General features: G+C 36.5%; 2 protein-coding genes and 1 non-coding gene across 3 annotated transcripts; 2 read left to right on the top strand and 1 right to left on the bottom strand.

Moving 5' to 3' along the window:
• The first annotated feature begins 15,427 nt into the window (after window positions 1-15,427).
• Window positions 15,428-44,028, top strand: LOC140864579 (uncharacterized). The gene is made up of 11 exons (XM_073268852.1): window positions 15,428-15,764; window positions 38,984-39,481; window positions 39,593-39,700; window positions 40,148-40,200; window positions 40,456-40,917; window positions 41,458-41,580; window positions 41,749-42,014; window positions 42,134-42,256; window positions 42,407-42,581; window positions 43,172-43,306; window positions 43,996-44,028. Exons 1-11 carry the CDS (start codon window positions 15,428-15,430, stop codon window positions 44,026-44,028), a joined length of 2,313 nt encoding a protein of 770 aa, XP_073124953.1.
• Window positions 44,029-69,522: 25,494 nt separating this feature from the next.
• On the bottom strand, window positions 69,523-71,445 carry LOC140864571 (uncharacterized). The gene is made up of 5 exons (XM_073268839.1): window positions 71,155-71,445; window positions 70,954-71,040; window positions 70,414-70,833; window positions 70,080-70,326; window positions 69,523-69,689 (listed from the first exon to the last, which is right to left on the bottom strand). Exons 1-5 carry the CDS (start codon window positions 71,443-71,445, stop codon window positions 69,523-69,525), a joined length of 1,212 nt encoding a protein of 403 aa, XP_073124940.1.
• Window positions 71,291-71,396, top strand: LOC140876740 (small nucleolar RNA R71). The gene has a single exon (XR_012148976.1). It is a non-coding gene; the product is annotated as a small nucleolar RNA R71 (small nucleolar RNA).
• Window positions 71,446-72,089: the final 644 nt, after the last annotated feature.

The following is a 72,089-nucleotide window of genomic DNA, read 5'->3' as shown; positions in this document are numbered from 1 at the left end:
GGTCGCAGGATGGACGAAGCCGGTAGTTCGAGGCAGGACTAGGGAGCCGGAGCTTTTCAGGGGATTTTATACAATAGGATTTGTTTAGCAGTATAATGTTTACTTTTAAGTTCTTCAATATGGTTGTATCACTATAGATTTAAGCCTGAATTTGTTTTACTAAGCTGATATGTAAATTATGGATTATGTTTTCGCACGTTTTTACTCTGTTAAGAATTTTGCTGTATTAAGTTTAATGCATGCTATTAGTTGCCAGTTAGTAGGTGATTCCATGCAGGGTCACTACATTTTTGGTATCAGAGCATGCATAGAATTTGGGAATTAGTACTTGGGATTTACTCTAGTCTTAAGTAATTATTGCGCATTTGGGATTTTAATGTGCAATTCTTTTCAGGATATGGCTGACGAGAGTCACAGTAGTGTTGGACAGGGAGGTGGTCATCATCATCGTCACCATCACCATCACCATCAGGATGATCGACTTCGTCCTCATGAGGGTAGACGTCGCTACACTATCAATAAATTCATGCAAGTAGGACCGAAACCCTTGTTGGGAGGTGAGAATCCTGAACAGGCAAGAGGTTGGATGTCTAAACTCGAGAGTGCTTTTCGAGCTTTCGAGTGCACTAAGGAGCAGAAACTGGAAGTTCTAGAATTTTTTCCAGAAGATAGAGCATGCTTATGGTGGGATGCCAAGGCTACTCAGGCACGTACTGAGAAAGTACAGGTGACTTGGGGGAATTTCTGTCAGCAGTTTCAGAAACTATATTTTTCTCCAGCTGTTCGACAGGCACGATCGATGAAGTTGCTGACTCTGAGGCAAGGATCAATGACTATTGATCAATATCAGCAACGATTTCTTGATCTGCTACCTTTCAGTCCTCATATCAGTGACAGTGATGCATCAAAGTATGATATCTTTTTGCAAGGCTTGAATCAAGATATCTACTCACAAGTTGTCGTCTGTGATGATCCGACATCTTATGAGACTTTGGTGAACCGTTGCCGTAAAGTGGAGAACAGCAATAGGCGGGCACTGTTGATGATGCCAGGACATCCTAGTGTATCTCTTGGGCCTAGGGCTCAATCTGTTGTGCAATCTGGACCTATGTCTTCTAATATTACTACTTCGTCTGGTTCTCGTGGTTCACGAGGTACTTTCTGTTTTGGGAAGAAGAAGAAGAAGGAGGAATTTTGCAGCCACTGTGGTGGGAAGCATCCTGCAGCTTCGTGTAGGAAGGCTACTGGTGCTTGTTATATTTGTGGTGAGCAGGGACATCTGCGGAGAGATTGTCCTCAGCGCATGGGTTCTGCCAGTGGATCGGGATCCCAGGTTGGATCTCAGGCTTCTACTTTTCCACGTCAGCAGCCAGCACCACAGAGTTCTTCTGGTTACCGTCCACAGACTCAAGGGCAGGTATTTCCTCTGTCTCAGGAGCAGGCTACTGAGGGAAGCGATCGCATGTTGGCAGGTACTTTTTTGTTATGTGGTATTCCTGCACATGTTTTAATTGTTACTGGAGCATCGCATTCCTTTATTTCTAGTTGCTTTGTTAAGATACATAGATTATCTTATGTATCATTAGATATGAATTTAGTTGTATCTACTCCGCTGGAGCAGGAGGTAGTAACTAAGCGTCTAGTGATGGGTTTTCTTCTAGAGTTTGGGGGTAATGTGTTATCGGCTAATATGATGATATTAGCGATGACAGATTTTGATTGTATTTTGGGAATATATATGCTGACTTTGTATCATGCTACTGTGGATTGTTATCAGCATCTGGTACAGTTTCATCCGGATGAGGGTGATAGCTGGTACTTTTATGGTGAGGGTGCGCGACCTCCGATGCCACTTGTATCGGCTCTGAAGGCATGTCATGTCTTAGAGTCAGGTGGCGAGGGCTACCTCATCTATGCAGTTGATATGTCCACGAGTAGTCCGGGTATCAATCAGCTACCGGTTGTCAGCGAGTTTTCTGATGTATTTCCTGATGAGATTCCTGGTTTTCCTCCGGTTCGAGAGGTTGAATTTTGTATTGATCTAGTACCAGGAACTACGCCTATATCCCGAGCACCTTATCGTCTGGCACCGTCAGAGATGAGGGAATTGAAACAGCAATTGCAGGATCTTCTTGATAAGGAATATATTCGTCCGAGTGTTTCTCCGTGGGGAGCACCTGTGATATTTGTCAAGAAAAAGGTGTTGGAACACGTTTTTAGATCAGTCAGATCTGATACCCGGAGCAGCGGAAGTTTAAAAATTTTTCTTTTCTGATATGGAACGCTTCCATATCATGGGTATCAAATCCTTACGATTAAAATCTACAAGTAAAATAATAATAACAATTAATATTTTACATCTTCAAGCTATGACTTGATTAATGGACTCCAACAGATTAAATCTGCTCTTCTTGTAAATCCCAAGAACTGATGACTTGCTCGATCAACTCCTAAATTAGGTCCACGAATAGAAAACAAAAACCCTCTGATTGATTGCACTAGAAATCAATCAGATGTTTATCGAAGAGATTTACATATTTGATATGTCAATTCAAAATGTAATTTTCAGAAAAATCACAGACTGAATTCTCTCAATAGGAATACAGAATTCGAAAATCTCCTTAGAACTGTTCTAGGATTTTTCCGAAAACTGTAGATGTGTGTGTAGCAGTATTTTCGAAAATTCCAACTTGGAATGAATTGTCTCTTTCGAAATCCCCTACATCTACTATATATAATTTATGTACTGGATTAAATTATATGTCTAATAGGACACTAACTCTTTAGGGCCCATTAGTCATAACTTAAGCCCAACAAGCCAAGACTGTTATTATAGAAATTAATATAAAATTCATCTTGACTCCGATTGATAAATCGATTTCACCAATGTGCACAGAAACCATTTCTGCACCTTTTAAAGTCAAGATAATTTTTCAGAATCCGAATTCAGTGATTTCCAAAAATGCCCATCCCTATTTTATTTTAGGAAATTCCACTCCCTTTACTTAAGAAGTCCAACTTCTCTTTCGCTAAATTCAACTCTTTAAATTTAACTATCTCAACAAGGATTAGTAATCCATTACTTGTGTAACCCTCAATGGTTCAGGGATACAGCTAGCCGTGGGCTCACAACTCCTTGTGACTCGGAACAACAATTTCCGACTTACCCATCAAATCATGGTAAGAGTGCCTAGCAACATCGCCCCATGATTCCCTAGGTATCACTGATAGTGCCTGCAAGAACCACTAGGTTTTGGTTAGCGTACAGTACGGTCCCTTCAACCAAATATCCCGATCGAATCAACAACCATTGGTACATCGAGAGTCGTTCGAGATTCGATAACTATGCAATACATCTTGAAGATCAAATAGTGACATCGCATGTGCTACTAGGAAACCAAGTAACCTAAAGCACATCATGTACTCTGGCCAGAGATTTGTCACACTAATATCTCCTCAGATTGCATAGTATATCCACACTCGCAAGCGTGTGGTGAATCCTTGACAACAAAGCATCGACTCCTATAAATGTCGTAACTGTACCCAATCTCAATACCTGATGACCCTCATAGAGTCGGTAAACGAGTCAAAGTATAGTACTAGCATATAGAGTCTCCATGATGTTTCAAGTATTAAGGACCAATGGTGTACAACCAAAACCGCGGACTTATCCACTCAATTAATGATAATCAATTGGAAAGTCCGAATAGGGTAGTTCGATCATCCATCATATGAATTTCCATTTGCATGCTTCAAACATCTCTATGTTCTATACCAATGAAACGTAGTACTAGGCATCGCAAATTCTAGTCTCAATCTCGAGAGATCCTTATCCTTATTAGCAGACGGCTCAATTGACTAGGAACTATTTAGAATATACAGTGATTATAAGATGTGTTTCATGATAGTCATTCAATTCTACTATCACATCTTACATGCACTCTAGTATATTCAAGATCTTTATCTAAACATCGTATAGTACGTCACAAAATAATAATATGATAAAAGATAAAGTAAATGCCAATATAAAAGTGTAAATTATATTAAACAAAGATTGTTTACACATAGAGTCACAAAAGCCCTTAGCCACAAGTTGGCTAACCGGGCACCCACTCTTTCAGAAGGATGGATCGATGCGATTATGTATTGATTACAGGCAGCTGAATCGTGTCACCATCAAGAATAAGTATCCTTTGCCATGAATTGATGATCTGTTCGATCAATTACAAGGTACTTCTGTTTACTCGAAGATAGATCTGAGATTGAGATACCACCAGATGAGGGTACGAGACTCAGATATTTCTACGACTGCTTTCAGAACCAGATACGGACATTATGAATTTCTGGTGATGCCATTCGGTTTGACGAATGCACCGGCAGTCTTTATGAATCTGATGAATCAGGTATTTCGAGAATATCTGGATAGATTTGTCATCGTCTTCATTGATGATATTCTTGTCTATTCTCATGACAAGGATGAGCATGCATAGCATCTGAGAATTGTTTTGCAGACGTTACGAGAAAAGCTGCTGTATGCAAAATTGAGCAAGTGTGAATTCTGGCTTGATCGGGTAGTGTTTCTCGGTCATGTGATTTCTAATGAAGGAATATCTGTTGATCCAAGTAAGATAGAGGCAGTGCTGAACTGGTCTCGTCCGACGACGGTTGCTAAGATTCATAGTTTCTTGGGTCTAGCAGGTTATTACCGTCGGTTCATCAAGAATTTTGCACAGTTGGCCAGGACTTTGACACAGCTTACTTGGAAAGATGTTGCCTTCATTTGGTCCTCGGATTGTGAGGAGTCATTTCACGAGCTGCGTAGACGTCTTACTACTGCACCTGTGCTAGCTCTACCTTCTAGATCAGGAGGTTATGTTGTCTATACTGATGCCTCTGGTCAGGGGTTGGGATGTGTTCTGACACAGCATGGACATGTTATTGCCTATGCTTATCGACAGTTGAAGACGCATGAGAATAATTATCCAGTACATGATCTCGAGTTAGCCGTCATTGTATTTGCACTCAAGATTTGGAGGCACTATCTTTATGGCGAGAAATTTGAGATATTCACGGATCACAAGAGTTTGAAGTATTTATTCACTCAGGCGGAGTTGAATATGCGACAGAGACGCTGGATGGATCTTTTGAAGGATTATGATTGTGAATCAAATATCATCCAGGTTCTGCTAATATTACTGCTGATGCCTTGAGTCGGTAGGTGAGACTTTCTGCACTTCAGACTAGTGAATTATCTCATATGATTCAGGAGTGTTCATTGAGTTTTACACTCAAGCACAAGAAAGGGAGAAATGAGATTCGTTTGTATACTATTCTATCTGAGCCAGTATTGTTTTCTCGGATCAGAGATGCTCAGATATCTGATGTTAAGACTCAGCGTTTGGCACGTCTAGCCAATGGAGTTAATACATCTGGATTCCATTTTCAGGCAGATGGTTTATTGTGCTTATCGAATCGGGTGGTTGTACATGATGTTGCGGAGCTCAGGAATGATATTCTTTCTCAAGCTCACAGGAGTCGATTGTCAGTTCATCCTGGAAGCATGAAAATGTATAAGGACTTGCGAACCAGATTCTGGTGGAAAGGGATGAAGCAGATTGTATATCAGTTTGTTTCGAGATCTTTGGTTTGTCAACAGGTCAAAGCTGAACATCGACGACCAGGTGGATTACTGCAGAATCTTGAGATTCCCGAATGGAAGTGGGAGCACGTAACTATGAATTTTGTCACCCACTTGCCTATGACTTTGCGTCAGTGTGATGCTATTTGGGTCGTTGTTGACCGTTTGACGAAATCAGCACATTTCATTCCTTACAACCGGGAGTATTCTTATGATCGCATGACACGCTTATATGTCCAGGAGATAGTGCGATTGCATGGAATTCCAGTGAGCATAGTCAGTGATAGAGACCCGCGATTTACCTCACGTTTCTAGTGTAGTTTTCAGCAGGCGTTGGGTACCACTCTGAGTTTGAGCACTGCATATCATCTAGAGACTGACGGGCAGTCAGAGCGGACGATTCGTATGTTGGAGGATATGCTACGTTCTTCTGTCATGGATTTTGGCTTATCTTGGCAGGATCAGTTACCTTTGATCGAATTTTCCTACAATAACAGTTATCATCGTAGTATTGATATGGCACCTTTCGAGGCATTGTATGGTCGACGGTGTCATACTCCGTTATTCTGGGATGAAATAGGAGAATGACAAGTCGAGGGTCCTGAGTTGGTGCAGCAGATTGTAGACAAGGTATATCTGATCAAGCGGAGGATCAAAGCTGCTCAAGATAGACAAGCCAGTAATGCTAATATTCATCGCATGCCATTGCAGTTTAAGCCTGGTGAGTATGTGTTCTTGCGAGTATCACCTTTCAGGAAGGTGATGAGATTCGGTGTGAAAGGCAAGTTTTCACCTCGTTACATTGGGCCTTTCCAGATATTGGAGAAGATCGGAGATGTTGCTTATCATTTGGCGTTACCGCCATCTCTTTCCAGTATACATGATGTTTTTCATGTGTCGTTACTTCGACAGTACATAGCTGATGAATCACATATTATTCAGCCTACTGATGTTCAGCTAAAGCCAGATCTGTCTTATGTTGAACGAAAAATCCGTATCCTAGACAGGAAGGAGAAAGTTCTTCGGAACAAGACTATACCACTTGTGATGGTACAATGGAAACGTCGAGGCGTTGAAGAAGCAACTTGGGAAACCGAGAGCCGTATGCAAGCAGAATATCCTGAGTTGTTTGCTTTATACTTTTGATTACCATGTAAAGATGTAATTACAGTTGTTGTAATAAAACATGGTTTAATGTTTCATATTGTTATCTTGATTTGTCTTTAGATTTTATTTCGCGGACAAAATATCTAAAGGTGGGGAGAATGTAGTAACCCAGAGTTCATTTTAAGATAATACTATGTTAAACATGATTAAGGGTTACTAATTAAACAAATCAGAGGCTTAATCTGAATTAATAAAAAATATTTTATCATCAAGAGCACAAGTCAAGATCAAGAACACATGACATGAGAATGAGCTAGGGTTTGATGGATTTGACCATGGGCTCGGGTAGGTCATGAGTGGCTCGGGTCGGTCATGATTGAGTGGTTAGGGCTCGGTCATGTGTATGTATTTGGCTCGGGTATGGAGCTTGGATTGAGCTCGGGTCTTCCTTTGGGGGCTCAGGTCGGTCATGATTGAGTGGTTAGGGCTTGGTCATGTGTATGTATTTGGCTCGGGTATGGAGCTTGGATTGAGCTCGGGTCTTCCTTTGGGGGCTCAGGTCGGTCATGATGGGAACCAAAGGAGGGTTCGGCTATTAGGGGTTCATCCAAGAAAAGACATGGCTCGGGTCGGGACTTGGGTGCTCAAGAAAATGGTGGAGGGCTTGGACTTAAGATCTCGGCCAAGAGAATGTGTAGCTCGGGTCGGGTCTAGGAGTTCAAGAAAGTATTGTGCAAGGCCAAGGTAGTGTTCGGTCATGGGAAGAGCACATTGTGTTCAGGTCGGGAATGAACACTTGTCAACCAAAATCAAAGCATGTACAAGATTGAACCCTCAAGGACAGGCAGGCAGGTGTGTGGACGCTTGCATGTGTGACTGCAGGCGCCTAAGCATGAGCTTTCAAAAATGGTAGTGACTCAGCTCAAGCATTTGATACGTGGCATGCATATAGGAGCTCAAACGTCTCGACCTCAGCTTGAGAATCCCAAACACCCCAGATATTTGTCTATAAATAGGAGCTGGAAGTTCAATTATTTCACATCACTTCTATCTTACTTCATATTTCTTCTCGGGAAGGAGTAGCTCGGGAGCTCGGGAAGGAGTAGCTCGGGAGCTTGGGAAGGAAGAGCTCGGGGTCGGACCAAGAGACAAGGTCGGGTCGGGCTTGAGACCAGGTCGGGTCGGGCTTTGACCTAGGACAGCTAGGGGTTGTCTTCTTCTAGCTTAGTTCAAAATTCGGTGTTTGGTACATACACATTGAATGAGATTGCCAGCGAGTATACATGTTTATATGTTGCATTTATTTGGCATTATTATATGGCATGATGTATGTTTTACCGCTTTCTATATTCATATATCATGTGCACATACACATTGAGCCTATACCTTGTTATACCTGATTATAGAGCCGCTCAGCTCTATACTTGATAGTCTGTCATTGAGAGTACCGCGACGACGGGGACATGTATGTCTGACTACTCTAGTGTACTAGACGAGTGTGTTTGCACCCAGAGGTTGATCCGTGCGGTGGTAGCACTCATGTGGCGCCGGTACTGAGCATGACTTTTCAGATGACCCTTTACCAGTCATCATGTTGCATGCATCATATACATATGTTTACTCATGTTTATCTACTGGGCATTTGCGCTCACGTCTTAGTTGTTATCTTGGACACCCTATTCCATGGGGCAGGTTGCAGGATGGACGGAGCCGGTAGTTCGAGGCAGGACTAGGGAGCCGGAACTTTTCAGGGGATTTTATACAACAGGATTTGTTTAGCTGTATAATGTTTACTTTTAAGTTCTTCAATATGGTTGTATCACTACAGATTTAAGCCTGAATTTGTTTTACTAAGCTGATATGTAAATTATGGATTATGTTTCCGCACGTTTTTACTATGTTAAAAATTTTGCTGTATTAAGTTTAATGCAAGCTATTAGTTGCCAGTTAGTAGGTGATTCCTTGCAGGGTCACTACACTAACACTCACCGCAGACCATTACATTTTGAAGTAGGGGAACATGTGTTACTGCGAGTGTCACCTTTTTGGAAGGTGATGAGATTTGGACTCAAGGGCAAGTTGTCGCCGAGATTTATTGGTCCGTTTGAGATTCTTGAGAAAGTTGGTGACGTGGCTTATCGTTTAGCTTTTCCACCGTATATTTCCAGTATCCATGATGTGTTTCATGTATCCTTGATGAGGCAGTACATGGCAGATAAGTCGAACATCTTGCATCCGACTGAGGTGCAATTGGATCATGATTTGTCCTACGTAGAGAGACCCCTCAGGATTTTTGACAGGAAGTACAAGGTGCTTCGCAAAAAATGCATACCTTTGGTGATGGTTCAGTGGCAGCATAGGGGAACTGAAGAAGCAACTTGGGAGCTAGAGAGTCGGATGCGAGCTGAGCATCCAAAGTTGTTTTGATGTTTTGTACTTTTCTTTGTAAGGAAGATTTGTACTTTATAATGTTCATTTGTAATAAAGAACATTGTTTGACTTTTCGTGTTTTCCTCTAGACTTAAATTTTGAGGATGAAATTTCTTAAGTGGGGGAGAATGTAGTAACTCGTAACCCAATGAAGTTATTAAGGGATTAATTAACAAAAGTAAGAAAATTGGGCCATCGCAGATTGGACGCTCAGAAGTGGAGTTCGGAGGCTCCGATCGTGATCGGACGATCCGTCGGCAGCGTCGGATTGTCCGATCAGGGCTAGGTATTTCGTCATCATCTATGTCAGCAAGATGACGTCATGACTGATGCATTGATGGGACTTCAGATGCCACGAAGTTGGGATTGGATGCTCCGATCGTGTTCGGAGGCTCCAAACTGGGTTCGGACTGTCCTAACTTCGCCTATAAATAGAGGGTAGGAGAGCTCATTTCACTCGCACCTCTCCTCCTTTCTCTCTCAATTTCTTAGCCTTTTAAATTAGATCTAGGGAATTATAGGCGTCTTTTTGGGATTTCAGAAATGGCATAGCGATCCAGGCGTCATAGCGGAGCTGTGGCCTAGTTTTGAGGCAAGCGGCAGCAAAGGGCTGACGGCCGACGCAGGTATAGCTTTGGCTCCCTAAAAATATTTAGGAATATGAAATAGCTTAGTTAAGGATTTTAGAGCTTATTTAATGATGCATGGGTATTTTCATTGTAGACACCTTAGTTTGAACTTGTAGGCGTGGGACCTAGACCAATGCTGCTAGGATATGACCCGCAGTGTTAGAGGTACGTAAGTGTTGACCGAGATAGCCGGCATGATATATATGCTTATATGTTGCATAAGTATGTGCTATATATTTTACCATGTTTTACTGCTTTAGCACATGCATGTTTTTACACGGGACTGCATCTGGTATGATGCGAGTCATGACAGTTTCCATCGGTGATGAGTTACTCTTTATGGATTCGTGTCTGGGGAGGCTCATCCCCTGGTTTTGCTATCAATAGGAGCGACCACGACGATGGGGTATATGATATAGTGGATAGGGGAATATACGAGTACTCCGCGGAGTCGCTCTCTTAGCACGGTACTGTATATTCATGGCGCCCTGAGTAAACTGTTTTAACCAGTATTTTAAAGTCATTTGCTTGCTGCATATTAGTCTATATATCATTTCTTTCGTATTGAGCGTTGTCGCTCATGATCCTGTGTTTGGTATTTTGGGTACCTAGTGGCGGGGCAGGTTTGAGGCTGGATGGGCCATGTGATTTGCAGCAGGGTTGAGGTGGTTACCTGTTGCAGCGAGAGTTTAGTGGTAGGGCTTGTGACCCTAAGACTTTCGATTTGGTTGTATAATAGTATTTATACACTTTTGTTATCGTCGGTTGTATTTTGTCGATTGGATTTGCTGTATTTTAAATTATCTGCTCTTTACGCTTTAAGTATTTATTGCATGCGCTAATTAACTCTAATTAGATAGTGAATCCGGGTAGGGTCGCTACAGATCACGACATTGTACCTCTAACACACACTTAATTGTGAGAAATCTTGGCCTATTTGTAGACGGAGTTTGGAAGGTACGAACTCGCATTCTTGCCACGTCTCCAAACAACTCTGATCGAAAGATCCGATCTGCACTTCGAAAGTACCGATCATCTTCGGAAGCTCTGAACTCCCACTCCGGAAGCTCCGATCTGCATGTTGGTATACTCTTGAGGGGAAATTGATTTTTTGGTCATGTTTGTTTGTCACTTTGCGATTTCAGTCCTTTATATTTTTAGATTCAGTTTTAGTCCGCTATCTTTATTTTTTTTGGCAATTTTAGTTCTTTTTCCGATGTGGCTCTGATGTGGCACCAATTCAGTGCTGATGTGAAGCTTACGTGTACAGTTCCACGTAAGAATTTTCAAATAAAAAGGACCAAAATTGCCAAAAATAGGAACATGCAGGACTAAAACTTAAATATGAAAACATAGAGGACCAAAATTGCAAAGTGACAAATATACAGGACCAAATTTGCAGTTTTCCCTACTCTTGACACTGAAAAGAAAATACGTCTTGACATGCAAAACATAATTTCTCTTCAATTAATTTCTTTTAATTTAAAATTACATTTTGTGTTTTGCCTTTCTTTGACTCTTTTCTATCCTTAATTGTAAAGATTACTATATTTTATTAAGAAAGATGATTAGATTAAGTTGATTATTGATATATTTTTATTTAAAAGAGTTGTTTTCTAACAAAAGAATTGTTTTCCATCTTATGAGGAAGATATCAAGGAAACAAATCAATATATTTATGTGGAGCGTGAAAAAGAGATTAGACACAGAGGGAACAAGCGAGAAACAAGAGTGAATAGACGCTGAGAATCACAGAAGAATTCTGAAGACGAAGCTATCAAAGATCCAAAGTTTCGGTTGAAGAATTCTAGCCACTTTTTGGTGTTTCCTGTGATGTTGCACAACATCGGTACACAACACCGTGAACATTGCCTAGTGAAGTCCCTTCATGCGGCATTAGTTCTTCTACTACCTACACCATTATTTAGATTTTTTATACTTGTTTTATAGTTGTTAGGGTGTGGCTTTGACATCTCAATTTGTTGAGACAATTGACTTTTGTTTTACACTCTTTGGTTTTTCTTTTCAATCTAGGATTGAGTTTAGAGTGTTGTTCGGATTTCTCAACGTGTTGAGAGATCTGACTTTTTATAGGAATTACTAAGATTGATTTTGTAATCAAATATTACTTTGTTCTAGTAATTGTTTTTTCCATAAGACATCGCACAAGTTCTTGCACTTGTGCACATTAATTTGTGATAATTGTTTTTTAATTTACTGTATATGTACACTGCTTAATTATATGTGCTTAATTGTTTTAATTTAAACTTATTAAGTGTTGGTTGATGTTGTCTCTAATGTTGCCAACATTATAGGACAACATCAGCACGTTAAACTTTTTAAGTTTGTCTATTATGTATTGTCGATATCTTTCACCTGGTATCAGAGCCTTCTCCTGACAACACTAAGAGTCAATTTTGGTCTTTATTTCTGACTGGAACATTATGGATACATCTCCAGAAAATGCAGCCTTGAAAACTATTTATCTTGGATGGAACATATTATCCTCTATGGAAGGTGAAAATTTGAGTCTACATTAAATCCATCGAAGAAAGAGCCTGGAAAACTGTTCTCAATGGCTGGACTCCTCCGAGAATAGTAGATGGTGATGGTGATTCTTTAATCAAGCCAAAAACCACTTGGTCTACTGAAGAAGTTAAAAGATCAAACTTCAATGCTAAAGCCTTAAATGCCATATTCTCAATAGTGGATGTCAAGATGTTCAGTCTCATTACTAACTGTGTGTTTGCAAAATAAGCTTGGGAAGCTCTACAACAACACTGTGAAGGTTCTGAGAGTGTGAAACAGACTAAGATAAGGCTACTAACCACTAAGTTTGTGAATCTGAGGATGGAAGAATCTGAATACATCACATCATATGACCAGCGTGTTTGTGAACTTGCTAATGAATCCTTCTGTCTGGGGATCCAATATCAAATGAAAGACTTGTCAGCAAAGTCCTTCGATCAATACCTGAACTACTAAATGGGAAAATATGGGCCTTAGAGGAAGCTAGAGACACGACTGTACTTGGATTCACTAAACTAATGAGTTCCCTACAACTGTTTGAGATGAACATAAACTCACAGAAAAAAGGACAAAGGGAAAACAATCACATTCCAAGTGTCAAATGACTCTTATAAGGATTTGTTGCAAATCACACAAGAATTCTATGAATCAGATATATGCAAAGAGTACTCTATATCTCTGATCACGAAAAAATTTGGTAATTACTTGAAAAAAATCAGAGATACCAAAGAGGGTGAGCATAAATCCAAGCAGCTGTCACTACCTTCTCCCTTGAAGACTCAACGACCAACACCCTCTCATGGTAAGAATAATTCAACCAAGTTGAAATACAAGGTTGATCCCAAGAATATTGAATTAGCATAGTGCCGTGAGTGTTCGAGTTATGATCACTATGCAAATGAGTGTGGCAATAGATTGAGGAAAAGAATGTCTGCATATTTGAGTGATGTTGAGGCTGATGAAGATCATGAATCTACTGATGATGAGTATCATACATCACTTACGAGGAACTAGATGTTGATTGGTTTAAAAGAAACAAGGTGGATCTTGCACTTACTAATGAGAACACTGACTTGAAAAACTCTATGGCCAAACTTGAGACTATTATGACCAAGAGAGACATTGAGTTCTTCATGATGAAAGATGAATTGGCTCGAGCTAATTAGACTTTGACTAAGTACAACTCGAGTTCAAGCAAGCTCAATGATTTACTGTCTGTTGTCGAAGATGATAAAGCTGGTTTGGGATACAGAAACAGTGTTTATGAAGTAGATGAATCATCAAACAATGACCCAAAGCCTATCGTGTTTGTGAAATAAAGTGGGAGTCACTCATCCATCAAAGCCATACAAACTGCCAATATTCCACCAAAGGAAGTTTGCACCTAGAAACAAAAAGGCAATAAAACATATTTTGTTAGTTATTACTGTCACAAACCTGGACATTAGGCCCTACTGCTTCAAGTTGTGTAAGGACTACATGAAGTGAACTGTCAAGTCGATGTTGTCTCCGATGTTGCACAACATCCTCCACAACACCAACAAGAAAAAGTCCTTTGGAAAAAGGGTTTGAGTACCAAAGAATAAATCTAACTATTTTTTCATTTATACTTCACTAAAAACTGACACTGCGGGTATATGGTACTGTTGGAATATGCTTAGTTTCGTTGTTGACAAAACTATATAGGCAAAATATCGAGGTAAACTATTTTTGTCCAAGAGCTGAACTGAAGACGTAAATTGGAAAAGATTCAGAACCAAACAGGATTGTGAGCCAAACTGAATTACCAAGACTAAAAATTTTCAAGACTGAACTATCCGAGATTGCATAACCAAGATTGAATTCCCGATATCAATCTACCTCTTGCGGATAGATTTTCCCGTACAAAATCTGACGCCACAAAAGTTGCAGAGGGACAATGTATCTTTCCTAACTGTATAGTACTATTGCAGTACAGATGCAATTTGAATTTAAGAGTCGTTGCACTCTATTGCTATATAAAGGAGATGAAGATCAGTAACAAGGAGGGCAATATACGTGTGATACAAGTGAGAAACACATAAGATAAAATCACACAGCAAACTTATTTGATCAAGTGAAGGATCATCTTGTGCAAAGCTTATCGATTTGTAAATATTTTAATAGATCAGTTTAGAGAACTATAAAACACTATTGTTGTAACAAGAATCAATCGAGGGTTGAGTTCTTGAGATTGAGTCTAGGAGTTCTGAGATAGGTATTTGGGGAAGTCCTAGTCTTGGATTGGGCTGTTTCAAAGTGTTGTAATATTCAAAGTCTTCTAAAGTGAATTCTTTTGAGGACTAAGAAAGGTTGACGTAGGAGATTTAGCTCCGAACATTCATAAACAAGCACTTGTGTTCTTTCCTTCCAATTTTACGCTATTTCAGTCGAGCACACACACTCACTCACAAATTCAATCTGGTAATTTGATTATAGTTCTAATATTTTAGTTGGCATCATTCTGTACATAATATTTATTTGCCAATTAATATCGATACACGAGAATGAAAGAAGTTATTTGACCAACCTCAACTGAACTCAGTTTAGCATCTTAAAGGGTCAACTGCTACAATAATTCAGTTTGGGAAGCTACGTATTCACACCCCAACCGATTTCCATCAAGTGGTATTTGATCCTAACAAGTGGTATCAGAGTGAGGTTCCTTCTCGCCTTTGCAATTATTTCAATTGGCTACTTTGAGTGAGATCGCCAAGAGCTTCTGGTACACCACTCTGGACAAATACACTGCCAAGACTGTTGAGAAATGTTTTATGGCTAAGAATCTGTGGCAGCAGTTTATCAAGCCAAGCGATGAAGTAATAAAGACTGAAAAGATCAGGAGTTCACGGAATGAACCTGTTGAAGAACCCTGTTGCTCTGATAGAACTCCAAGATTCACTGATGAAGATAAAGTTAGTTGCTTCATCGATCATGATGATCAATCTTCCATCAATGAACAAACACCCAACCAGCCTTGTACTAGTGGACATGTATTTGACTTAAACTCAAATAACAAATTTACACAAGAATAATTAGTCAATGCACTACATGAAATGGCTGATGAGTACAGAGAATGTGCTTAGCATTTGAGGAAGTCAAAGCAAAGCAAAATGATCTGCCACACACCACAATTGAGCCAAGTAGGGAACAATCAGTTGAGAAAATAAGTCTAGAGGCGGAGATTGCTAAGATCAAGACTGAAAATGACAAGCTACAAGTTGAAGGTCAGCAATTGAAATCAAAAAATCTGAGGCTAATTGAACTGATCAAAACTTGGAATAAGTCCTTGGTTTTGCTAACTGAGATACAGGAGCCACAAAATCCTGTTGGAGATAAGACTGGCATCGACTTTGTTAACAATGACTGCATTGCTGAGTCAAGCACTAAGCCAAAACTGGATATGTGCAAAGGCAAGTATATTCATTTTGTTAATTCCAGTTGGTACATGAATAGAGTAATCTTGCCACACATAATGAAAACTTGTTGAAGCTTTGAAAAATTTCGGAAGTTTGGAATTAGTTATGTGCTATAAAGCTCTTATGCAAGGCAAGACTGAAAATTCAGTCAAGCCACACACATCTTAATGACTGAAAAACACAAACACAGACCCTACGAAAGGCTTGTTCAAAGAAAATATAGAAAAAATTATGATGTTGGGAGGATAAAACATGGTATAAATAAGACACAACACCCACAATCTAATGCATATTATCATCCACACAAACAGAGGAATCATTCACACACAAATTTTTACGCACAACTGAATTGGAAAAATGCTAGTGGTCGACCAGTTAGCTTGATCCAATTATGTATTCCTAAGTGACTAATTCATCGAGGACTAACGAAGACTTGGGTACCATAGTCTAGTTTTATTTTGTGCTTTCAGGTGACTGGAACTGATGAATTCAAGAAATCAGTTTGGCATATGTAAACTGATCAACTATGGAGCCAAACTGATACCCCGCCCTAAATTGAAGAAAAGATTATTATGATCCATCAGTTTACCAAATCAATCCTCACAAGTTTCTCAATGCATATGGACAACAGTTTGAGAGAAAACTGATAGGAAATCAATTTTAGAGGAAAATTGAAGTGAGGGAGAACATCAGTTTTGCAAATTAAAACAAAGGATTGATGATCATGCTTGTTAAAAGAAGATATAGGCAAACTTATAATGTGGGGATTATAAAACATGGTATATATAAAACACAACACCCACAACTAATGCATATTATCATCCAAACAAACAGAGGCAAAATTCACACAATTTTTTATGCACAACTGAATTGGAAAAAGTTAGTGGTCGACCAGTTAGCTTGATCCAATTATGGATTCCTAAGTAAATAATTCATCGAGGACTAACAAAGACTTGGGTACCATAGTCTAGTTTGATTTTGTTCTTTCAGGTGACATGAACTGATGAATTCAAGAAATCATTTTGGTATATGTAAACTGATCAACTATGGATCCAAACTAATATCCCACCTGAACTGAAGAAAAGATTATTATGATCCATCAATTTACCAAATCAATCCTCAAAAGTTTCTCAATGCATATATATGAACAACAGTTTGAGAGGAAACTGATAGGAAATCGGTTTTAGAGGAAAACTGAAGTGATGGAGAACATCAATTTTGCAAATTAATACAAAGGATTGCTGATCATGCTGAATGTTTCATCAAAGCTTGAAGACAACGACTGAATAACATATCTTGATTCATGACATAGATTTTTTATCCCTATATTGTATTTAAAGCATTAATTGATTTTATTATTTCAGTTTGCTTCACGACTGTTGATGCGTATATGCAGTTTTAGTCTCGATCATTTGTAAGTAATACTTCGCATGGACTGTAATAAAGGGAAAAACATATCAAAACTGAAATAGATTTTAATTATTATTGATATTTTACAATTTGGATCTTCCATTGTACTGCCATCATCCAGTAGCTCATCCAGGTGCTCAGTTCACCTACAAATGTATCCTGAAATTCTGGAGAAGAGGAGATTTTATCTAGAGTCCGAAGCTCTTTCATGAGCATCAAGAGGAAAACTCATTCGGATGTGAAGAGATATTCAAACTGAGTCGTACCAAGCCACATTTGTCTTTCTCCAGTCGTCTTTCTTCAACTTGAGGAAGAGGAGCAGTCATGAGTGACTGCAACTTCTCCACCTTATTATTGATAAACTCCGTCTTCATTGAGACGATGTTCTCGTATTTATTATTTTTGTGCTTCTAAACTGGCCTTCGAGTTTTGATTTTGAGCAGATCGTGCATTCTCGATTATTGATACTATGTTTGAATTCAGGGAATTTGTATCTTTTTAATAGACATTTTTGAGTTTTGGAGTTTTTACTTTTTACCATATATTTTTAATTTTTCACAACACGTTATCAGCACGATCGCTCGAAGGTTTTCTATAATTTTCGACGCTCCAAAACACAAGGAGAAGAAAAATATTCAACTAGTAAGAATATTTATTTTTACTGTTTATATATTTATTATGTATATACTAATTATATTAATATATAATTTTATGTTATTATACAAAAGGATGTCTATGACACCGACCTTATAATAACGTGATATGATATATATTTATTATGTATATACTAATTATATTAATATATAATTTCATGTTATTATATAAAAGGATGTCTATGACACCGACCTTATAATAACGTGATATGATATATATTTATTATATATATATATATATATATACTAACTATATATTAATATATAATTTCATGTTATTATATAAAAGGATGTCTATGACACCGACCTTATAATAACGTGATATGATATATATTATTGTGTATTTATATACTAACCATATTCGTATAATTTCATGTTATTATATAAAAAAATGTCTATAACACCGATCTTATAATAATGTGATATGATATACATAATTATTTAATTAAGATTATCATTATATGCATCACATGATTATCACAAATTTTTATTCAACACATACTCGATTTTTCTTACCCCCAACGGTCACAAACGGTAACAGCACGGCTAGTTTTTGGCCTATAAATATGATTACTCAAACACATTTTCAATCACACCAAATTCACTATTTCTCTCAAAATATTTTCTCCTTGGTTTTTTCGAAGAAGAATAAGATGACGTTTTTAAGGCTATTTTTTATAGTTATTATGGTTATCATGCTCACGAGTCTTTTATTTATCGGTGATTATCCACCACACACTTTTTCTCTATTTTTACACACACTTGTAATCTTCGTTCTTCAATTATTTTATATTTTCATATTAATAGAAATTAACTAATAAAATGCATTGTTATTTTTCTAGTACCACCATGTCAAATTTGGCAAAGATTGAATTCGTTGCGCTCGATATTACTGGAAAGAATTATATGCCATGGACTCTCGATGTAGAAATGCATCTTGAGTCATTGGGTCAAAGTGATACCATCAAAGAAAATAATATATCATCCTCACAAGAAAAAGCAAAGTCTATGATTTTCTTACGTATACATCTTGATGAAGGATTGAAATGTGAGTATCTCACAGAAAAAGACCCAATAATTTTATGGAAAGGGCTGAAAGAAAGATTTGAGCATATAAGGGAAGTTATACTCCCGACCGCCCGTGATGAATGAAATACGTTGAGATTCCAAGACTTTAAAAAAGTCAGTGATTACAATTCTGCGATGTATCAAATAGTATCACAATCGAAATTTTGTGGGTTTACTGAATGGAAATTCTTGAAAAAACATTTTCCATTTTCCACGCATCGAATATAACTCTACAACAATAGTATAGAGTGCGTGGATTTTTGAGATATTCTTAACTCATCGCATGTCTTCTTGTGGCGGAAAAGAACAACGAATTGTTAGTGAGAAATCATCAATCCCGACCCACTGGATCAACGGCATTTCCAGAAGCAAATGTCGTAATTAAAAATGAAAACCAAAATCAAAGGCATAGACAAGATTTTGGTCGTGGACGAGGTCGAGGAAGAGGGCGTGGACGTGGACGTAAAAATGATCGCGGTCGTGGTCGAGGCCGTGGATATGAAAATAATCGAGATAGTTACTTCAATAACTCATCTCAAAAGAACGTCATGAACCACCAACCAAAAAGGCAACATGAAAATACGAGTGAAAATGAAAATCACTCAAAAAGATCTGAGAGTGTTTGTTATAGATGTGGAACTCCAGGACATTGGTCACATATTTGTCGAACCCCTGAGCACCTATATAAGATCTATAAAGAATCGATAAAGGGGAAAGGAAAAGAGACCAATTTTTTTGAAAACAGTAACCATTTAAGTGGTTCAACTCATTTCGATGCTGCTGATTTTTCAAATGATTTCGAGGACATTGATTAATATATTGGTAGGAATATAACATACTGTATTTTTCATGTATTCATGTATTATGAAACATGTTATATTTTTCATATAATGTCATTAATTTTCTTTATTACATATTTCTTTTGAAGTTCAAAATGGAAAATGGTATGAGCAAAGCTAAACAAGGAAATAATTCCATTGAAGTTTGCATACCCGATAGTGGTAAAACGCACACTATTCTCCGAGATAAAAGATATTTCTTGGAATTAAAACCAACAAAAACCATGGTAAATACAATATCAGGTCCTGTAGACTTGATTGAAGGTTGTGGAAAAGCACATTTTTTGTTACGTAATGGTACAAAATTTTTGATAAATTATGATTTATATTCACCACCATCAAAAAGAAATTTGTTGAGTTTTAATGACATATATTCTCATGGGAATGATACTGAGACGATTACTGATGCAAATCAGAAATATATGTGTCTTACCACATATAAATCAGGAAAGAAATATGTGGTTGAAAAATTATCAATTCTCCCTACTAGATTGCATTATACACATATAAGTCCAATCGAATCAAATATGGTGGTTAATAGTTTTTCAATATTAACCAATTGGCATGATCGATTGGGACATTCTGGTTTAATAATAATGCAAAGAATTATTGAAAATACACATGGTCATCCATTGAAAGACCAGAAGATCTTTCAGAATAATAAGTTTCAATGTAAAACATGTTCTCTTGAAAAACTTATTATAAAACCATCACCAGCTAAAATTCAAACAGAATCACCCATATTTTTTGAACGTATTCAGGGTGATATTTGTGGGCCAATTCATCCACCATGTGGACCATTCCGATACTTTATGGTATTGATCGATGTCTCTAGCAGATGGTCACATGTATACTTATTGTCAACTCGGAATGTGGCATTTGCAAGATTAATGGCTCAAATAATAAAATTGCGAAATCAATTTCCCGATTATACAATCAAGAAAATAAGACTTGATAATGCTGGAGAATTTTCTTCCCAAACTTTCAATGACTATTGTATGTCAATGGGAATTACTGTTGAACATCATGTTGCTCATGTTCATACACTGAATGGATTAGTTGAATCATTGATTAAACGTCTACAACTGATTGCTAGACCAATGATAATGAGAACAAAACTCCCTATTTCTATATGGGGACATGCAATTTTACATGTTGCGGCATTAATTCGCATCAGACCAAATGCATATCATAAATTCTCCTCATTGCAGCTTGCATTTGGTAAAGAACAAGATATTTATTATTTGAGAATTTTTGGATGTATGGTGTATGTGCCTATTGCACCACCTCAACGATAAAAAATGGGTCATCAAATAAAAATCGGTATTTATATCGGTTATGATAGCTCATCAATCATTCGATATCTTGAGCCTCAAACAGGAGTTGTGTTTACAGCACGTTTTGCTGATTGTCATTTTAATGAAGAAATCTTCCCAATTTTAGGAGGAAAAAAGAAACACATCGAAAAAGAAATCACATGGTATGTACCATCATTGTTACATTTGAATCCAATGACCAAATAATGTGAAAAAATTTACAGCAAATTGTGCATTTTCAAAGAATAGTAAATCAAATTCCAGATGCATTTGCAGACACAAAAAGGGTAACAAAATCATATATACCTGTTGTAAATGCCCCTGCTCGAATTGAAATTCCAAAGAAACAAATTGAAGACACTCATGATGTCATAAAACTCCTGAAGCGTGGAAGGCCAGTCGGTATCAAGGATAAAAATCCTCGGAAAAGAAAAAGCATAGAGAAACACGATGATCACAAAATAGAAAATGGTGTTTCAAAAAAAAAACACATGATAATGTTCTATCAGAACCACAAAATGACGAGAATCGTGAAATCTCTATCAATTATATTAATACTGGAAAAATATGGAACCGAAAAGATATAGAAGATATTGATGAGATATTTTTTTATAATGTGGAATGTGACATCATAAATGAGAATGAGGATCATGAACCAAAATATTTTGGTGAATGTAAAACTCGGCATGATTGGGAAAAATGGAAAGATGTCATCCATGTTGAATTGGATTCGCTAAATAACGTAATGTTTTTGGACATATAGTCCTCACACCTGAAGGTGTAAAATTTGTTGGATACAAATGGGTTTTTATTCGAAAGCGAAATGAGAAAAATGAAATAGTTAGATATAAAGCTAGACTTGTTGCACGAGGTTTTTCTCAAAGGCTTGAAATTGATTATAAAGAAATGTATTCTCCTGTTATGGATGCAATTACGTTTCGATATTTGATTAGTTTGGCAGTGTCTGGAAATTTGGAAATGCGTCTTATGGATGTTGTTACAGCTTACTTATACGGATCACTTGATAGTGATATATACATGAAAATCCTTGAAGGATTTAAGATGCCTGAAGCACAAAGTTCAAAACCCATAGAATTTTATTCTGTGAAATTGAAAAGATCATTATATGGGTTGATGTAATCCGGCCGAATGTGGTAATTTAAACATCATTGAAACGAATAAGAAAATTCAAGAAGTTATGATGTACTTGAAGGAAAAATTCGAAATGAAGGATCTTGAAAAAACCATGTACTGTCTGGGTTTGCAAATCGAACAAAAAGAATGTGGAATTTTTGTTCACCAGGTAAATTATACAGAAAAGGTCCTTAAACGTTTTAATATGGATAAATCAAATCCATTAAGTATTCCAATGGTTGTTAGATCATTAAATATATAAAAGGATCCATTCCGTCCATGTGAAGATGATGAAGTTATTCTTGATCCAAAAGTACCATATATAAGTGTCATTGGTGCCCTTATGTATCTTGCAAATTTTACTAGACCTGGTATATCTTTTGCTGTAAATTTATTGGCAAGATTCAGCTCATATCGAACAAAGAGGAACTGTAATGGAATTAAACATATATTCTGCTATCTACGAGAAACAATAGATTTGGGACTTTTATACTCAAAAGACACCAATCAAAGTATCATTGGTTATGCTGATGCTGGATATTTATTTGATCCACGTAAGACACGTTCCCAAATCGGATATGTATTTACTCGTGGAGGCACTGCAATTTCTTGGCGTTCACAAAAACAACCACTCATAAAAACTTTATCAAATCACGCCGAGATTATTTTGCTACATGAAGCAAGTCGTGAATGTGTTTGGCTAAAATCAATGACACAACATATCCAAACTTCTTGTGGATTATCAGTAGACAAGAAGCCTGTGACGCTGTATGAAGATAATGTTGCATGTATTGCTCAAATGAAAGAAGGATACATCAAAAGTGACAGAACCAAACATATCACCCCAAAGTTCTTTGCCTACACTCAAGAACTTGAGAAGAACAAATATATTGATATCTGTTACATTCAATCAAGTGAGAACTCATCAGATCTCTTCACAAAGGCACTTCCTACGACAATATTCAGAAAGCATATATATAATATTGGGATGTGCAATATATGAAATATGTGAAGAATCACTTGTGTTAACATAAGGGGGAGTTTACGTGGCTGCACTCTTTTTTCCTTACTATGGTTTTTATCCCACTGGGTTTTTCCTAGTAAGGTTTTTAACGAGGCAGTATAAAACACGTAATAAAGACAGTCATCATATCACGATCATCATCACAAGGAGGAGTGTTAAAAATATGATATTATTATTATTATTTAAAGTTGAATGTTGAATGTTGAATATTGAGTTGTAAAATATGAAAAATTAGTGTGTGATGATGTAGATAATGATGTTTTAATTTTTGAACTAATCTCCAAATGAGATCTATAAATAGATCTCTCCATTTGTGTAGAAAAACACAATTGAATTGAGAGAGAAAAATTTGTGAAGTTTAGAGTTTGATATATTTTGAGTTTTGGAGTTTTTACTTTTTACCATATATTTTTATTTTTTCACAACAAAATTAATTATTTCGATATATTGATAAGATAAATACGTTGTCTAAGAATTCTTGTATAAATAACTCTTTGACACTACTACTTATATAATAAATTAAATTTGTTAGAATTATTACAAATTAAAAATATGAATTTATTAGTTCTAATCTTTTTCAATAACTAAAACATCTCCTTTTGACAATTTCTCTGCTAGGGAGACTAATAGGTTCAGAAACTGTTGCAATAACAACATTGAATTAAAACTGAACTCCCTAATGACGTACCCACAGTTTGGTGAAATTTTTTTTTTTAAAAGAAAATCATAAATATTTTTATGATCATGTTATATGTACAATGAAGCTTACACATTAAGTTATAAGGTGTAATTAAAATTACAAAACTATCCTAAATGTATTTTTGAAAAACAAATTCAATAAATTGTAGGGATAATGTTTTAATTTCAAATCAAATTTGTAAACCAATTTGTAAGCTTTTTTTGTGACATGGGAACCCGCAGCCGCTACCTTTCGGTGCGCTATGGATAAACCTCCGGACTAACGCAATAGCCTGCAAACTACGTTAGTCAGATAAACCACACTAGGCAAGCTCTGTGTGACAGGCTAGTCTAAGGAGGTGTTGGCAGGGGGAATCGAACACCTCTTTGTATACATAACATGTGTAAGCCACATAATATAGGTTGCATGATCCAATCGTTTATATAGTGTGAGCACCTGGTATAAGTTCTATCGAAACGTCCAACACCAATTCATTGGTAAAATCATATTGGATTAAAGTCCTAGATGTTATAGTCAAAGTACTATAAATGCTACTTCTTGGCAATACATGGAAGTTTGGGACGTTACTAGGGGTGATATGTCGTTTCGTACAATATCTAAAACTACATATAGTATCAAAGATTGTTAACCAACTAGACCAAAGTTCTCAAATTTTGAAGATACTCAAGAAAATTTAAAAGTGCGGAAATAGTTTGCTAACATTTAGTTAGCCTCTATACTCAGATCACAGTTAAATCAACAAGATAAAACAGAGTAAGGAACACAAGAGATATGGAACTTCAAAGGTTGAATCCTTTTACGTCTCTCCTTCTTTTACACAGGAAGTAATTCACTACAAGACTTTGGTTTTACAGATACTGTAAGAACTCACTCTAATATTAGGACTTATCTAATGCCTAACTCGGAACTCATAATACACCACAAGATAAGATTACGGATCTTATCAAACTATCACATATACAAAATCATATTTTGAATTCTTAGATCCAAGCTATCAAAAACACTTCTTCACTAGCTTTCTGTGTGAAGCAGTCGAGGAGCTTGAAGAACGCTTGGTTGATCCTTGAGATCTGATAATTTTCTTGATAAGTGAAGGTTGATTTGAGCAAAGTAGATAAGACTTTTCTGAGTGCTCAAAGAGTAGTGAGATTGCTAGCTTGGTGAGCAAGAGAGATTCAAATTTCAGGGATAAGGCTTCGGTGGGTTTCTTTCTTCAAACAATCTTTATTTATAGTGACTTTTAATTGCATGGAGAGACTACTCAACGTTCATCTGAAGATCATTAACGCAAAAATACTATTTAATTTTTCCTTTATTGAAATGTAGTACGCTTTAATAAATTCGAGATTTGACTCTTTCTAAATCAAAAAGGCAACAATAGCATACAGTCTGTGGTCATAAGCTCATCAGTGAGCATTTTGGGAAAACATTATGATTTTCTTGATTTCTTGTTGTGCGTGCATGTCTCGACAATATACTTTACTGAAAGTGAAAGACATCTTTGATCAATGTGTAGCTTGAATCAAAAGACATCCCTTAAAGCCGTTGTGAAGATATAATTGTAATTTTGAATGGTCGAGGACTGTCTAGAGTAGGCAAGTAGATCTATATGGTGTTCAATCGAGTGAAAGTGTGATCGGGCGAGTGTCAGCTGTAAACGTAACAAGCCAAATGAGGTCATGGACAACCATTCTACTACTCCGGGCCGGCCGATGACTTCTTCAAATCAAATGGTCGATCACCTATTTTATAAGGCAAGTCAGCAAGATCTAGAACAATAAATTATTGTTTTTTATCCACAAAAATTAACGATTTAACACGATACGACATCGAAACTTTTGGTATACCGACTTTGGCATACCGAAATTTTTTATGTATATAACTAGCATATCGATAATACTGAAATTTTATGGTATACTGAGACTTCTTTACGGTATCGATATACACTGTACTATACTGAAAAAACTTTATAATTTTTAAAATACCTAAATTTATTATTTAAAAATACTATATATTTTATTATTTTTATATATTGTTTTGTTATTTTGGTATATACCGAGCGTGTGTCTTTTACCAAAAGCTATAATTGATGGTAATAGTGCAACTAAAATATTTTAAACCGCATAACAGCTTTGCCTCCCAATAATTGAACTCTCAAACATATGATCTTTACTCTTATACCAATTGTAGGAGTATTTTACGCTTTACCAAAATTTATAGCTGATGACAATGATGCAAATTAAATCTTTTAAACTGCATGCAGCCGGAGCTCTATGGTTCGATCTCTCTACTCAACAGTGACAATTATTGCATCCATAAAATAAGGTTTTTCTTGTTTTATTAATTAATTTCTTTTGGAGCATATTCAACACATCATAAAAACTTAAATAATATATCATAATAGTGAAAAAAATACCGAAATTTTGGTATACCTAGATTACTGTCGATTTTTTTGTATACTGAAGATTTCGATACGGTAAGGTATGGAATTATATATAATATTTTTAAATCGATATGCTAGTTATATGTACTAAAAATTTTGGTACGATATCAATATAAAATATTTTTATACCATAATTTTTATTATGATATACGGTATATGGTATTTGATACGATATGATAGGATATACCACCCCTAAATTCTATCACGTACTCCGTTGAATTGAACCAAAAGTGAAAATATGCAAGTTATTGAACAAGGCTAGTGAATTGTCCTAATAACATGTCACAAAATTTAAAATAATTTATAATAGTACCCTCGTGCACACACAATGTCCGTGTTTTTTTAAGAAAAGCGAAAAAATAAAAATAAAAATAAATTGTAAAATGAAAAAATACAAAACATATATTGTTTTCAAAAATAAATAGTTACTAAAACACAACAACTACATCAAATTTTATTAATTAATTGCAAGTTGGTTAATTAAAAACGTCTCTACTATAATAATATAGTAAGATGACAAAAAAAATATAATATTCTTTTATTTTAGAGCTGAATAAAAAAAAAAGAAAAAAGTACAAATACAAAGTTATTCATGCTCGATTCTCAAGATCAAAATACATAATATTCGTTCTTATTAGTTTTTTTTTTCTATGTATTCAATTCCTGAGCGTTTAATATAAATTTAATAGGTGTAATCAAGATTCTAAAAAGTGTGAAGCGTGTCAAAGCGTGATAGTCAATGTAATACCCAGAAAATTCATAAATCCATTCATGATTTATTAAAAGAATTTTAAATGAGTTTTAAGTTATTTTATTTTATTTTATCAAGATTTAATAGTTATTCTTAATTAAATGATTTCATGTGTTATGTTAAATGATTTTTAAGTTATTTCATTTTATTATTTATGATTTAAAATATTAATATTGATTAAATGGTTTTATATTCTTAAATTGTTTTAAGTTATTATTATGCATATGATTTCATGAATTGTGTCTATATTATTTTAACGATTTCGATTGAGTTGATGGTTTCAGGTCGAGTTTGATTTTAAACTCACGGGACGAGGCTAACCTACTCATGAAATGATAAAGAATATTTTTACGAGTGTTTTAAGTATAATATTCATATGGTTATAGCGTAATAGTCGAGAGTAGAAATTTTATAGTTTGGTTTAAGGCGTGTTGGTTAGACTGTGTTTTAAGTGGTCAGTACACGTTATGTATTTAGTAAACACTACCCCACGCAACCACCATCTTCCCACCTCATTAAAACCTTGTTCCCTTGACTTTCCTTCCTTCATTCTCACGATTACCTCCCTTTTCATTCCTATTTTCTTTTCTTCTACTTCTTCTTCCTTCGGTTCCTTGAAGATCTTAGCAAGTTAAGCTTCCAATCTTGTTTTTTTTCGTGGTTAGCTCGTTTTCAAGAATCCGGATCAACTCCATCTTCATCAAGGCAAGTTTTTCAACAAGTATTTTAAGGTTTTGAAACCCATTCAAGATTATAATTATTTTAATATGAAAATTTATGTTGATGTGCATGTTTTAATGGTTTATGATTTTGAAAAAGCATGAAATTACGAGTATCAAGTAATGAAATGTTGAAATTTTGAGCGTGGTCGTTCTTGACAAGTTTTTGATAGATGTGTAGCAAATAATGATTCTTTTGAAGATTATGATGTTATTGGAAGTTTTAAAGATGAGAAATTGATGTTTAATTGAAAGAAAATGAATTTTTGAGATTTTGAAGAAGTTGAGCAATTTTGATGGTAGTTACGGTTTAAAGATTCTGAAGCAAAATCATTTAAAATCTTAGTGTTTGAAGTTAGTTAACCCTTGTTCAATTACAAGAAAATGAGTTTTGATGATTTGTGTAGTTAGGATTTTGGGTAAAAGAAGTTTATGTTTGAAGTTTGAACTGTTGAAGTTGTGTTCGGTGGCACCGAATTACTGATACTTGTTATTATTTTGAGAATAAAAATTAGTGTAGTGATCCAAATGATATGAGGTCAATTCTATTTGAAAAATAATTATTTATCTACAACTTTTGTGTTTTGAGTTTTGTCAAAATCATTTTGAAAGATTGGCCAAAATCGCCCCGAAGTGTGTCGAGTGGTTTGAATTTCCGGCAGTGACACATCTCTGGCAAATGAGCATAACATTTTACTGAAAAATTCAATTAAGGTGAGGTTTTCGGAATTAGAATGCCAAGATCAAGGGCTAAAACTTTCTTGTTTACCACTTTTCCAAATTCTGAATGTACAATAGAGTTTCAGAGCGAGCAAAAAGTGCGTGCCCGCTCCTAGAAGTGGAGCGGCTGCGCCTTGCCTTCGAAATTCATGATTTGTTTATGTTATTTTAGGGTCCTAAATTCATGGTTATGATATTTTAAGGCTTCTAAAATATATTTAAGAGTTTCTATGCAAAATGTTTCAAGTTTTAAGCCAAGAACGAAAAGAACGACTTACGTGGATCGATTACGTTATGTGATGCATGTACATGTCTAAGTTTCATTCATGAAATCTATGTTCAATATGAAAGTATGATTTTTATCATCTATGACATGCATGAAGTTATTGAGTAAAGTTTTATGTTCATGAATGAAAGTTTATGAAGGAAATTACGATGATATGATGATGCTTCATAATGAAATGATATGTTATGATGATACGATGATAAGATGATGAAGCTTGAATGAATAATGTTATGATGAAACATGAAGATATGATCTGTTGATGCACAAAAATATTTTGATGTTTTATGTGTCTTTGTGGTGGCAATACGGGACTGGTACTCCGGTTTGGGCTCCGGAGCGGCCTTTCCAATTACGGCACAATGTACGGGTTAGGTACTCCAGGATGAGCTCCGGAGGGGCCTCCGAAAATGAATGAACGAATGTTATGAGGCGTAATGCCATATGGCTCAATGTACGGGTTAGGTACTCCAGGATGAGCTCCGGAGGGGCCTCCGAAAAGAAAGAAATGCTTGTTGGTCAACATGAACTACGAATGTGCCCATTTGATGGTTGCCACAATTTCACATATTTCATCACCCAAAATGATAAGTTTTTATGATCATGTTTACGTTATGTGGTATTGTCAAGTTTATGATTTTCATGAGGTTTCAAGTGTATATGTTCAAGAGTAATGTTTTTAAGACATGCATGAAGTTATTCCAAAATTTTAAAGTTATGTATGTAGATGTCTATGTTTAGGTTTCTAACATCTTTTAAGAGTTTTGAAGTTCATGTTTAAGATTTTAAGTTTAAAGTTCCATTATGTATACGTTAAAGTTCTTCAAGTTCAAGGTATCATGTTATGTATGTTCAAGTCATTAAGTTTAAAGTATTTTGAAGCTATAATGATATCAATATGCTTATTTTAATCTTGCTGGGTCCTTTAGACTCACTATACTTGAATGGTGCAGTTGGTTTAGCAGTTTTGATTTAAAAAGCTTGGGTAGCAAGGCTGAAGAGTCCAAGAGGCGAAGACATTGCAAGACACAATAGTTCAAAAGCTCTGATGTATTTAAGAAGAAAATATTTACCCATGGTTATTTATGTTATGTTGTTACAATATTTTATGTACGATGTTTAAAAGTAATGATTTTATTATTTTCATTGTTAGTCTTTTAAATATGAGTTTTGAGGATTTCAAATGGTTCGTCTTTTAAATATTCATTTCAGTTTGATAGTTGTTAAGTGAGTTCCTAGATTTCTTTCAAATGTATTTTATTTATATAATAATTAATTGAACTCACATTCCCTTATCCTATTTAAATCTTAGTAATAAGTTTTGACGTGTCGTATTTTAAATGGTCTTTGTTATAGAGTTGCATCAGTGTTTATCAGAATTCGTGAACATGGAGTCACGAGTTTTATTGTTAAATATTTAGAGTTTAAATTCTTTTGGAATTGGTGTGATGCACTCGCAGTATGACTTTTAAGTTTAGAAAAATTTTCCCAAACTTTTTTGCAACTATTTTATTAAATGTTTTAAAATACGGGACGTCACAGTTGGTATCAGAGCAATTGGCTCTGGGAGATAGTTCGTGCATGCATTCTCGCCAAGGACTCGAATGCTCCTGCCTCCATGACTGTAAGTTTAATGTTTGAAATTTCCAATTGTGTTTTCTCTTACAGTTATCACCTGTGATTTTCAACAGAAAATTTTCCTATGTTTGATGTATTTTTGGATTGGAATTGTGATGAGTTTGACTTGATTAAGAGTATCTTGGGGAAGTAATGATTTATTGATGAAAATTTTCTTCTTGGGCATTACAGTTAAGATTATTCTCTAAAGATGTTATAATTTCACCATGAGGAATGTAAGATGATAATTGATTTTCTGTTGGGATACTCTTGTTGTATAGAATAGGTTCGTTGACAAATAATGTTCTTGGTGATTGTTTCTTTGGACTATAAGAAGAATGATTTAGGATTACGTTGTGACACAAAAAATTTTGTTGACATGCGAAATTACTTTTGGAGTAGTACAAGGTTAAGTTTGTTGGAACAAGCTTATTTTCAAGATTAATAGTTTGAATGCTAAGTTTTAACGGAAGAAATTTTGAATTTGGTTGAGCTTAGTAAATTTCTATCATTATGATAATACAATATAAGGGAAGAACAACGAGTACAAGCAAATTCAATAATAGAGAAAAAACGTGGGGTGGATATTCACCGGTAAATACAAGGTACATGAGAAGGATAATCATAATAGTTACAAAGATTAATATTGCAAATCTCATCTTGTTCTTTGAGATCTTGGAGAAATAACTTGTGAGAGAAAGAATAAGTTGAGTGTGATTAAAAATGAGTGATCGTATTTATAAGGTGAAAAGTGAAGAAAACAAGCCGTTTTGTTACCGTTTTCTTTGACCTTTAGCTAGCGTTGGGAGTAGGAATCACGTGTCTGAAGATATTGAGAATTTTGGTGATCTGAATTAAGTCATAAAGCAGATTCACAGCCGACTTGAAAAGATATGTTTCGATCTAAATTAAATCTTCAAGCGGATTCGTAACCGATTAGAATAGATATGTTTTGATTTGATAAGATTAGAATTGCAAATAAGGACGATATAATAAAAGTTTATCAGAGTGCGCAACAGATTGTTGATTTATGATGTAGTGACATTGGAATTAGACATGTAAGTGTGGGATTGTATGGATTAAATTGAGGAAAACTTATGATTTTAGAGATTGATCAATCGAATTTCGAGGACGAAATTCTTTTTAAGGAGGGTAGATTGTAATACCCAAAAAATTCATAAATACATTCATGATTTATTAAAAGAATTTTAAATGAGTTTTAAGTTATGTTATTTGATTTTATCAAGATTTAATAGTTATTCTTAATTAAATGATTTCATGTGTTATGTTAAATGATTTTTAAGTTATTTTATTTTATTATTAATGATTTAAAATATTAATATTGATTAAATTATTTTATATTCTTAAATTGTTTTAAGTTATTATTATGCATATGATTTCGTGAATTGTGTCTATATTATTTTAACGATTTCGATTGAGTTGATGGTTTCAGGTCGAGTTTGATTTTGAACTCACGGGACGAGGCTAACCTACTCACGAAATGATAAAGAATATTTTTACGAGTGTTTTAAGTATAATATTCATATGGTTATAGAGTAAGAGTCGAGAGTAGGAATTTTATAGTTTGGTTTAAGCCATGTTGGTTAGACTGCGTTTTAAGTGGACATTACACGTTATGCATTTAGTAAACACTACCCCACGCAACCACCATCTTCCCACCTCATTAAAACCTTGTTCCCTTGACTTTTCTTCCTTCATTCTCACGATTACCTCTCTTTCCATTCCTATTTTCTTTTCTTCTTCTTCTTCTTCTTCTTCTTCTTCTTCTTCTTCTTTCGGTTCCTTGAAGATCTTAGCAAGTTAAGCTTCCAATCTCGTTTCTTTTCGTGGTTAGCTCTTTCCAAGAATCCAGATCAGCTCCATCTTCATCAAGGAAAATTTTTCAACAAGTATTTTAAGGTTTTGAAACCCATTCAAGATTATAATTATTTTAATATGAAAATGTATGTTTATGTGCATGTTTTAATGGTTTATGATTTTGAAAAAGCATGAAATTACGAGTATCAAGTTATGAATTGTTGAAATTGTGAAGCGTGGTCCTTCTTGACAAATTTTTGATAGATGTGTAGAAAATAATGATTCTTTTGAATATTATGATGTTATTGGAAGTTTTAAAGATGAGAAATTGATGTTTAATTGAAAGAAAATGAATTTTTGAGATTTTGAAGAAGTTGAGCAATTTTGATGGTAGTTAAGTTTAAAGATTCTGAAGCAAAATAATTTAAAATCTTAGTGTTTAAAGTTAGTTAACCCTTGTTCAATTACAAGAAAATGAGTTTTGATGATTTGTGTAATTAGGATTTTGGGTAAAAGAAGTTTATGTTTGAAGTTTGAAGTGTTGAAGCTGTGTTCGGTGGCACCGGATTACCGATACTTGTTATGATTTTGAGGATACAAATTAGTGTAGTTATCCAAATGATATGAGGCCAATTATATTTGAAAAAAGACTTATTTATCTACAACTTTCGTGTTTGGAGTTTTGTCAAAATCATTTGGAAGATTGGCCAAAATCGCCCTGAAGTGTGTCGAGTGGTTTGAATTTCCGGCAGTGACACATCTCGGGAGAATAAGCATAACGCTTTACTGAAAAATTCAATTAAGGTGAGGTTTTCCGAATTAGAAATCTAAGATCAAGGGCTAAAACTTTCAGTTTACCACTTTTCCAAATTTCGAATGTAAAATAGAGTTTCAGAGCGAGCAAGAAGACCCATTTGCGCAGGTCATGCGCGCCCGCGCCTAGAAGTGGAGCAGACGCGCCTTGCCTTCAAAATTCATGATTCTTTTATGTTATTTTAGGGTCCTAAATACATGGTTATGATATTTTAAGTCTTCTAAAATATATTTAAGAGTTTCTATGCAAAACGTTTCAAGTTTTAAGCCAAGAACGAAAAGAACGACTTACGTGGATCGATTACGTTATGTGATGTATGTACATGTCTAAGTTTCATTCATGAAACCTATGTTCAATATGAAAGTATGATTTTTATCATCTATGACATGCATGAAGTTATTGAGTAAAGTTTTATGTTCATGAATGAAAGTTTATGAAGGAAATTACGATGATATGATGATGCTTCATAATGAAATGATATGTTATGATGATACGATGATAAGATGATGAAGCATGAATGAATAATTTTATGATGAAACATGAAGATATGATATGTTGATGCACGAAAATATTTTGATGTTTTATGTGTCTTTGTGGTGGCAATACGGGACTGGTACTCCGGTTTGGGCTCCGGAGGGGCCTTTCGAAATACGGCTCAATGTACGGGTTAGGTACTCCGGGATATGCTCCGCAGGGGACTCCGAAAATGAATGAACGAATGTTATGAGGCGTAATGCCATATGGCTCAATGTACGGGTTAGGTACTCTGGGATGAGATCCGGAGGGGCCTCCGAAAAGAAAGAAATGCTTGTTGGTCAACAGGAACTACGAATGTGCCCATTATGATGGGTTCCACAATTTCACATATTTCATCACCCAAAATGATAAGTTTTTATGATCATGTTCACGTTATGTGGTATTGTCAAGTTCATGATGTTCATGAGGTTTCAAGTGTATATGTTCAAGAGTAATGTTTTTAAGGCATGCATGAAGTTATTCCAAAATTTTAATGTTATGTATGTAGATGTCTATGTTTAGGTTCTTGCATTTTTTAAGAGTTTTGAAGTTCATGTTTAAGATTTTAAGTTTAAAGTTCCATTATGTATACGTTAAAGTTCTTAAAGTTCAAGATATCATGTTATGTATGTTCAAGTCATTAAGTTTAAAGTATTTTGAAGCTATAATGATATCAATATGCTTATTTTAATCTTGTTGAGTCATTTAGACTCACTATACTTGAATGGTGCAGTTGGTTTAGCAGTTTTGATTTAAAAATCTTGGGTAGAACGACTGAAGAGTCCAAGAGACGAAGACATTGCATGACACAATAGTTCAAAAGCTCTGATGTATTTAAAAAGAAAATATTTACCCATGTTTATTTATGTTATGTTGTTACAATATTTTATGTACGATGTTTAAAAGTAATGATTTTATTATTTTCATTGTCAGTGTTTTAAATATGAGTTTTGAGGATTTCAAATGGTTCGTCTTTTAAATATTCATTTCAGTTTGATAGTTGTTAAGTGAGTTCCTAGATTTCTTTCAAATGTATTTTATTTATATAATAATTAATTGAACTCACATTCCCTTATCCTATTTAAATCTTAGTAATAAGTTTTGACGTGCCGTATTTTAAATGGTCTTTGTTATAGAGTTGCATCAGTGTTTATCAGACTTCGTGAACACGGAGTCACGAGTTTTATTGTTAAATATTTAGAGTTTAAATTCTTTTGGAATTGGTGTGATGCACTCGCAGTATGACTTTTAAGTTTAGAAAAATTTTCCCAAACTTTTTTGCAACTATTTTATTAAATGTTTTAAAATACGGGACGTCACAGTTGGTATCAGAGCAATTGGCTCTGGGAGATATTTCGTGCATGCATTCTCGTCAAAGGACTCGAATGCTCCTGCCTCCATGATTGTAAGTTTAATGTTTGAAATTTCCAATTGTGTTTTCTCTTACAGTTATGATCACCTGTGATTTTCAAAAGAAAATTTTCCTATGTTTGATGTATTTTTGGATTGGAATTGTGATGAGTTTGACTTGATTAAGAGTATCTTGGGGAAGTAATGATTTATTGATGAAAATTTTCTTCTTGGGCATTACAGTTAAGATTATTCTCTAATGATGTTATAATTTCACCATGAGGAATGTAAGATGATAATTGATTTTCTGTTGGGATACTCTTGTTGTATAGAATAGGTTCGTTGACAAATAATGTTCTTGGTGATTGTTTCTTTGGACTATAAGAAGAATGATTTAGGATTACGTTGTGACACAAAAAAATTTGTTGACATGTGAAATTACTTTTGGAGTATTACAAGGTTAAGTTTGTTGGAACAAGCTTATTTTCAAGATTAATAGTTTGAATGCTAAGTTTTAACGGATGAAATTGAGAATTTGGTTGAGCTTAGTAAATTTCTAATTATGACAATACAATATAAGGAAAGAACAACGAGTACACGCAAATTCAAGAATAGAGAAAAAACGTGGGGTGTATATTCACCAGTAAATACAAGGTACATGAGAAGGATAATCATAATAGTTACAAAGAGTAATATTGCAAATCTCATCTTGTTCTTCGAGATCTTGGAGAAATAACTTGTGAGAGAAAGAATAAGTTGAGTGTGATTAAAAATAAGTTTGATTGATCGTATTTATAAGGTGAAAAGAGAAGAAAACAAGCCGTTTTGTTACCGTTTTCTTTGACCTTTAGCTAGCGTTGAGAGTAGGAATCACGTGTCTGAAGATATTGGGGATTTTGGTGACCTGAATTAAGTCATAAAGCAGATTCACAGCCGACTTGAAAATATATGTTTCGATCTAAATTAAATCTTCAAGCGGAATTGTAGCCGATTCGAATAGATATGTTTTGATTTGATAATATTATAATTGCAAATAAGGACGATATAATAAAAGTTTATCAGAGTGCGCAACAGATTGTTGATTTATGAGGCAGTGATATTGGAATTAGACATGTAAGTGTGGGATTGTATGGATTAAATTAAGGAAAACTTATGATTTTAGAGATTGATCAATCGAATTTCGAGGACGAAATTCGTTTTAAGGAGGGTAGATTGTAATACCCAGAAAATTCATAAATCCATTCATGATTTATTAAAAGAATTTTAAATGAGTTTTAAGTTATTTTATTTTATTTTATCAAGATTTAATAGTTATTCTTAATTAAATGATTTCATGTGTTATGTTAAATGATTTTTAAGTTATTTCATTTTATTATTTATGATTTAAAATATTAATATTGATTAAATGGTTTTATATTCTTAAATTGTTTTAAGTTATTATTATGCATATGATTTCATGAATTGTGTCTATATTATTTTAACGATTTCGATTGAGTTGATGGTTTCAGGTCGAGTTTGATTTTAGACTCACGGGACGAGGCTAACCTACTCACGAAATGATAAAAAATATTTTTACGAGTGTTTTAAGTATAATATTCATATGGTTATAGCGTAAGAGTCTAGAGTAGGAATTTTATAGTTTGGTTTAAGGCGTGTTGGTTAGACTACGTTTTAAGTGGTCAGTACACGTTATGTATTTAGTAAACACTACCCCACGCAACCACCATCTTCCTACCTCATTAAAACCTTGTTCCCTTGACTTTCCTTCCTTCATTCTCATGATTACCTCCCTTTCCATTCCTATGTTCTTTTCTTCTTCTTCTTCTTCTTCTTCTTCCTTCGGTTCCTTGAATATTGATAAGTGTGTTTAGTATGCATTAGTTTATAGCATTTCATGTTTAGTTTGCATGAATTTAAGTGATTTTCGTAAGTTTTGTTAGCATTTTATGTTATGTGTTTGATTTGGATTCACCTGGTTGAATTTTGTAGGAAATGAAAGAAAATTTGGGATTTCTGTGCGTCCAAGCCGCGCGCGCGCAAGAAAGAGTCTCGCGCGTGCGCAGAAGGAAAAGTCAGAGGTTTTCAGGGCGAGGCGCTCGCGGGCGAGCTCATGTCCCGCGCGCGTGCCGAAGAAATTTCCAGAGAATCTCGAGAGAAATCGCGCGCGCGCGAGCTCTTTCCTCGCACGCGCGCGAGTAATTTAAAGTCACTGTTCTTTTAAGTTGCGCGCACGCGAGACTGCTTAGGCGCGCGCGCGCATGTCCGTGACCTAGTTTTCGAATTTAATATTATTTTGAAGGAATTTTATTCGGCGCGGTCATATATATAGAATTTGGATGCCTTTGTTAAGGACTTTTGGATCTTTTTGGAGTACGGGAAAATCTTGCGGCGGCTAGGGAGCAAAGTTCTTCAGATTTTCTTTTATTCTAGTATTTTTTTACTTTATGTTTTAAAACTTGGATTATTGAATCATGTTTATTAGTGAGTAGTTTCTTCTTTCGATCAAGGCCACGTGATTGAGCCAGACAGTTTATGTAAAAAACTTGGTTTATTTATTTGAGATTTTCAGACTTAATTGAGTTTATTGATTATCAAATTTATCTTCATCTTACAAATTTCTTGGCCAGTTATTTGTTTGCTTGTTAATCGATTCCAAGTCGACAGAGGAGGTTTCGAATTCGATCACTTTGATTTTCAACATAGTGTAAAACTGACTAGAAATAGAATTCGGTTTCATTATGCGGTTTAGGGGATAACTGAATTTTCACAGTGATTATGCATTCAAATTTGATTAGAATTACGAAAGATTAGTTCATCAAGATTTGAATAGGTTTGATTGTTCTAGAAATAGTCCTTCGAACAAATTAGGAAAATTTTCGTGAATTATGATTAAGTCTGATATCTTAGATCGATTGCTTGTTGCATGAATTGTCTGGTACCTACGTGTGTCTTTGATCGAATTTTTCCAAAATTTTACGTAATTCAAAGTTTCCAACTGTGTTATAATTTGCGTTCTAATTAATTTGATATTATTGCAATTTTATTATTTTTATCTAAAATCTGAAATCATCTTTATTCATTAGTCTAGATTAAGTAGAGATAAATAGATTTTGGTAATCATATTTTTACAGTCCCTGTGGGTTCGACATCTGGACCTTAGTCCACTTTATTATAATTTGACCTGGTTCACTTGCCAGTAGAATTTATTCATACCGAAAAAGCCGGTCAAGTTTTTGGCGCCGTTGCCAGGGACTGTTTTTGATATCAAAATTTTTATTTCACTTGAGATTAGACATTACTTACTTTCTTAAAATTCTGACCTTAATTTCTTGGTGATCTTCAGGTACCTTCTGTTGTGTATGCATAAAATTCAATCAAAGACATTACTACCACTTGATTTGGAGATCGAGCGCACACTTAGCAGGATCCGAAAAGCTAAGAAATCTTTCAATCTTGAACTAGAGTCAGAATCTGAATCTAAAGTAGAGATGGCAGACAACCGTACTGTATGGGATATTATCCGTCCGCCAACTGAAGGTTATGGATCTAGCATAGTTCGCCCCGCTTTTGAGGCGAACAATTTCGAGCTGAAGCCCTCTACTATTCAGCTGATTCAATTGCAAGCTAGATTCGGGGGTTCATCTGTAGAAGACCCTTACGCTCATCTGGAACGTTTTCTGTCGATCTGCGACACGTTCAAGGTGAATGGGGTATCATCTGATGGAGTGCGACTGCGGTTATTCCCATTCTCTCTACAAGGAGAAGCTGCTGAATGGCTAGATGATCTGCCTGCTGGCTCTATTACTACATGGGATCAACTTGTTCAGATCTTTCTGAATAAATATTTTCCGCCCACAAAGATGGCAAAACTGTTCTCTGATATCATATCATTCAGGCAAAAGGAAGCTGAATCGTTAAATGCTGCTTTGACTTGATTCAAAAAGATGTTGAGGATGTGTCCTCAACATAATCTCACTCAAAGCCAGCAGACTCAGACTTTTTACAATGGGGCTGATCAATCTGTTCGCTCCATGTTAGATGTTGCTGCCAACGGAAGCCTATTCAGAAAGACACCGGCAGAGGCATGGGAAATTACAGGAAATATGGCTGAGAGCAACATTGGATGGCCAGATGCTAAAAAAGAGAGGAAAGCTGGAGTTCTTGAAGTCGATGCACTAACATCACTTAATGCCAAGATCGATGCACTTACCCATCAGATGGCAGTTATGCAGACATCTTCAGCCAATCAAGTGCAAGTCCAACAGCCTGACGAACAACAAGTATTTGAAGTTGATGCAGCGAACTTTATGGGAAATAAAGGGAGACAGCAGTACAATCCATACAGCAACACTTACAATCCTGGCTGGAAAAACCATCCAAACTTCGCTTGGAAAGCTGCAGATCCTACAGCTAACACATCGAAGCTAGTAGAGAAGAAGCCCTCTTTTGAAGAAATTATGATGAAATATGTAGCTGATACTGAAACCCGTCTACAGAATCAAGAGGCAATGTTACAGAAATTAGAGACACAGATGAGTCAGATAGCTACACAGCTATCAACTACGCCAGCAGGATCGTTGCCTAGCAATACTGAGAGGAATCCAAAGGATGTCAATGCTATTCTGGCGGTAACTAGATCGCAAGCAGATACTGATGCAAAGAATACTGAGGATGAAGAAGCAAGTGACCTAGTCAAGGAAAAAGAGCTGGATGAAGCACCAAAGCAGGCAGACTCCATGCCTACAGGCAAGAAAGGTAAGTCCTCTCACTCATCTATTATTGAGAAGATTGACTTGAGTAAACTTCCCTTCCCCCAGAGTGCAAAGAAAATGCAATTGGATAATCAATTTGCAAAATTCCTAGAGATTTTCAAAAAGCTTCATATTAATATTCCCTTTGCAGACGCTTTAGCTCAAATGCCTAGTTATGCAAAATTTTTAAAAGAGATTTTGTCTAACAAAAGAAAACTTGTGGATTTTGAAACTGTTAAGTTGTCGGAAAAGTGTTCTGCCATTTTACAAAATAAACTCCCTCCGAAACTTAAGGATCCCGGTAGCTTTTCAATCCCATGCACTATTGGAAAATCATTTTTTAATAAGGCTTTATGTGATCTAGGTGCAAGTATAAATCTTATGCCTTATTCATGTTTTGAAAAGCTAAGAATTGGTGAAGTTAAGCCAACTACTATTTCCCTACAATTAGCTGATAGATCTATAAAATATCCAAGGGGAATTGTAGAGGATGTGTTGGTAAAGGTTGATAAGTTTATATTTCCAGTAGATTTTGTTGTGCTTGATATGGAAGAAGATCGTGAGATACATCTTATTTTGGGTAGACCATTTTTAGCCACTGGAAAGGCTTTGATTGATGTGCATAAGGGAGAATTGATATTGCATATGAATGATAAGAAAGTAATTTTTAATGTTTTTCGTGGCATTCGATATCCTGCAGACAATTCTGACTGTTTCAGAATTGATGTTACTGATGATTTGGTTGAGTGTTCTATGCAGGAACAGTTGTCGGTGGATCCATTAGAAATATGTTTGACAGGTACAACTGATGAAGAACAGGTTAGTGAGGAAGTTCATGAAGTATCACGGTATTTGGATTGGAGTCTACCCTTCGACAGACTCATCAATACCAAGATGGGAGAGCTCAACCATACTCCAAAACCGCTGAAGCCATCCATCGAAGAGCCCCCTACTCTTGAACTTAAACCACTTCCATCTCATTTGAAGTATTTGTATGTATTAAAGAACGATAAACTGCCAATAATTTGTTCATCTTCTTTGACAGGTTGCGAGGAGGAAAAGTTGTTGCGTGTGATCCGAGAACACATAAGATCCATAGGTTGGAGTTTGGCCGATCTTAAGGGTATTAGTCCAACCATGTGCATGCACAAAATCTTGATGGAGGCGGAACATAAGACATCAACTCAACCACAGAGGCGACTTAACCCAGCAATGCAAGAGGTAGTGAAAAAGGAGGTAATCAAGCTCCTTGATGCAGGTATTATCTACCCTATATCTGATAGTGAATGGGTGAGTCCAACTCAAGTAGTGCCTAAAAAGGAAGGGATGACTGTAATTAAAAATTCCAACAATGAATTGATTCCTACAAGAACTGTTACGGGGTGGCGGGTTTGCATAGATTATAGGAAATTGAATGATGCCACCCGTAAGGATCACTTCCCCCTTCCCTTTATTGATCAGATGGTTGAGCGACTTGCAGGGCATGCGTTTTATTGTTTTTTGGATGGTTATTCCGGATATATGCAAATTCCTATAGCACCTGAGGACCAACACAAAACCACTTTTACTTGTCCCTATGGTACTTTTGCATATAAACGGATGCCATTTGGGTTGTGTAATGCCCCTGCCACTTTTCAGCGATGTATGATGGCTATTTTTCATGATATGGTTGAAAAGTTCATAGAAGTGTTTATGGATGATTTCTCTGTGGTAGGATCATCTTTTGATGCATGTTTGTTTAATCTGAAAAAAGTGTTGCAGAGATGTGAGGAGAGTAATTTGGTATTGAATTGGGAAAAATGCCACTTCATGGTGAAAGAGGGCATTGTTTTAGGCCATAAGGTGTCTGAGTTAGGTGTGGAAGTGGACAGAGCAAAACTTGAAGTAATTGAAAAACTTCCACCTCCCGCAAATTTGAAGGGCATTAGGAGTTTTCTTGGGCATGCTGGTTTCTATAGGAGATTTATTAAAGATTTTTCTTCTATTGCTAAACCCCTGACTAATCTGTTAATCAAAGAGGTGCCTTTTAATTTTTCCGCTGAGTGCTTGCAGGCTTTTAAAATTTTGAAGGAGAAATTAACAACTGCACCGGTGATATTAGCACCTGATTGGAATCTGCCGTTTGAGTTGATGTGTGACGCCAGTGACACCGCATTGGGAGCTGTGCTTGGAAAAAAGAGGGACAAGGCACTTCATGTGATTTACTACGCCAGTATCACCCTGTCAGCCGCCCAACTGAATTACGCGACTACTGAAAAAGAGCTTCTCGCAGTCGTATTCGCCTTGGATAAGTTATCTCTTATTTGGTGGGGAGCAAAGTCATAGTTCACACGGATCACTCGGCCTTGAAGTATTTGATGAGCAAAAAGGATGCTAAACTCAGGTTAATTCGTTGGGTTTTACTGTTGCAAGAATTTGATTTAAAAATTGTTGACAGGAAAGGAGCTGAAAATCAAGTTACGGACCACCTTTCTCGTTTGGAAAATCAAGGCGCTGAAATGCAGGTGATCCATGATGATTTTCCAGAAGAGCAGTTGTTTGAGGTATCCAACCTACCATGGTATGCAGATATCGTTAACTATCTGTCAAGTAAGTTTATTCCCGCGCATTTAACTTATCAACAGAAGAAGAAATTCTTCTCTGAGTTGAAATATTTTTTGTGGGAAGACCCGTTTTTGTTTAAGATTTGTGCAGATGGTATCATTCGTAGGTGTATTCCAGCAGAAGAGGTAAGATCTATACTTTCACACTGTCACACAGGTCCGACTGGAGGTCACTTTGGTGCGGGTCGTACCGCCGCCAAAGTACTTCAGTCGGGATTTTATTGGCCTTCATTATTTAAGGATGCTTTTGCCTATGTGATTGCTTGTGATTCTTGTCAGAAGGTTGGTAATATCTCTAGGAGACATGAGATGCCCCTCAATAATATTCTTGTATGTGAAGTTTTTGATGTGTGGGGTATAGATTTCATGGGACCGTTTCCTGTGTCTGAAGGGAACAAGTATATTTTGGTTGCGGTCGATTATGTGTCTAAGTGGGTTGAAGCACTAGCTTGTAGGACGAATGACTCTAAGGTGGTTATAAAATTTTTCAAAAAATTCATATTTTCTAGATATGGTACCCCTAGAGCCATAATTAGTGATGGAGGAACCCACTTTTGTAACCAGCAATTTGAGAAGCTTTTGAGAAAATATGGGGTTACTCACAAGGTGGCAACACCTTATCATTCCCAGACTAGTGGGCAAGTTGAAATTTCTAATAGGGAATTGAAAAGAATTTTGGAGAAAACTGTGAATGCGAACAGGAAAGAGTGGTCAAATAAATTAGATGACGCGTTATGGGCCTATCGAACTGCTTTTAAAACACCTATAGGAACTTCTTATTTAGGTTGTTATATGGTAAAGCATGTCATCTTCCTGTTGAACTTCAACATAGAGCACTATGGGCTACTAAATTTCTGAATTTTGATGTGCAGGCTACAGGTGAAGAACGGTTACTACAATTGAATGAACTTGAAGAGCTCAGGTTGGAGGCCTATGAAAATGCCAGAATCTACAAGGAAAAGACCAAGAAGTGGCATGATCAGCGCATTGTCCCACGTGAATTCGAGGTAGGCCAAGATGTTTTATTATATAACTCACGCTTAAAGCTCATGCCAGGAAAGCTTCGTTCGAGATGGTCAGGACCGTATACTATCAAGCAAGTGATGCCGTATGGTACGGTAGAAATTTAGTCCGGCCATAGGAGCATTCAAAGTTAACGGACATAGGATAAAAATTTATCGAGGTGGTATCGTGGATCAGACACAGACCTCCGTCGACTTGCGAGACCCGACAAATTAAAGAGGGAGGTAGAGTCGGGCTATAGACTATAAATTTAGCGCTGGCTGGGAGGCAACCCAGTGTTTTAATTTTATTTATTTATTTATTTTTGTTTTGGTATTTTTAAGTAGTGTTATTATTCTTGCGAGGTATAGAGATTCTGCAATTTTGTACTGCGCACGCGCGAGCCCCTGTCTCGCGCGCGCGCAGGCTCGCGCTCCAGAGAACTCTAAAGGAATAGCGCACGCGCGGGCGCAAGTCAAGCGGTCAGAGACTAATATTGAAGTCTCGCGCGCGCGCAAGGCACCTCTCGCGCGCGCGCGAGAGGCGCAGACGAAAACAAATCGAGACCTCTTCTTTTATCTCCCACTTTCTTCTCCTTCTATTCTTCTTCTTCTCTCCAATAAACCCTAAATCCCCAAATCTTTCCTCTCTAATTTCTCCATTGATTCTTGACATTATTGATCTTACATTGCAGATTTGTGGAGTTTATTATCGCGCTCAAGTTTAGGACAGGAAATTTCTAAGGGAATCATTCATTTGTGCACTCCTCTTTACATCACCGCCGCCCGCCGCCTCTGCTCCCGCCGACCACCACCATGCCTGCCAAAAGATTTCGTTCATCCGGCCCTATCGTCCCTAGCTCCTCATCCTCCGCTCAATTATCCAACAATTTCATCTCTTTGGAAGCCCAAGAAAGGTACGAACATGCTCGACTAAATCGAAATCCTATTGCTGAGCGGGGTATAACTATGGATTGTAATGAATTTGTTGCCTTGGAGATTATCAAGAGGAAATGGACCCTGTTTTGCAAAGAACCCGAACCAGCCATTATTTCGGTGGTTCGGGAATTTTATGCGAATGCCCCTGCCCGCGAGGATTCGAAAGCTGTTGTTAGGGGGAGACTTGTATCGTTTGATGCCGAATCATTGAATAGGTTGTTTGATACCCCCGTAGTGGATGATAGTCAATTTAGAAATTTTAAGGCGAACCCAGATTATCCTTTGATGTTGAGAGAGATGTGTCATGCGGGTGTTTGTTGGCACGACCCCCTCCGGGTCACTCATTTCCAGGAGCGTTTTCTAAAAATTGAGCCGGAGTTGTGGTATGCATTCATTGCCCGACGCCTTTTACCCGTGCTACACACAGTTGACGTGCAAGCCGATAGGGCTATTCTTGTTTATGCTATTACGAAGAGGTGGCCGGTTGATGTGGGCAATATTGTCCACGATTCCATTCAGTATTCGATGCGGAATTCGATGGTGGGCCTCTACTTCCCCCACACCATCACCGCCTTATGTCGCCAGGCGGGCGTTCCGATTAGTCCCGATGAGGAGTGGCTCCCGGCATTCAAAACCTTCGATGAGAAGCTTGCTACTTCAAAGCAAGCAAAGCGAAATTTGGAATTCTATGGCAGTCAGCCGCATGTCGGGAGTTCTTCTAGCAGTCAAAAACCGCCTCAGCTCACTCCTCCTCGTCGTACCGCGCAGGACATGGCTATTGAGAGCTCGGCTTTTGATCACTATGCCATGGGTTATTTTCAGGTTTCTTCCACTCATTTACATAATGTGGAAGACATTATGCGCAGCATGGCGACACAATTAGGACTTGATACATCGGGTTTTCGTGCGGCACCGCAATATCCACCTCCATTCCCGTTCCAGTCTTCCGTCCCTTCCCAGTATGCTCCGCCAGCCCCACAGGACGCTTATGTTCCACAGCCTCCCCCAGAATACGAGGAGAATCCTGATGCTTTTGCACAACAGTAGACCAGGGGAGTCCCTTTTGCATTGTGCTTTCTGTTTTGCATTGCATATGTTCGTTGTCTTTTAGTTGTTTTTGTGTTTGTGTATCTCTGAAGCATTGTGGACAATGCTTTATTTAAGTTTGGGGGTGTTTAGTTTTTTAGTTTCGTGTTTTGTGTCATTCTGTTTGCATTCATTATGTCGTTAGTTGCATCTAATTCGTAAACATAGCATTTCATTTTGTAGTCAAGAAAGAATTGGATAGCATGTCCAATGATGCAACTTTTGGATACCTGTCTGACCAATTTGAACGGGTGAAACCAATTAGATAAATGATCTCTGATAGACTCTGTCACTTGTGCTAGAATCTGAGTTTGAAAAATGCAAACATATAGATGATTGAGGCGTTGTTGAAAAATTAGATAAATGATCTCTAATTTTTCTTTCAATTAATTATCTCTAGTGCCCCTTTTTGAGCCTACACTTATATGAGTACTTGAGGTACATTTCCTGGTATTTGTGAAGATCATCATTCCTTGTTGATGATTTTTGATTCTATGCACTGATTGAATTTGTATAAGTTGATGGTGAATTGAAACTTGTCTAGAACTAGTTCGAACACTCTTCGAGGCGCAATACAGGCAAAACTGTGATTAGGGATGATTTAGGCAATTTTTCTTTGAATCGTTTGAGCCTTTCAAGCTACCCATTAATACATTCTATCCCTAGTACCTTATTTGAGCTTTAATGAAATCGAATGGCATGCGTGAAAACATGTGATAAACCCCCATTCGTCATTTTTTTTTCATGACCCGCTTTCACTACCAATTACGAGCTTAAACACTAATTCCCACCTTGACAGGAGTAAATTGCATGTTTGAATGATATATCCTCCGGAATTTGAATGTGAAAAGTGGAATTATGTGAAAAAAAAAAAGTGATAGAGTGGGTTAAAAAGGGAAATCTGGGAATGGGAGAATCAATGGTATGATGAAGTTATTTGGAATGAGAAAAGAAGAAGAAGGTGAAAAATAATATCGTAGTCATAATTTACTCATTGCTTTGAATTTGTATCCTTCATTTGTAGCCATAAGCCATGCCTAACATTATAAGCCTATTAAGACCTCTTGACCGAGTCACAGTTGCCCAATATACTAGTGGAGAAGAGTTGTTAGAATTTAGCATATGGATTGTTGATAGACACTATTGATGAATATGAATTTTTAATCAAAACACGCACACATTATTTTTCTTTGCATTAAGCTAATTATGAGTGTGTCGTTAACTTCTTTTTGATCCCCTTGCTACCTTAAGAAGTCCTTTTGATATATGAATGTATGGATTGAATTTGGAAGAAGGCCCTTGGAACATGAGTTGAAGAGATTATAAGTTTATGCGGTGAACTAGTTTATTTATAAACTTTTATGTGTTAGTAGGTTTGATGAGATTGGATTTTAAAAATTTGTTTTCTTGCAGAGGCCATAGCTCCATAGTAGTTCTTGGTTCTTGTTGTGTGTTTGTGTAGTCTTGCTCGAGGGCGAGCAAGGTTTAAGTCTGGGGGTGTTGATAAGTGTGTTTAGTATGCATTAGTTTATAGCATTTCATGTTTAGTTTGCATGAAATTAAGTGATTTTCGTAAGTTTTGTTAGCATTTTATGTTATGTGTTTGATTTGGATTCACCTGGTTGAATTTTGTAGGAAATGAAAGAAAATTTGGGATTTCTGTGCGTCCAAGCCGCGCGCGCGCGAGAAAGAGTCTCGCGCGTGCGCAGAAGGAAAAGTCAGAGGTTTCCAGGGCGAGGCGCGCGCGGGCGAGCTCATGTCCCGCGCACGCGCCGAAGAAATTTCCAGAGAATCTCGAGAGAAGTCGCGCGCGCGCGAGCTCTTTCCTCGCACGCGCGCGAGGCATTTAAAGTCACTGTTCTTTTAAGCTGCGCGCGCGCGTGTCTGTGACCTAGTTTTTGAATTTAATATTATTTTGAAGGAATTTTATTTGGAGAGGTCATATATATAGAATTTGGATGCCTTTGTTAAGGACTTTTGGATCTTTTTGGAGTACGGGAAAAGCTTGCGGCGGCTAGGGAGCAAAGTTCTTCAGATTTTCTTTTATTTTAGTATTTTTTTACTTTATGTTTTAAAACTTGGATTATTGAATCATGTTTATTAGTGAGTAGTTTCTTCTTTCGATCACGGCCACGTGATTGGGCCAGACAGTTTATTTAAAAAACTTGGTTTATTTATTTGAGATTTTCAGACTTAATTGAGTTTATTGATTATCAAATTTATCTTCGTCTTACAAATTTCTTGGCCAGTTATTTGTTTGCTTGTTAATCGATTCCAAATCGACAGAGGAGGTTTCGAATTCGATCACTTTGATTTTCAACATAGTGTAAAACTGACTAGAAATAGAATTCGATTTCATTATGCGGTTTAGGGGTTAACTGAATTTTCACAGTGATTATGCATTCAAATTTGATTAGAATTACGAAAGATTAGTTCATCAAGATTTGAATAGGTTTGATTGTTCTAGAAATAGTCCTTCGAACAAATTAGGAAAATTCCCGTGAATTATGATTAAGTCTGATATCTTAGATCGATTGCTTGTTGCATGAATTGTCTGGTACCTACGTGTGTCCTTGATCGAATTTTTCCAAAATTTTACGTAATTCAAAGTTTCTAACAGCGTTATAATTTGCGTTCTAATTAATTTGATATTATTGCAATTTTATTATTTTTATCTAAAATATGAAATCATCTTTATTCATTAGTCTAGATTAAGTAGAGATAAATAGATTTTGGTAATCATATTTTTACAGTCCCTGTGGGTTCGACATCTGGACCTTAGTCCACTTTATTATAATTTGACCTGGTTCACTTGCCAGTAGAATTTATTCATACCGAAAAAGCCGGTCAAATATCTTAGTAAGTTAAGCTTCCAATCTCGTTTCTTTTCGTGGTTAGCTCGTTTCCAAGAATCCGGATCAGCTCCATCTTCATCAAGGCAAGTTTTTCAACAAGTATTTTAAGGTTTAGAAACCCATTCAAGATTATAATTATTTTAATATGAAAGTGTATGTTTATGTGCCTGTTTTAATGGTTTATGATTTTGAAGAAACATGAAATTACGAGTATCAAGTTATTAAACTCAAGAACACGTCAAATGCACACAAATAAGCAATCTTTAAGACATGAGACTCGACTCGAAAATGTGAGTTTAAGGTGGATGAGTGGCTGCCCCTAAGTCCAAAGAAGACAACTTACCCAACAAAATCCTCAAATTTGACTTAACTCGAGCAAGTAAACCGAAAAACCCTTAACTTTGTCATATCTTAACCAAAACTCGTCCCGCTTGAACCGACACCTCATAAACACTCCAAATTACCCCTAGGACCAGAAAGTAACCTCCAAGGATCACCCGAACATTACAAACCAAAAACATTCCCGGACAGCCCCTTATACTCTAAAAATTCTGCACTTACACCACAAACTTAAAAGACTCATAACTTACTCAATACTTATCCGATTCGGGCCCATTTTATATCGACGCGACCACAACATCATGAACTTTACCATGGGATAGCCTAACCCTGCACAGACCTCAGCCACGACACTGCCCTGCCCCGTGAACAGTGCTGCCCTGCACACTCACAACATCCAACTTACCTCTAACTCAAGAATTCAACCCCATAACTCTCCTTCCTCAACTTTTCTCCATACCAAACAACCAAACACCTCAAATAACCTCTCTTAGGACTTTTTCCAAACACTTGGGCTACACTCAATCCACACTTGCACAACACATATCAAGAACATCAATAATTAACCATCAAAACTCCAAAATGTTGAACAATCAATCAAGACCAATGCAAGACCAATAAATACTTCAACATCAATTAAATTTCAGCCCCTACACATGCAACATTTCGAAAATTAGGTCCATATACAATCTGAAATTTCGAATTTTGGCAAGAACAACCATATAATTCCATGTCAATGCACATATACTCAACATTAAATCACATAAACCCAACCCCATAACCCATTTAGCAAAAATCAGCCCCTTAAATGCCCAAATTCGAAACCCTAACATCACAACATCATGCATTTTCGAAATTATTGCAAGAAATTTTAAGGGTGGGGGTAGATATTGCTTGAATGAGTGCCCAAAAAAAAAGTTACACTTGCCTTTCAACCTTTAACCCAAAAATTCGAAAATAAGAGGAGATGGAGGGAAGAACTCTTGGTCAAACTCCAAGCTAGGCTCCTTGTGGAGCTCCTCCGGCAGTGGGGACGGCGGCAGGCGGCGGCGGTCGGCGGCTGGAGGCCAAGGAGGAGGGCGGCGTGAGGGAGATTCTCCAAAGGGGGAAGGGGGCGGCTCCTAGGGTTTGGGAGTTAGGGTTATGTCTTGATTTTTAATTGAAATGTTTTAATGAGTGTAAATTAAAAGTGTAGTGTGTTGTGTGTAGTGTTTTAAAATTTCACTTGTACTAGCAAAAGTACTACTTGTACTATTAAAACTTTTTACCTCAAACTTTTTGCTATTTTCAAACTTCTAAATTTAAAATTTCAACTCTCAACATTTTAATTGAAATTCCACTAACCCGGATTTAATAAAATCCTATTTTATGGAAAATTTAGGAAATTACCCAAGAAAATGATAAAATTGCTTTTTGACCCCTAAAAATTCAAAATTTGCATTTTTGGCCAAAACCCCTCTTTTACCTCTAACTTAAAATCTTAAAATTAAAAATCTTGAAAATAAACCACCGAAGCCCACCGTCGTCGCCTGCTTGGATAAAAATTACTAACTAAACAGTTCAAGGCATTTAATTCAAATAAGTCAAGCAAGGCTAACTTAAACTTAAACTTAAACAATTAAATTCAAGATATTTAAAAATATAAATACTGAAAATAATTTTAGGCATGATTTTAGAATTTTAGAAGTTCTTGGCGTTACATATCTTAGCAAGTTAAGCTTCCAATCTCGTTTCTTTTCGTGGTTAGCTCGTTTCCAAGAATCCGGATCAGCTCCATCTTCATCAAGGCAAGTTTTTCAACAAGTATTTTAAGGTTTAGAAACCCATTCAAGATTATAATTATTTTAATATGAAATTGTATGTTTATGTGCCTGTTTTAATGGTTTATGATTTTGAAGAAACATGAAATTACGAGTATCAAGTTATGAATTGTTGAAATTGTGAAGCGTGGTCGTTCTTGACAAGTTTTTGATAGATGTGTAGAAAATAATGATTCTTTTGAAGATTATGATGTTATTGGAAGTTTTAAAGATGAGAAATTGATGTTTAATTGAAAGAAAATGAATTTTTGAGATTTTGAAAAAGTTGAGCAATTTTGATGGTAGTTACGGTTTAAAGATTCTGAAGCAAAATCATTTAAAATCTTAGTGTTTGAAGTTAGTTAACCCTTGTTCAATTACAAAAAAAATGAGTTTTGATGATTTGTGTATTTATGATTTTGGGTAAAAGAACTTTATGTTTGAAGTTTGAAGTGTTGAAGTTGTGTTCGGTGGCACCGGATTACCAATACTTGTTATATTTTTAGGATAAAAATTAGTGTAGTGATCCAAATGATATGAGACCAATTATATTTGAAAACAACTTATTTATCTACAACTTTTGTGTTTTGAGTTTTGTCAAAATCATTTTAGTATATTGGCCAAAATCACCCTAAAGTGTGTCGAGTGGTTTGAATTTTCGGCAGTGACACATCTCGGAAGAATGAACATAACTCTTTACAGCAAACTTCACTTAAGGTGAGGTTTTCGGCATTAGAAAGCCAAGATCAAAGGCTAAAATTTCATGTTTACCACTTTTCCAAATTCCAATGTACAATAGAGTTTCAGAGCGAGCAAGAAGACCCATTTGCGCAGGTCATGCGCGCCCGCGCCTAGAAGTGGAGCGGCCGCGCCTTGACTTCAAAATGCATGATTTTTTAATGTTATTTTAGGGTCTTAAATTCATGGTTATGATCTTTTAAGGCTTCTAAAATATATTTAAGACTTTCTATGCAAAAAGTTTCAAGTTTTAAACCAAGAACGAAAAGAACGACTTACGTGGATCGATTACGTTATGTGATGTATGTACATGTCTAAGTTTCATTCATGAAACCTATGTTCAATATGAAAGTATGATTTTTATCATCTATGACATGCATGAAGCTTTTGAGTAAAGTTATATGTTCATGAATGAAAGTTTATGAAGGAAATTACGATGATATGATGATGCTTCATAATGAAATGATATGTTATGATGATACGATGATAAGATGATGAAGCATGAATGAATAATGTTATGATGAAACATGAAGATATGATCTGTTGATGCACGAAAATATTTTGATGTTTTATGTGTCTTTGTAGTGGCAATACGGGACTGGTACTCCGGTTTGGGCTCCGGAGAGGCCTTTCCAAATACGGCTCAATATACGGGTTAGGTACTCCGAGATGAGCTCCGGAGGGGCCTCTGAAAATTAATGAACAAATTTTATGAGGCGTAATGCCATATGGCTCAATGTACGGGTTAGGTACTCCGGGATGAGCTTTGGAGGGGCCTCCGAATAGAAAGAAATGCTTGTTGGTCAACAGGAACTACGAATGTGCCCATTATGATGGTTGCCACAATTTCACATATTTCATCACCCAAAATGATAAGTTTTTATGTTCATGTTCACGTTATGTGGTATTGTCAAGTTCATGATGTTCATGAGGTTTCAAGTGTATATGTTCAAGAGTAATGTTTTTAAGGCATGCATGAAGTTATTCCAAAAATTTAATGTTATGTATGTAGATGTCTATGTTTAGGTTTCTTGCATATTTTAAGAGTTTTGAAGTTCATGTTTAAGATTTTAAGTTTAAAGTTCCATTATGTTTACGTTAAAGTTCTTCAAGTTCAAGGTATCATGTTATGTATGTTCAAGTCATTAAGTTTAAAGTATTTTGAAGCTATAATGATATCAATATGCTTATTTTAATCTTGCTGAGTCCTTTAGACTCACTATACTTGAATGATGCAGTTGGTTTAGCAGTTTTGATTTAAAAAGCTAGGGTAGCACGGCTGAAGAGTCCAAGAGGCGAAGACATTGCATGACACAATAGTTCAAAAGCTCTGATGTATTTAAAAATAAAATATTTACCCATGTTTATTTATGTTATGTTGTTACAATATTTTATGTATGATGTTTAAAAGTAATGATTTTATTATTTTCATTGTCAGTCTTTTAAATATGAGTTTTGAGGATTTCAAATGGTTCGTCTTTTAAATATTCATTTCAGTTTGATAGTTGTTAAGTGAGTTCCTAGATTTCTTTCAAATGTATTTTATTTATATAATAATTAATTGAACTCACATTCCCTTATCCTATTTAAATCTTAGTAATAAGTTTTGACGTGCCGTATTTTAAATGGCCTTTGTTATAAAGTTGCATCAGTGTTTATTAGACTTCGTGAACACGGAGTCACGAGTTTTATTGTTAAAGATTTAGAGTTTAAATTCTTTTGGATTTGGCGTGATGCACTCGCAGTATGACTTTTAAGTTTAGAAAAATTTTCCCAAACTTTTCCGCAACTATTTTATTAAATATTTTAAAATACGGGACGTCACAGTCAAGGTTTAAGCTTTTTAAGATTAAGCACAATTACTACGATCTTAAGCGTACGCTTAAACGTAATAAATTTTTTTAATATAAACTATAATTATAGTCATCTCAAACAAATTAACAGAGTAAATAATGAATAAATATAATAAGTTCAAGTGTAATGCATTAATTCTTTGTTAGATTGTAATTCAATTTATTTCATCATTCATTTCATATCTTCTGTCATCGAATATAAACTAAATTAATTTGTCAATTTAAAACATTAGTTGTAAAATCCCTCAATATGTACTGCATTCACATAATCTCTACACTTATCCATACAATATTGTACAGTTCTAACATTGCTAACAATTACTCACTAATAAAATTTCTAATTTATGATCTATTTTCGTCTTATTAATCAATTTTGATTTTTAGAAAAGCCACATGTAAGCGTATTTAACGACACTTGACATGGTCAACTTATGTCTGACCATTTTTTTACCGTTTTTGGCCGAAGCGCGAAGCATTTTGGTGAAACTTCAAGCTTAAACGAGATTAAACGAAACTTAATCAAGCTTTTTAGAACACTAGGTATAATTCATTATTATGAGAGAATTTTGATTTAGAAATTTTTATTACAATAATAGCATATCTTTCGAAATCTAACAAACATTACGAAGTACCGTATGCTCTTCTAATACGAAAATACAATTTAGTTACATGTATTGTTAGCCAAAATGTTAGTGCAAATCGGGTCCATGATTTGCACCTTTGCGCAAGCGCATGCGCGCTCGAAAGAATCTCTTAATCAATCATTCTTACATTTTCATAAAGTTAACACGATATAAACTCACCCATAAAAGTTTATTTTTTTTATGTGGAATATTCATTTATTCTACATTTAACCATCCACTTTAACCAAACTAATAGCTTAACCAATTTTCATTCACATAATGAAAGCCAAACATCCTAAAGTCCAACATGTATATGGTTGGGGGTAGCTAGATAAGGTCAAGTAAACATGGGAAGCGTGTTTGATTAGCTTGGAGCTCTCGAGACGAAGACATTTTAATAATTATATGTGACAAATGCTTGTATTCTTTATTTATTTGTGTAGCACGACCAAAATTTTATTTGGTAAAATACTTGCGTGGATACTTCTATAGAAATGTAAAAATTTTAAAAAATTTATTTGGTTAAATATTGGTGAAATAAATTAATAATAATGTATCTTTTAAAAATAACCACAAAATATCTAAAAAATATAATGGTGATGTGGAAACTGACAAAAATATTTTTTTTTTCTTCATATGAAAAATAATGAAGACATTCGATTCTAACCTATTCCGAGATGAGAATTCCGTTTCAGAAACTGTAAATTACTAAAAATTCCAAAAGTCTTTTCTCCTTTTATCTTTCTTAATATGAAAAATAATGAAGACATTTCATGTTGAAAAGATTGAAAGTAGAAGCGACGTGTTTAAGTGTTACATATTATTCACTATTTTTAGAGTTAAGTTAATTGATGGAATTATACAACCTACTACGAGTCTACGATAAGCTAAATTTAATGAAAAATACAATGTAATTAACATGTGTAATTATAATTCCTTTTATGACGTGAGAATCCGCAGTCGCTACCTTTCGGTGCGTACTGGATAAACCCCCGAACTAACGCAATAGCCTGCAAACTACGCTAGTCAGATAAACCGCAACATGTGTATTATCATAATATTTAAATGTCGTGACCTAATGAATAACTTCTCTTAGATAATAGAATTTATATGTGCGTACCAAATTAAAATAACTAGCGACTTTCTATACCTTGTATATATTTATCGTTTGATACTCACTAAAATTTGATGGTCCGAATTCCACTCAAGCCCAAAGCTTCAAGTCTAGAGATGAACCTGAATCAAGCAAATAATGTTAGAGGGGGCCGGGAGGATATCCCGACGTAACCCCTCCGACGCTCAAGTCAGAGACGTGAACGAATAAGAGAAAGAGGAGCTTGGGAGCCCCTAAAATGAAAGTGAATGAGTTGCAAATAAAATGAGCAAACCCGGTATTTATAGAGTAGAAGGTAGGGGACCACACATATTTCGTAGGAGACCACGTGAGTGAGACTCACGTGCTTTTTCATCCGGGACTCGCCATTGAGGAGAGGTTGAAGCTAAGAGGTCTTGACCTTGAGACGAATCTTAGGCTAATAGCTCACCCACCTCAGGTATGCTCTACCCTAGCTACTCTCCTCAGCCATCGTCATCCTCAACTCCTAAGCTTATCCACACCTCACCTCATCACTGGCTCACCTCCTTCTACTCCTCCACTCTTAGGATCATCCTCAACTCCAACTCCCACTCCCACTCCAACTCCAACATGCCTCGCCTCAACCACCTACTGCCATGGGCCAATCTTAACACTTAGACCTGCACCCGGACCTTGTTTCTTAGTTGTGGACTCCAATTGGGCCTAAACATGTGATGGGTCCATTCATGGGGTATCACCAGTCTCCCCTCTCAAGTCGAGTTGAATCGCAGGTTAAAACTCGATTGTTTGAGTTCCATAGCCAAGATCTTGATTTTAAAATTTTTAAGTAGAGACCGAGCTGTATATTTCGTCATCCTTCTTTAAAAATCATTTCATTCCTTAATCTTTGGCTAGCCTCAACCCCATCGTCTTCACCCTCGCCCACCTCTGATGATATAGCTTACACCATTGATCCCAATCTTCGTCAACCCTTACCATCCTCACCCTCCTACCCTTGTATGCATCATTTCGATCACAAGTAGCTACTCTAGTTGCCTCACCAACTGCTTGACCATTGGCTTCACTCAAAAATACTCAAATGTTTGTTTATCTGCTATCTCATTCATCAATCACTACTAACTCCTCTACTAGGAATTACCTCAGTAGAAAATTGAAATTTTTTACCCATAACCACTAACTCCTCTACTAGACATAGTCTTGGTAGAAAAATTAAAATTTTCATTTTCACATCTCTACTCCTCTACTAGGCTTAGCCTTAGTAGAAAATTCAAAATTTTCATCCACCCCCTCAACTCGAGCTCCTCTCGCAGATTCTATCCTTAATAGAAAAAATTAACTTCTAGAAAAAATGAACTTCCATCATAGAATTACCTCAGTAGAAAATTGAAATTTTTTACCCATAACCACTAACTCCTCTACTAGACATAGTCTTGGTAGGAAAATTAAAATTTTCATTTTCACATCTCTACTCCTCTACTAGGCTTAGCCTTAGTAGAAAATTCAAAATTTTCACCCACCCCCTCAAATCGAGCTCCTCTCGCAGATTCTATCCTTAATAGAAAAAATGAACTTCCATCATCATCGCATCAAGCTCCTCAACTTAACCTTGGTAGGATAAGCATGAACCTCCACTTTCACACTTCAAGCTCTTCACCCTCCTCACTCTCACCCCACCCTTCATTTCTTGAATCCTCGCTAAGCTGGACTTTTGAGCTTGGTGATCCAAATTCCCCTTCGACCAACCCGAAAAACTTCGCGGTGGGACATGACAAATTTCGCGGCATTAGTTGTTAGGGTTGGTACACCCATACTTCTCTTAGAATCTCCTCTTTACTTGCCTCCTCGCCACCTTAGCCCCATTCTGCAGCTCGCCTATCACCCTCTCCAACCTCCTCAGCAGCCTCGCCCCTTAACCCTCGCCCCTTGCCTCTCCCCTCACCTCGCCTCCACCCTCGCCCCTAAGCTCCTTTCCTCTTGCCTCGCCTCCACCCTCGCCCCTCGCCTCGTCCCTAAGCTCCTCGCCCCACAGCCTCGCCCCTAAGCTCCTCACCCCACGGCCTCGCCCCGCAGCCTCGCCTCCACCCTTGCCCCTCGCCTCACCCCTAAGCTCCTCGCCCCCCTTGCCTCGCCCCTCGCCCCGCAGCCTCGCCATTACCCTCGCCTCTCGCCTCGCCCCTAAGCTCCTCGCCTCTCCCCTCGTTCACCCTCGCCCCTTGCACCCTCTTCACTCTCGCCCTGCCAACCTCAGCCTCTCCTTTCTACTCCAGCCCGCCTCGCCCCATCACCCTCTTGCCCCACTTTCTTCACCCAGCATCCTTTCCTTGGCAGCCCTCGCCTAGAAGCCCATTCACCACTCTTGCCCATCACCACTTTGTATCCTCACAGCTTCGCCCCTTCAACACTCTCACCCTCCTTACATCCTCGCCCTTCTCCAAGATCGCACCTTACCCTTGCCAATTTCCTCACTGTTGCCCTTCACCAATCAACAGCCTCGCCACCCTCGCCACTTACCCTCCATACCCTTCTCACCTAGTACACTTTGCATATCACTCCACCGAGTGTTCGATCAATTGTGAATTTTAACTTGTTCGATTATTTTCCTCAATTGAGAATGCTCAAGTGTCTGCTTGTTTGACTTTACCCACTACCAACTCTTCAAATCATGATTTTAGTACGAAGATTAAAATTTGTTTCTACTTCCCACTGATTCCTCTACTACGCTAATCTTTAGTAGAAAAATTGAAATTTTCATCCTTCCTAACTAAGCCAACTCCTCTACAAGGGTTTGCTTTGGTAAAAACATCAAAAATTTCATCTTCACAGATCTACCAGGCCCTTTGCCACCTCGCACTCCTCTACTAAATTATAACCTTAATAGAAAAAATTTGCATTGTATCTTCCTCCCTTTAAGCTCCTCTACTAGGTTATAATCTTAGTAGAAAAAATGAAACTCTTCATCTTTCACCCTCTAACTCCTCTACTTGGCCTTAGCCACAGTAGGAAAAATACAAATCTCTACCTTCTGCTGTCTAACTCATCTTCTTGGCCTCAGCCATAGTAGAAAAATATGAACTTCAAATTCTCACCCTCTAACTCTTCTACTTGGCCTTAGCCATAATAGGAAATTATGAACTTCAACTTCCCATCCTCTAACTCTTCCACTTGGCTTTAGCCATAGTAGGAAAATATGAGCTTCAACTCCTCACCCTCTAACTCCTCCACTTGGCCTTAGCCATAGTAGGAAAATATGAACTTCAACTCCTCATCCTCTAACTCCTCTACTTGGAGTTAGCCATAGTAGAAAAATATGAACTTCAACTTCTCACCCTCTAACTCCTAAACTTGGCCTTAGCCATAGTAGAAAAATATGAACTTCAACTCCTCACCATCTAACTCCTCTACTTGGCCATAGTAGGAAAACATGAACTTCAACTTTTCACCCTCTAACTCCTCTACATGGCCTTAGCCATAGTAGAAAAATATGAACTTCAACTTCTCACCCTCTAACTCCTCTACTTGGCCTTGGCCATAGTAGAAAAATATGAACTTCAACTTCTCACCCTCTAACTCCTACTTGGCCTTAGCCATAGTAGAAAAATATGAATTTATCCAACTCAAGCCCAAAGCTTCAAGTCTAGAGATGAACCTGAAATCAAGAAAATAATGTTAGAGTGGGCCGGGAGGGTATCCCGGCGTAGCCTCTCCGACACTCAAGTCAGAGACGTGAATAAATAAGAGAAAGAGGAGCTTGGGCGCTCCTCAAAATAAAAGTGAATAAGTTGCAAATGAAGTGAGCAAACCCGATATTTATAGAGTATAAGATAGGGGACCATGCATATTTTGAAGGGGGCCTTGTGAGTGAGACTCACGCGCTTGTTCATCCGGGACTCGCCCTTGAGGCGAGGCTGAAGTTAAGAGGTCTTGCCCTTGAGATGAGTCTTAGGCTAAGAGCTCACCCACCTCAGGTATGATCTACCCTAACTACTCTCCTCCGCCATCGTCATCCTCAACTCCTAAGCTTATCCACACCTCACCTCATCATTGGCTCACCTCCCTCTACTCCTCCACTCTTAGGATCATACTCAACTCCAACTCCCACTCCCACTCCAACTCCAACTCCAACTCCAACATGCCTTGCCTCAACCACCTACTGCCATGGGCCAATCTTAACACTTAAACCTGGACCCGGACCTTGTTTCTTGGTTGTGGACTCCAATTGGGCCTAAACATATGATGGGCTCATTCATGGAGTATCATCGTTGATTACATGTGCCTTCACTTCTATGTTAGGATATGGTAATTGTCAGCCTGTAAAGATAGATGAAATTATCTCTTTGTTGGATAGAGAAGACGAAATGTGATGCAGGAGTAGTTGTACAATTTAAAATATTATTGTAATGCCTGGTGTACAAAAATGAAAGAAAAGCATGAAATTTCAAAACTCATGAGCCTTTGCCTGAAACAAGGCGCCCTAGCGCCAAAGTGAACTTCGCAAAGATGCAAAAATAGTAAGTTGGGGATTTCGGGCACCCCAGCGCCTGGTCTGTAGATTTTTTTACCAACGTTTTAAAACGCAAAGACTTTGAGGATTATTTCATTTCCTTTATTCTCCCCTTCGAAAAATAGAGATAATTTCTAGGGTTCTTGAATATTCTTCCTATAATCACCTACAAACATCCATCTTCATCTCTAATCAAAGGTATAATCGAGTTTTATCCAAGAACTGGAGCCTAGGTATGTAAATTTCCAATTGATTCATGAATTCTTGATGGGTAAACTAGGAATTAGTGTTGTTGTCAAATCATAGCTTGAAAATGATGTTATTTATTGAGGTTATTACGTATTTCACAATTTAGAAGCAAGCTAGTTGGATCAATCATCGTTTTTCCCAAGTTTGATTGTAAGTTGGGCTTATTCTTTGAAGCAATACATGAGTATAGTATATTATTTTTTTATGGTTTCAAAGAAATGATTGTTCATTGATGATATATGTATTGATATTATACATTTTCTTCAAAAATCCACAGTTTTACGATTCTTGTAATAGTATTGAAAGAAAAATGAACGATGGTATATGATATTACATATGAATTGAAAGTTTGATATCCTATGAATGCTTATGAAATAAGCTATATGGTTGAATAATCAAAATGAAAACGGCGACAGTTGTATTACATTGTCTATGGTGACAGCTGTGTCACAATAAATACGAATGAGTGGTTAATATCTGAAAGATGAAAACGGTACCAAAACTATGCTATTGGCCAATATTGAACATGAACATGGATATGTGATCACTCATAGTTGCTTAGGAAGACCATATACTTTGAATACTACTTTCACAATATAACTGTATTATGTTTCAAAGAATGCATTAGTTTGATCACATATTGAATATTAGCTTCTTCCTATGCATCTTGTTATGTATAAGGCCCAACTTGCTGAGTTTACAAACTCACATAGCTCATGTATTGCAGGATCAGGTAATGAGGATAACTAGGAATGTTCACCAATTGATACTTGGCACGTATGTATCTTGCCTCGACGAGAACCTGGGCATGGAGATGATATAGCTTCCATTGATACATGTTTATATGTAATATATGTTGGATGAATGGAACTCTAAATGAAATTTATGGTTTAAAGGCTAGGATAAACATGATTTTTATCGTGATGGAACAATGATAAAGTTTACATGTATTTTGTTATATATGTATTTTGAAAAGTGTATTAGGTTGTAGTCTCTTTTAACTCCTGCTTGTGATTTTGGATAGTCCAAATTACGAAAAAACTCTGTCGAAAGTTTTATAGAATTTAATAAACTTTTTAATGATATTTTTGCCTATATTTGCGTCTTTATATATTACGTAGTAAGATTGAATAAAATCATGTTATAATCAAGTACGGAGAAGCAGACGTCACAATTTGAGTTACATTGTTACCATCAGTTATAACTTTTGATACGATGACAAGCGCTCGATCCTACAGTTGATATCATATTAAATGTTTTGGGTTCGATTAATATTCCTGATTTCAAGAAGTATAATTATTCAGAGTGAGATTATTGGGGTGCAATAATTGTCACTATCGGGTAGACAATCGAAAACGTAACTCTTGAGCTATTGTTCGACTTAAAAGATTTAAAATATATCATTATAACTAGCTATAGTTTTTCGTAAGTAGCAAGCATTTGATCCTAAATATAATATATGGGTAAATTGCATTCACCTCCACTACACTTTTTGTTTTTGGCATTGACCTCTCTTCCATGTTATAATTTTTACACTTTATAAATAAGGTGAATGTCAAATGCATAAAGTGTAAGAGAGGTGAATGCAAATGATCCGAGATAGTATATACACTTATATAACTATGATTAGATAAGTTCCCATGAATTATGATCTTATTTTAATCATTTACAGAATAATAAATGTCTAATAAATTGAAGATAAAAAATGTTAAAAACTGAAAAAAAAAAAAAAGAAAAAAAAATAAGATATTAATCGAAATTTGGACAATTTAAATTTTTTATTAAAAAAGAGACAATTTAAGCTTGATTTTCCATTTTCCCCTTATTTCCAGTCATATATTCTAGAATGGTCAATAGTTTCTTTGCTATGAAAATTATATGTATAGTACCTAAAAACATAATTTACTTTATCATATGCATTAAATTTAATAAATATTAAGATTTATAATTTTTAAGTTTAATATATTTAAATTATTTATTTGAATTATGTGTTAATAAAATATTAATTATTTGTGTTGCGTGTTTTTCGCTCGCAAGCGCACGATGTAAAGTTATAATATAGGAATTAAGTCCAAGTCGATCCCACGGAGAATGAATAAATGATATTATATCAAATATTTGCAACTAATAAAATCCTAATCCTATGTAGAGCTACGAAAATGGTTTGATTTTAATAAAACTAAAATTTTCAAGAAATAAAATTAAATAACCACGAATTCACGAGACGAAAATTCAATAAGCGATGAATGCTAGAGGTTCGACTTCACTTGACTGTCCACCACAATTTATTTTTCATGATTGTTTAATTATCAATTTTCTAGTTATTAGCCAAGAATCCCTATTTTTTTCAACTACCTCTCTCGAGTGTCAAGTAGAATTTCGTATTCAATAGCAAACTCAATATATCTATCTAAGTTCAACTATTAAATCCGATAAATGACACGAGAATTCTTCTAAAGACTTCTATGGAGTTATATGCCTCTCGAACAATATAAACACCAAATATGTATTTTCCTATGTCGTATTCAAAATCTCCTCTCTCGAGTGATAGATTCTAAATAAAATATCATTCAATCTATGGCCAGTAAATTGAAAGCATTAAAATCAGGAAAACACAAAATAAACTGTGCGAAGAATTCAAATATATAAATCAAAATATCTCAATCATGATTTCCAGTCAAGATCCGTCTACCTCTAAACTAAAAAATTAGTTCATAATAAATTCAAAGATCAAGCAAAACATGTTCTTCAAATAATCCATCAAACTAAAAAAATAGAGTTCAAAAGAAAACTAGAACGAAGTAAAATTAAGCTTTTCCGTCGTCGGATGCCGCCGTATTCCGTCTTCGTACCGGGTTCTCGAGCTCTGGTTCTCCAAGTATTCCAAAGCCGATCGATTCCTGCAAAATTTCTCAATGTCGGTGTCTCTGAAAGTTTCCTCCTTTTATATCTTGTTTTCAAGCCCATAAAAGCCCATCAATCTTGAACGTAAATATTTTCCAAAAATTCTGATCTAATTCCCAAAAATATGCAGATATGCAAAATATTCCAAGTCCCGCATTTGCGTGTGAAATAGAGCAGATGCGCTTTTCGTTGTTTCTCAATTGCTGGACTTTCACGCATATGCGTGAGATTAGGCCGCATCTGCGTTCTTCTTCCCTTCTCAGATTTCTGATCTTTTGCGCAGATGCATGAACTTTTGCCGCATATGCGTTTTTTTTTCTTTTCCAAGTTTCTGGGTTTTGCCGCATATGCCCCTATTTTACCGCATATGCGGCAATTCCTTGTTCTCAAATCTCAAATCTCTGCCTGTTTACGCTTCTGCACCAATTTTGCCGCATATGCGTGACTTTGTTTTCTCAAATCACTGGCTTCTCACGCAGATGCATGGATTAGGCCGCATATGCGGTGATTCTTGTTCTCAGACTTCTGCCTTTTTACGCTTCTGCACCAAAATCTCATGCATATGCGCAAACATGCTTCTTCAATTCCTTCAAATCTCTACCATTCTCCGCTTCTGCGTTGAATTCTCTTGCATATGCGGTTCTTCCCTATAAATTCATCTTCTTTTCGTCTCTAAATTCGCCCATTCATTAATCTCCCTACATACACATAAACAACAACGAAACCGCATAAAACTGCTCGAACAATGCAAAATTCAATTAAAATCATAACCAAATTAAGTGCATAAAATACACTTATCAAATTCTTCCAAACTAAATCTTTTGCTAGTCCCGAGCAAAATTTATCAAAAACAATATCAGAACTTAACCACAACAGCAATCCACAACACCTCCAAATTAAAGTCACATAATACTTTGGAACAAATGACCTCAGCAGTAGTTCAAAAATATTTAAATCAATTTCCTCTAGCCCATTAAACACTGAAAATTTAATCATTTAACTGGTCAACAACATAAACTCACAATTTCCGCAACTCACGTTTCAAAACACCTTCATTCAAATTCAATTCACATAGTCATAGATCATGAGGACTTTTTAAGTAGTACAGGTTCAAAGAGAAGTCAAGTCTCAATCAAAACACTCAGAATCGGTTTAATGCAAAGAAGAATAGTGTGTGCGTGTTTTGATTAAAAATTCATAATCAAAGAAAGTGTCTCTCGACTGTCCATAAGCTAAGTTCTCACACCCTTTTTTCACTAGTATATTAGGCGACTGTGACTCGGTCAATAGGACTTAATCAGCTTGTAATGTCAGGTCTGGCTCATGGCTACAAACGACAGAAAAAGTTCAAAGAAGGGAGTAAACTATGATCAGAAAATACATTGCAACACTTTTTCATTCTCAATTTTCATCAACTTCGCTGTACCATTGTTTTCATTCTCGTTTTTCATCCTTTTCTCTTTTCAACAACATTTTTTTTCTTCTTTTTTTTTTCAAAACTACCTTCGTCTTTTTACTTTTCTCCATACCTCATTCCATCTTCTCAATTAAAAATTTTTCGTTCAAACTTACTCTCTTAAGGTCGGAAAAAGTGTTTAGGCTGTTATTAGGTAGTAAATATGGGACATTGAAACGATGTCGAATGGGGGTTATTCACACGTTTTCACGCATGTAATTCATTTTTAAATTCGGCTCAAACAAGGTACTAAGGATAATTAATTCATTGGGTAGCTTGAAAGGCACAAACGATTTCTAGAAAAATTGCCTAAATCATCCCTAAGTCACAGTATACCCATATCTCGCCTCGAAGGGTGTCCGAACTAGTTCTAGACAACATCTCAATCCACCTTCAAATCATACGAATTAAATCAGTGCAAGAATCAATAATCATCAAAAGTAAGTGATGATTTTCAATACATTTCAGAAATGCACTTAATGTAATTATATTTGTGCAGGCTCAAAAAGGGCAACTAGGGATATAATATGCTCAATGAAAATTAGGCCCAAAAATTTCAAAACAACGCCTCAATCATATCTAAGTCTGCATGTCTCAAACTCAAAATCAAGTGAATATCACAGAGTATATAGGAAATAATTCATTCATTTAGCTTTTCAAGTTCAGAATTTTTCAAATAGGCAGATACTCATGTAATTCATAAAAATAATTTTCATCATTGGTCATTCATTCAATTTCTTTTCATGACTTTGTAGTTACACCCAACAAAAAATTTCAACTCGACAAACAAAACTTAAATTTCCACAGAAACTGAAACGCAATCAAACATACTCATTTTTCATAAAAACTAAATCCCCCCCCCCAACTTAAACTAAATCATTGTCCCTAATGATTGAAAGCAATAAACAGAACAAGGGACATGTACCTCTTGGTACCGAGCATCAGGACTCGGGACCATCATCGTTCGACTCATCATTGTGCGACCATGGTGGTGGCGGTGAATATGGCACATTGATAGGAGGGTAATTCTGAGCGAGCGCCGCATTGAAATCATGCACATACGCCATGTGATCGGGCATTATTTTCCATTGCTTATGCATTTGCCTTTCCAAAGCATCGAAGCGGCCAAAATAATCACTCCCATGATCAGCATGTGAAGGAAGTGATGGAGCAGTGAGAGTCGGTGGAGGAGGCTCAGATGGCTGTGGTGGGATCTGTGCAATATCGGTCTGCGGAGTCTGCTTCTGCTTCTCCCTTTTCAATGGCCCAACAAGAACAATAGGAGCACGAGTAGGATGAAGTTGCTCAATGGCATCTCAAGTTACTCCAGCATAACGACAAAGATCCGTAATCAATGAAACATGGACTAAGCTGCTAAGAGGAGATTTTTTACTAGTAGCGTAAATGGATTGCTTAAGCACTTTACCCGCATTAACCGTCCTTCCCGTGATTAGGAAATACACCAAACTTGCTTTTTCCACCGTAAGGTCAAAAGTGTGGCCCGATGGCAACATGCATGCGGCGACAAACTCATGCCAATTATTGGCGTCCTGGTTAAGAAATCTAGAGCACAATGTAACAGGAACACCTTTCTTATTCAATTTCCATTCGGCACCCTCAATACACAGTGCTTGTAGCATGGCATCAGCTGGAAACTCATTCTCAGTAAAAATCCTATAATCATCGAATTCAATGTTTGGCATTTGATACATGGCGTTGATAGTTCGATAATCAAACACGACCATTTTCCCTCGCACTCTCACTTTGTATTCCTCATGCTTCACCATTAGATTTGCATAGAACTCCAGAACAATAGACATGACAGCTTTGGGAGGTTGTTTGACGAATGCTTGCCAATTACGTCGCCGTGCTTCAACCAAAGAAGTAGCATTTAAGTCCCTCATATCAAATTCCCTCTCTTTATGCATACTTTTGAGCGACAAGTCCACAAAATTTTCCGTCGCGATAGCATTTCAAAACCGGTTTTTATCAAAAGATGGTTGTGCCGAAGAGGATGAAACAGATCCCTTCCTTTTGTTTTTGGCGGCATCTTTGCACTCAACTCAATCAAACTCAACTCAACCAAATAACTCAGTAAGCAACAACAACACGTTTACAATCTACTTTTCAACAACGCATCACCCTCATATTCCCTTAGACACTTCATCAAACACCTTGTGGACATATCTCTAACGCTTCCTTCATCCTTGATTTACCAAGCATAAATTCGAATATCACAAGAGGGAAAGCCTATTACCTCTTTGAACAAAGCCAACAGTATCACAAAGAGCAAAAATCCCCAAATTTATGCGTATCTGGATCGGCCGATTTAGCCCCCTTTCTCCTTTAGAGCCGCGTTGAGTAGAGAGAGAATGGGGAAGATTGATATGCAATCTTTGAATCTAGAATTATTCTTGAACAGTAGCCAGATTTGAAGAGATTGCGGAGTGGGAAACGCCGTGGAGGATGAGGGTGTTAAGAAATTTGATGGAGTATAGCGTGAAAATACAACCCTATATTTGTAAGTAACTTAAGGGCCTGGGCGCAGATGCGCAATTTGTCACTCAGATGCGTGAGAAGATTTTTTCAAGGTGCTAGATTGTTACGCAGATGCACGGAGATGGGCCGCATAAGCGCGAAAAGGTTTTCGAGGCCCTGGAACTGCGCGCAGATGCGTAAGTGAGTTACGCATATGCGGATTTTCTAATTGATCTAGACACTGATATTGACCGCATATGCAAGAATTGTAGCCACTTCTGCGGTAGCCTGCGCCAGAGAATAAAATTTAAATTAAATTTTTGCTCAAGAATTGCAAAATAAAATAAAATTCACATAATAAAAAAAATTAAAATAAAATTAAAATAAAATAAAATAAAATAAAAATAAATTAAAGCATTAACATGGGTTGCCTCCCAAGAAACGCTTGGTTTATAGTCGTCAGCCCGACTTTCCTGGTGCTTTTACACTGGCTCGATCAATGCAATTTTCTCCATATTCCGCACTTCATTGCCAAAATAATGTTTCAACCACTGGCCATTGACTTGGAAAGTTTGGCAGTCATGACAACTCAGTTCCACGGCTCCATAGGGATGCACTTTCACCACGGTGAACGGGCCGGACCATCTCGATTTCAACTTTCCTTGAAACAACCTGAGACGAGAGTTAAATAATAACGCATGTTGTCCAGGCTCGAATTCTCTTTTCAACAATATTTTATCATGCCATTTTTTGGTTTCTTAGTAGAGCTTGGAATTTTCGTAAGAATGATTACGAAATTCTTCTATCTCATTCAACTGCAACAGTCGCTCTTCTCCAGCAGCTTTCAAATCAAAATTCAACTTTTTCACGGCCCAATATGCTCGATGATCTAACTCCACTGGCAGATGACATGCTTTACCAAATACCAACCTGTATGGAGACATGCCAATAGGAGTTTTGAACGTGGTCCGGTATGCCCATAGTGCATCATCCAACTTGATCGCTCAATCCTTCCGGTTAGTGTTGACAATCATTTCCAGAATTTGCTTAATTTCCCGGTTGGATATGTCATCTTCTCCATTTATTTGTGGATGGTATGCACATGCCACTTTATGCCTAACACCATATTTTGTCAGTAATGAATTAATGATTTTATTGCAAAAATGAGTACCTTCATTACTGATTATGACCCTTGGCGTTCCAAACCTCGTGAAAATATTTTTCTGCACAAACTTAACCACTACACGAGCATCATTAGTGGGGGTGGTGATTGCTTCCACCCATTTCGAAACATAATCAACAACCTCTAAAATATTTGTGAGAGGTAATTCATGATGCCGAGATATATTTCCCATCCTTTGACATCTATCACATGATTTTACCAAGGTATAACTGTCTTTGAATAAAGTTGGCCAATAAAAACCACACTGAAGTACCTTGGCGGCTGTCCGTGAGGCTCCAAAGTGACCACCATATGGTGCAGAGTGACATTGTTCCAAAATTTGTTTTGCTTCAGCTTCATCTACACATCTCCTTATCACTTGGTCCGAACACTTCTTGTACACAAAGGATCATCCCATAGATAAAACTTGACATCATGGAAAAATTTCTTCCTTTGGTGATGATTAAGATCTGGAGGCAAAACACCACAAGAAAGAAAATTAGCAAATTCAGCAAACCAAAGAAGTTTAGAAGTTACCTCAAAAAGATGTTCATCAGGAAATTGTTACTTGACGAGTTCATATTCAGCTTTTCCTTCCAACCCCAAGCGAGACAGATGATCCGCCACTAAATTTTCACTCCCTTTCTTGTCTCTAATTTCAAAGTCAAACTCTTAAGTAAGAGTATCCACCGAATCAATATTGGCTTGGCATCCTTCTTGGCAAAGAGATAACAAATTGCTGCATGGTCAGTATAAACAATTACTTTAGAGCCAATGAGTTAGGACCTGAATTTGTCGAAGGAGAAAACCACAGCCAACATCTATTTTTCCGTAGTGGTGTAATTCTGTTGCGCTCTGTCAATAATGCGTCTGGCATAGTAAATTGCCCGAAACATCTTATCTCTTCTTTGCCCCAAAACTGCTCCCACAACATAATCGTTGGCATCACACATCACTTCAAACGGCTCTTTCCAGTCAGGCACAATCATAATAGGCGCAGAAATTAGTGCCTCCTTGATCTTTGTGAATGCCTGCAAACACGCATCATCAAAAATAAAAGATGTATCTTTTTCTAATAAATTACATAAGGGCTTAGTAATTTTAGAAAAATCTCTAATAAAGAGATGATAAAACCCGGCGTGTCCCAAGAAGCTTCTAATGGCTTTCACATTATTTGGCGGTGGAAGCTTTTCAATTGCAACCACTTTTGCTCGATCCACCTCAATCCCATTAGATAACACTTTATGTCCAAGTACTATTCCCTCTTGCACCATGAAGTGACATTTTTTTCCAATTAAGCACTAGATTTTTCTCTTGGCAGCGCTACAAAACAAGGGTCAGATTGTGCAAACAATGATCAAAAGAAGACCCAAACACAAAAAAATCATCCATAAAAATTTCCATGACTTCTTCCACCATGTCAGAAAAAATTGTCATCATGCACCGCTGAAAAGTAGCTGGTGCATTACACAAACCAAATGGCATTCTCCTAAAAGCATAAGTACCATAGGGACATGTGAAAGTTTTTTTTTCTTGATCCTCTGGCGCTATATAAATTTGATTGTAGCCAGAATAACCATCTAAAAAACAGTAATGTTTATAAGCTGCCAACCTATCAAGCATTTGATTAATAAAAGGAAGAGAAAAATGATTTTTTCTAGTAGTCTTATTCAACCTTCTATAATCAATGCAAACTCTCCAACCAGTAACTGTACGAGTCGAGATCAACTCGTTTTTCTCATTTTTTACCACAGTCATACCTCCCATTTTCGGCACAATCTGTACTGGAGACACCCAAGAACTGTCAGATATAGCATAAATAATACCAGCATTCGATAATTTCAAAACCTCCGCTTTTACCACTTCCTTCATCGCAGGATTTAACCTCCTTTGATGATCGACATATGGACTATATGACTCCTCCATTAAAATCTTATGCATGCAAATATTGGGACTAATTCCCTTGATATCAGAAATTGACCAACCCAAAGCAGATTTAAATTTTTTCAAAAATCTTAATAATTTATCTTTTCATCAAGAGTAAGAGAAGATGAAATAATTACCGGGTTAGTTGAATTTTCTCCCAAAAATGCATAGCATAAATGACCAGGCAGTTCTTTCAATTCAGGAGTAGAAACTGGTACCTATTTGTTGGCTTCCTCAGGCAATGCTTCAATTTTGTCTTGGCCATATTTTTCTTTTGGCAAACTTTCAAGAGCAAGAAATTGCTCTCTAAGTTCCCAATCATCACCATCAAACTGATTTATGGAATTAATTAGGCACCTAGCCAATGCATCCTCCAACTCCAATCCTGCACCAAAATTATTCTCATAAAAATTAGATAAATCAATGCGATTACAAGAATGTACCTCATCTTGGTATTTCATGATTTTATAGATATTGAAAGTGACAGCTTCCCCCACCAACTCGTAGAGTTAATTCACCTCCTGCACATCAATTAACGCTCTGCCAGTCTCCAAGAATGGTCTCCCCAAAATTAGAGGGACATCTTGATCTTCTTCCATATCAAGCACTACAAAGTCAGCAGGAAAAATAAATTTATATACTTTTACCAAAACGTCTTCCACAACTCCTCGAGGATATGTCAAAGAACGATCAGCCAGCTGCAGAGTAATCGTGGTTAGTTTCACCTCGCCAAGCTCCAAAGACCTGAAAATATACAAAGGCATTAAATTAATACTTGCACCTAAATCACGTAATGCCCTATTAACATTCGCACCACCAATAATACAAGAAATAGTAAAACTCCCTGGATCTTTCAATTTCTGTGGCAGTTTCTTTTGTAGGATGGCGCTGCACTCCTCTGTCAACTTCACTGTTTCAAACACTTCAATTTTTCTCTTCCTCGCCATCACATCCTTCATGAATTTATCATAGTGTGGCATCTGCTCTAAAGCATCAGCGAATGGAATATTAATATGAATTTTCTTAAAGATGTCAAGAAACTTAGAAAACTTCTCATCCAACGCTTTCTTCTTGAACCGCTGAGGATATGGCAGAATAGCTTTTGGTACAGGTGGTTTCTCAGGCACAACTGCAGACTTGCTGGAATTTTTTCTATCAGAATTTTCGGACTCCACCACAATTTCTTCAACTTCCTCATCATACACTGCTTTTGGGTTATCACTCCCAAGTTCTTTACCACTTCTAAGAGTAGCATCCTTGCATTGCTCCCTAGGATTAACCTCAGTATTGCTAGGAAACACACCTCTCTGCTGATTATTCAATGCATTTGCCAATTGAACAATTTGTGTTTTAAGATTTTTCATAGAAGCGCTCACATTGTTCAAGTGCGTCTCCATACTATCAAAACTATTTTCATTCCTCTTAAATCTTGTGGATGATTCTGCAATAAAATTACTCACCAAATCTTCCAACGATGCCTTACCCTTACTATTTTGAGTATTGAACCCCGGTGGGGGATTCAACACATTCTAATTGTTTGCATATAAAAAATTCTCATGATTACGCAAACTAGGATGATACTGATTGGGTACAGGATTACCTCGATAATTGTTGTAATTCCTGTTGTTCACATATTGAGCTTGCTCCACACTCTCAAATCCATCAGCAGAATTTGCGGCAGTCACCAGTGATGTTGTCTCAGTAGAACTTTGATTCCCTTTGGTCAGTGCAGCCAACTGTGTAGAAATAGTAGTCATCTGAGCAGTCAAAGCAGTGAATGCATCAACCTCATGAATTCCAGCAGGCTTCCTTATTGTAGATCTCTCACTCGGCCACTGATAACTGTTAACAGTCATTAGTTCAAGAATCTCATAAGTCTGTTCAGGAAATTTAGAAAATATTGAACCTCCAGCTGCAGCATCTATAGAAATCCTTGTTGGGCCATTCAAACCATTGTAGAATAATTCGATCTGTTCCCAATCTGGAAAATTATGGTTCGGGCACTTCCTAAGCAATTCCTTGTACCGCTCCCAAGCTTCATACAATAGCTCATAATCTTGCTGTTTGAAAGTAGTGATCTCAATTTTTGGCTGGGCAGACTTGGCAGGCGGAAAGTACTTGGCCAGAAATTTAGATGCCATGTATTCCCATGTAGTGATGCTCCCAAGAGATAGTGACTGCAACCAACTTCGAACATTGTCCCTAAGAGAGAATGGGAACAATCGTAGTCTGATGGTGTCCTCAGTAACACCATGAATCTTCACTGTGTCATCAATCTCTAGAAAAATACGCAGGTGCAAATTTGGATCTTCAGTAGCTGCACCCCAAAACTGATTCTGCTGCACCATATTAATCATAGCTGGCTTGAACTCAAAATTATTCGTCGTGATGTTCTACCGAGCTATCCCAGAATAATGATTATTGATCACCGATCGAAAGTGATCTCTGATAGGCACCAGAGCATTATTGATAACTCTTTCTCTTTCTATTTTTTCATCCATTTGTTGCAACTCTTCTCTTCTAGATTTTCGCAAAGCTTTAGCAGTTTTCTTGATTTCCGGATCAAAGAGCAGTGAGTCATAACTTTGGCTTTTTCGCAAAAACTGCATAGACAGGAAAAAATTTTAAATTAGAACCAAAAAAATAAAATAAAATGCTCTAAATAAAAATTTAGACTAATTAGCACAATTTAATATAAATCAAATAAAATTCAATTTTTCGGCAACGACGCCAAAAACTTGTTGCGTGTTTTTTGCTCGCAAGCGCACGATGTCAAGTTATAATA

This window comes from Henckelia pumila, chromosome 1 (genome assembly GCF_033568475.1).
Source record: "Henckelia pumila isolate YLH828 chromosome 1, ASM3356847v2, whole genome shotgun sequence".
NCBI lineage: Eukaryota > Viridiplantae > Streptophyta > Magnoliopsida > Lamiales > Gesneriaceae > Henckelia > Henckelia pumila.
The sequence above is the reverse complement of the archived record's forward strand: the minus strand, read 5'-3'. Positions and strand labels throughout refer to the sequence as shown.

Excerpts from the sequence above, each read along its gene's own strand:
- LOC140864579 (XM_073268852.1), top strand. The coding sequence starts at position 15,428 with ATGTGCTTAGCATTTGAGGAAGTCAAAGCAAAGCAAAATGATCTGCCA. Across the intron at positions 41,581-41,748 it reads TGGACAGAGCAAAACTTGAA|GCTTTTAAAATTTTGAAGGA; the intron begins GTAATTGAAAAA and ends GAGTGCTTGCAG. Across the intron at positions 42,257-42,406 it reads GAGGTATCCAACCTACCATG|GTGTATTCCAGCAGAAGAGG; the intron begins GTATGCAGATAT and ends TATCATTCGTAG.
- LOC140864571 (XM_073268839.1), bottom strand. The coding sequence starts at position 71,445 with ATGGCATCTAAATTTCTGGCCAAGTACTTTCCGCCTGCCAAGTCTGCC. Across the intron at positions 71,041-71,154 it reads AGATTCTTGAACTAATGACT|TTGGCTGCACTGACCAAAGG; the intron begins GTTAACAGTTAT and ends ATTTCTACACAG. Across the intron at positions 69,690-70,079 it reads ATTACGTGATTTAGGTGCAA|GATTGGAGTTGGAGGATGCA; the intron begins GTATTAATTTAA and ends ATTTTGGTGCAG.